The sequence below is a fragment of the Quercus lobata genome, chromosome 5 (genome assembly GCF_001633185.2).
Source record: "Quercus lobata isolate SW786 chromosome 5, ValleyOak3.0 Primary Assembly, whole genome shotgun sequence".
NCBI lineage: Eukaryota > Viridiplantae > Streptophyta > Magnoliopsida > Fagales > Fagaceae > Quercus > Quercus lobata.
In genome coordinates, this window is record NC_044908.1 from 89,114,452 (window position 1) to 89,186,540 (window position 72,089).

Consider the following 72,089-nt stretch of genomic DNA (forward strand, 5'->3'; position numbering starts at 1 on the left):
CATAGATACTTTGGGAATGTCAGACGAGAATTAAAGGAGAAGAAAAAATTATTGGTGAAGACCGAATAGGTGGTAGCAAAAACATGGAACAATTCTCGTGTTAGAGAATTAAACAAAGAAGTGACGGAGTTGATGATTAAGGAAAACAAGATGTGGAGACAATGGGCAAAAAAATTTTGGTTGATTGGTGGTGATTGAAATACAAAGTATTTTCACAGCAGGGCATCTTAGAGACATAGGTGAAACAGAATTTCAAGCATTTATAACTTAGATGGTGTGTGGATTTATCAACAGGAAGTGATATCAGAAACTTTCATTGAATTTTATCAAGGTTTGTTTACATCCACAAACCCGATTCTAAATGAGGAAGCCTTGAATCCAGTGCCAAAGCTTCTAACCAAGGAGATGAATCAAATATTGCCCCAGGATTTCATGGAATGGGAAGTACAAATAGCATTGAAACAAATGTGCCACTAAAAGCCCCAGGTCCTGACAGTATGCCCCTTCTCTTCTATCAAAATTACTGGAGTTTAGTAGGTAGTGATGTCACAAAAACCATATTGTCATCCCTAAATTCGGCCACACTTCCCCATCCCATTAACCATACTTTCATCACCCTAGTCCCAACAACAAAATACCCATAGTCTGTTAATGATTTTTGACCTATCAGCTTATGCAATGTACTTTACAAAATTTTTTCAAAGGTATTAACAAATAGATTGAAAAAAATTATCCCAAAAATCATTACAGAACATCAAAATGCTTTCACAAAAAATTGCTTGATCTTTGATAATATACTTGTTGCTTTCAAAACTCTCCATAGTATGAAAAACCACAAAACTTACAAAACTAGTTACATGGCCCCTAAACTTGACATCAGCAAAGCATATGATAGGGTAGAGTGATCTTTTCTGGAGAAAATTATGAGTAAACTGGGTTTTGAGGAGAGGTGGATAAATCTTATGATGATTTGTGTCAAAATAGTGTCTTACTTGATTATAGTGAATGGTGAACCAAAAGGACTAATCCATCCTACTAGGGGCATCTGTCAAGGTGATCCCTTATCCCCATTCCTTTTTCTTTTGTGCACCAAAGGCTTGCATAGTATTATTTCCAAAGTTGAAAATGATGGTGCTATTAGGGGTTTCTCCCTTGGTAGAAGAAGTCTAACACTAATCCATCTGCTCTTTGTAGATGATAGTGAGCTTTTTTTCTTGTCAAATAGATAGGATTGTCAAAAGGTGTTGGAAATATTGGCTACTTATGAAAGTGTTTGGGTAGCAAATAAATAGAAGGAAAAGATCTCTGTTTTTTAGCAAGTCAACAACTAATGCAACAAAAACAAAAATAAAGGAAGCATTAAGGGTTTAAGAGATTTTGCACTATGACACGTATTTGGGGCTGCCATCACTTATTGGAAGACACAAAAAAGCAAGTTTTGATTACATCAAAGAAAGAGTGTGGAGGAAATTGCAGGGTTAGGAAGAGAAGCTACTGTCATAGGCGAGTAGAGAAGTTTTGATCAAGGTGGTGGTTCAAGTCATTCCAACTTATACAATGAGTTGTTTTATGCTTCTGTTAGGTCTTTGCCATGAAATTGCAGGGCTTATCTGTAAGTTTTGGTGGGGATAAAGGGGATGTTAGAGACATATTTTATGTAATTGGCTAATCTTTTGATAAATGCACTTTACTTGTAATTGGGTAGATCTAGGATGAGTTTAGTACTTCAAGAAACATGTTATTCAAGTCAAGTGTTAAAGCCATGAAGATCTGACCAAGAAACAAGTGAAGAAAGATCTGTTCACTAAAGCTTAATAGAAGTCTCGACAGAATCCTTTCTATCGAGATTTAATGTTGAAGCTCGACACAAGCTGTATCTGTTGAGACTTACGAAATCAAAAATTCCAGATCTAATTTTTGACCTATGCTTGTATATTTGTATAGGGTTTCTTTTCTCACAATCCTAGACATATATAAGGATTATTTTAAAGGCTGTCACAAGGTAATGCATGGAGAACACGTGCAAAAAGTGACCTAGTGCCTTATTCTCTCTGTAAGAAGTTACTGTGTCTTTTTCGTTTTAGGATTTTGTAACCAAGTACTTCTTGATCTTCATTGTTGATGAAGTGAAGAACTTTGCAGCCAACAACCTTCTTCAAGTTGCTAGAGTTAGTCACATATTGGGTTTCGTGCATTGATCGAAAAGATTGCCGCTATAATACAAGTCTAATTGGGTATTGGGGTAAGGGTTCAATTGTAGGTTGGTATTTCGAGATTGTAAGGTTGAATTTTATCAACTATCTTGTTGGCTTTATTCCGTACCAAATTTACTTGTATTTTAGTAATTAGTAACATTGTATTTAGGTGGAATTCATGTAAGGGTAGTGAGTGAGAGAGTGTGAAGAAATGCTCAAGATTGTGCAAGGATGCAAAGACTCGCGACTAGGACTCACGGCTGACTTGCGACTGGCAAGCCACCAAAGCTGGCACACGTGTGAACAATGCACGGATCCTCATGGGCCTCCCGTTTAATCTCCCTTTAATACACTGATGGTACGTAGACGGAATATTTATAGAGCCATAGGCGTCCTAACAGTACATGGTAGGATACCTCTGCATTAATTACATGAAACCTTGTCAGGGCCACTATTGGCCCTACTCTCAAGGCCAGCTACATGTACCCTTCAGTTGATTCCACCGACCCTCGAAATCCTGTTATCTCCGTGGGAACCCCTAGGATCCTTCTGTCAACCAAGCTCACGGCTTCTAGGGTACTCAAGGCTATGAGGTTGAGTGATGCCCCTGTGTCCACCAATGCTCTTCTGACTTGGACACCATTTATGGTGGCCATCAGATAAAGAGGCCTATGGTGGTCTGGATGCTCAACCTCCATGTCCTCATCGGTGAAAGTTATTGTATTGGTTGTCTCTAGGAAAACTCGACTAGCATGTGACTTTGTTGTGAAACATTCCATTCTCGAATCTACTGCTATGCTCATGAGAGACTCTGTGGCCACCCTTCTTGCTTCTGGTCCAAATCCCAGTTGGTTGAATAGTGACCTGAACTTGGGATTCTTCTGGAGGGTCCTGACTGTGCTTGGGTGGAAGGATCCTTCAGATTCTCCCGCTTCTACCGGGTTCCCATGGATTACTACCGCTACCATCCCTTTCCCTTTGTGGTTGGGCAAGGGGTTCCTCTGCACTTCTGGCTCCTTTTGAGTGAGCTCTAGGGTTCCTTCTCTTAGCTTTTTGTGGAAGAGTTTACGGAGGGTCCAACAATCCTTGGTGGAATGCTTGACATAATTATGGATCCTACAAAACCAAGGGTTCTTCCTTTCTTCCTCAGTTGGTGGCTTGGACATAGTAAATGGCCTAATAGCTCCATCTCTGATCCATTTGTCCAGGACATGGTTTAACTCCTCATTTATACATGGGATCACCGGTGGTTCCTCGAACACCTTCACGTCACGCCTCTTCCTTTTCTCTCCCACTGATACTGTCATGGCTTAGGATACTGGCATCCTTTTTGTCCTTATAGTTTGTGTTGTCCTTCTAGTTCTTTGTAACAGGTTCGCAAACTGTGCGATGCGTAGATTTTCGAGATTGAGTCTGTAATCGAAAAGCATGTTGGATATACAGGTTTCTATGAGTTCTTTTTCTTCGTGGTCCCCATAGCAATCTAGGGACACATCTTCAAACCTTTTAATGAACTGGACGGGATCCTCCCTAGGCCTCTGCCTTACCATCTAGAGGTTTTGGAAAGTGATCTTGTCCTCACCGGGGTAATACTTAGCACAAAATCTCTCAATCATTTCATCCCAGGTTTTAATGGACCCAGGTCTCAGCATGGTGTACTAAGTATATGCTCTATCCACTAAGGATTTAGCAAATTCTCTTAGACATAGTTCTTTGTCTCCTGCATAGGGGCCCATAGTGTGAATGAACCTACTCACATGTTCCACAGTGCTTCCATTTCTTCCATCAAAAGGATGAAACTTTGGGGGTTCATACCATTTGGGGTATGGCTTGCCAAGAAGTTCTGGAGGAAACGAGGGATCCCGAGAGAATTGCTTGGGGATCCCCGAAAGTTTTTCCCTTTATTGCTCTAGGAGAGCACTGACATTTGCTAGTGTTAAGTACTGGGGATTGGTTCTCCCTCCCACTGCTGACCCTCCTTCTGGTTGAGTTCTGTCTTGGTTACCAATAGGGGGAACATTGTCTCTGATTTCCTGAGTCCTGCCTTCTTTGAGAAGGCGAACTTCTTGCTCTAAATCCTTCAACATCACTGTCATCTGAGCCACGGGGTTTGGTTCCTGCCTTGCGTGCCTTTGTTCTAACACGACCTCCTGCTCTACCAAGGGTACCTCGCCTCTCTGTCTGGAAGCTACCTTGTTTTCTCCCACGGGCTCAGAGGCCGCAGGTGCATATTAGTACCTTTGTTGTTCCTTTGTCTTAGAGGCATACTCTGCGAAGGGATTGCTTCTTCCCTCTTCTTTACCTAGTCCCTAGTGGAGTCGCCAAAATGTGAGAGTGCTTTTTCTTTAGCACACAGGCCCAAGGATCCTGGGCCAAATGATTATAGTTTGGTGGACTGGGTTTTGATTCACTGTAGTTAAAGGGCTGTTTAAGAACCAAGTGGTGCACAGGACATACTTCCTACAATACACATAAACTAGCAAATGAGGATATTTGTATTGAACAACAATCAAAACAGCAAAAGTAATGCAAAGCAAACAGTAAATGTACAAAGTAATGGTTAGAGATCCTCAAATTAATAAGAAATGCTTCATTAAATTTTCTTTATTATGATTACTCACTAAGACGTGATATAAGATTCAAGTAAGCTCAAAAATTACAGACTTAGATGGCTATTTAAGCCTCTAAGACTTGCAAAGTTTGAATCTTTTTGAATCCGAGTATGTGTTATAATGGCTGTTTTTGGGATACCGGGAGATGGTTTACTGATTTCTTTGAGTTTTTTTCTCGACAAAGCTTTCTCAAATGATTCTTGTTCTAATTTCTCTCCTCTTTTCTTCATGATCCTTCCCTCCTATTTATAGCGTTATTTTTAGGGTCCCGGGGAACTATTGATTCCCCTATTTTGCCCCCTAGGTACCAGAGCCCGTTTTGTACCCATCGCCTAAAAGGTTGAGTTTTCCCTGTTTCTCATTTTTTTTCTTCATTTTGGTGCTGTTTTCTCAAAAGCCCATGGCTGACTATCTATTTCGGAGTGCACTAGTTTCTGATGTCATGTTCCTCATGGTTCAGCTTTTGGCCATCCCTCCTCTTTATCTTTTTTCTCAAATGGGCGGAATCCCACTCTGCCGGTTCGAAAGTCCTTTGCTGCTACTCCCCTTTTTATAGCCCTTCATTCTGATTCCTCAAGGTACTATCCACTTGTGCTGTGAGAGGTCACTCAAGGTTTTCTTCTTTTTCTTGCTAGATCTCTGGTACCTGAGAAGGACGTATCCATCCTCTGTTTCTTGTGTTCTTTTGGCTTTTCCTTTGAGCTGTCTTAATCCTCTCTTGGCTGTGCTACACGCCTCGGGGATCTCGAGCCTTTGGCAGCCTCTGAGGATCCTGACTCAGCTTTCTTTTTACGCTGGTGATTTTCCAATCTTCTAATCTAGGCTTCTTTTCTTTTTCTTCTTTCTTTTCTTATAGGCTTCCGGGCTTGTCTTTTTCTTTATGGTTTTTGGGCTTCAAGCCTCTTGGGCTTACCATCTCTTTTCATTTTCCATGGCCTCTTGTGTTTATTTCTTTGGGCCTGGGTGCTGTGATTTTTTGGACCTCAACAGAGTGCACAGCCCTTTGAGGGCAGATTTCCAAGATGCTGTTGTAACTTGTAAGTACTCTAATTGATCTCTTCTCATGTACATGGGATTCCAATTCTTTATCTATTGACCTTAGTTCCACAGATGCACAGCTGGTTAAAAAAATTCCCTTAAGTTGTGGACATTCATAGGATGCTCAATACTGGCCCTATGCGCAATCGGGACAATATTCCGCCAAATCGGGCTATTTTTTTCTCAAATTCAAGTCACACTGCTTATCTTCACCAACCTTTAGTCCACCCATTCTGCCTAAGCCACCATGGAAACAAATTTGGAGCTTATCCTTGTCGAATAAAATAATAAAAATTTTATGGCAAGCATGTCGCAATGCACTGCCAACAAAAGCAAATCTAGTGAGACGATGCGTTATCAACGATTTATCATGCTCTTCTTGCTCTAATCAAGGCAAGTATGTTCTACATGCATTATGGTCTTGCCCAAGCCTATCACAAATCTGGGATGCATATCCTCAATGGTAAAATATAGTTGTTGTCTTTAAGGTTTATCCCTGCGTGTGCCCATTGGATGCCACATGTTCAACCTTTTAAAGGAAAAGTTAAAGAACAAAAAATTGTTTCAAGTCAAATCACTTTATGCTAAAATAAATAGCATATCAACGAACTTTCCATTAGAGCACATAGGATAAACCTTGATAAAGTTGAATACACATCTATGACTCATTCAAATCTTTTACTCCCACAGGCCTGAGCTCAGCAGATAAGATGTTATTATAGTCACACCCAGATGGAAGACGCTAACTCAGGTCATCTTTCTACCCTTTTTTTTTGTTCATAAAAAAAAAAAAATTAATAAAAAAAAAAATTAACGGCCATAAACAAAAGGACATAAAGTAGCAGAGCACAAAAGTTTTGGTAGAAAACCAATCGATTTCTTGTAAAGTTCAAAGACAAAATCAATATATTTGCCATAGCTTCCAAATGCCTTCAAATAATTCAATTTGATAATGGGGATCAAGAAACGTTAAACATGGAGCAACAAAATGTAATAACTCAAAAAGTCATTCTCAGTGACAAATTTGCTCTCAAACTTTCTGACCGAAGGTTGCCATAGACATTATACTGCTATCTATCAAAGGCAAAATTACTCTCAACTTTCTGCTCTCTCACGCACCGTATGGTTGTATGTCCTATGAATTAGAAAAGCTACAGATTTAATGCACACAAACAACACTGTAAACAAATATGTACATGAAGGAGAAAACAAAAATGCCATCCAACCTGTTATTCATGCCACCACTTGAATTACATTTTCAATTCCAATCTCCTCAATAACTCCATCCAACAACAACTGTAACATATCAACATCGTCAATGAAAGATGTAACATCAGACTAGCGAAGATAAACAATACGCTGTGGCAATCCACCAAAAAATTAACCAGGTGTCGACCCTTTTCATCAATCCATCCATCTAACAAGATGCTACACCCTGTGCTTGCCCATGAATGCCTAATCTTCTTCACATACTCTTGGATATCCTTCATCTCATCTTTAAGGATCCACCTTTTTAGCTCCTGACAACTTGGGATGTTATACACCATCTGACTGTTACCCAGGGTAGCATTTATCATTGCTTTGAAACTAGGGGAATTGACAGTACCGAAATCAACACCTGTTTCATAGAAAAATCTAGCAATGCATTTTTGGGCATTCCTTGAGAATAAAACTCTTCCTTCTTTGCAATTGATGGCTGTTTGAGAACCTGTATTTCCATAGGGAAGAGGAGCACTGTCTGTAAGACTGTCTTCCTGTGCAGAGTCCTTATCGACATGCCTCCCATCACAAGAACCAGCGGTTCGAGTTGTTTCATGCTTATTATGCTTAATACTATTCAAGTTAGGACGGCAATTCCTTTTACAGGGAAGATTTGGGTTATTTAATTCATCAACTTGCTTAAACTTTCTATCTTCCTTTCAAGTAATTTGCTTCTAAACAGTTCCTTCACATTTTGAGGAGCATTTTCACAATGAGTAACATCTCCACGTATACCTCCTAAGTGGCACTTTAGACGGAAGAAACCACTCACCACTTCACCACAATATTTGCATTGATCATGATAAAAATGAGTGAGATCATTTCTATCAAAAAAAAAAATCCATAATGTTTATAATAATAATAATAAAGAACGTGAAATCATTTCTATCATTTATCCATTTATTTTATGGAATTGGAAATTATTAAAGATGGGTCCCAAAAAAATGAAACTGATCAGACCCTGAATTTCTTTCAAGATATCAAGTTTCTGGTTTAGTATACTGTAACCAAATAAAAAGGATATAGCTTCAAATAAGAACTTTTCTAGTCACGTTTCAATAAATATATGCTCAACTTTTCAAGGTAGCAATGAAGCACATAGGGAAATCACTGTTGAAGAAGACCAAAAATGCAGAAGTGGTTGAAAAATCTGGCTTGAAAACCACAATTGTGCGACTTATATTCATGATAATTCACACAAGTACACACCACCAGTGGGACTCAAAACTCACAACCTCACTCTTTTTCCTATTATTAGGGAGGAGGAAGTGTCAGCTCATTGGCTATTTAGCGTTTAGAAAATCTAAGATATCATGAATAAATTTCAGCATCTCAAAATACTTGTGAATGCCCTGTAACGAAAACAAGACCATGGATGTGATAGCTAATCAAAATCTAGAGGATTTAAATTCAAGCAATTAAGTAATGGTCTAAGAAAATTGAAAAGGTATTATTTAGACTTAGGAGCATCTAATGAACAACTGAATTTTGAAGAATCTAAGGACGGCAATATTCAAAGTGTTACACTTTGATTTTGGCCTTGGCAACTGAGTGATGAAGGCATCAATGAAAATTTGGTTGAATCTGATTGAGACCAGTCAGTCCCCTCGTGCATCCAAGATGAAAGAGACCATATGGGCCCCATTAAAAATTCCAAATCTGCCCCAGCACATTAAAGAAGAAGAAGAAGAAAAAAAATAAATAAATAAAACCCAACTGTTCAAATTAAAAATGGTTTTGATTTGACTCATAATTACTTGACCTTCATGAGTTTTGGCTCTCAATGAGATCAGTCAGATTGATATGAGCTGAACCTCTTGATATGAGCTGAACCTCGCACATGCAAACTAAAAGATAACTTTACTGACACCAACTTGATCCTTGTTCCATGTCGCGACTCGCGATCACTTTTATTATAAACACAACATATTAATCACGTCAATATTGAAAATTGTGTCCATGGAATCGCTTAATTCAATCGTTGACTAAAAGTATTGAACAAACAACAATCAAACTTGACAGAAACCAGAGAATCTCTTCTTCCTTCCACTTTTTTTTTGAGTAAAAATGAGTAAGCTTTATGATCTGTTTTGACTTTTGAGATGAGAGAGAAAGAAACACAAGTGTAATTTTAGACGAAACAAAGAACAACCTTTTTATTTGTCTTAAACAAAGGAAACATCAATAATGAATATAGAAGAAGAAGAAGATGTATTGTTCAACAAAAAACTGTACAGGTTAAAGCTCAAATCTTAAAACAGACAGAGAGGGAAGGACTACTTTTCCTTTACACAACGTCGAGTGAGGCTCAGATCATCATCATGTCTTCACTAGGACCAAATTACTAATCTCACTTCATGTTCATATAGGACCAAATTATTGATTCGAGATAACTACCATTGCCTAGTAATCCACACCTCCAAAGCCAACCAACATATATCCCTTAGTCAAAGACCATCTGATTGTGGTTTTTAGATTTTTTCTATTTTTAGCATATTATGGTTGGGAGTTGAATGGCTTTAATTTTGAATCAAATGAGGCCCAACTATTTGGTTGTTACGGTCAATAAATGGCAAATTTTACAAAAAGTGAGCTCATCTTATAAGTCAATGTAATGAGGTACACGTGTATAACTCCTATCTATCATATTTATATTTCATTTATTAATTAAACTAGTCGCAAACCAGCACAATGCGCAGGAAAATATGATATGATTATTTTTTATTGGATAATTATTGAATTAATATATTAGATTGTATATTATTAAAACAATCATGCTAAAGAGTACCCTTAGAGCATTGGCTAACAATCCATTTTAGGAAAGTTTTGACACCACTTTCATGGGAAATGAAAAAAACTGTCAAAATATTAATTAAATGTTCAATTAGTGTGTAAAACACTTTGAACGTTTAGACCCTCAATTTACAAATTACCAATTCAAGCTTATTATCAAAGAATATATGTGCGGAACATAAACATAAGCTAAAACAGAAGTGATAAAACAATCTAAACCAAATAAAATCATGACCACAGCAGAAATTAAACGGCAAAGATTAAGGGAAGAGAGATGCAAACACAAGGACAACACAATGATGTATTATTGAAGAGGAAACCGAAATCCTTGGCATAAAACCTCTTTGCCGCCCTCTAAGCGGTTAATAATCCACTAAAGAATGAAGTTGGGATACATGAACAGCAGAAGACCCTCCAAGCCTAATCTACCCAGTGTACCTAATCCCTCTAAGTTTCTTGCTCCAATGAGGTTACACCGAACTTTTGTCTTCTTTAGCTTACCGGATTCCGCTATAACCCATAGCATCAACCAATATCAATTGGTCCCTTCCTAACTGCTTCCCAAACACCAAATAGCCTCTTCATAGATATGGGTATGGTGAAAAATAGTTTTGGCTAATATACCTCTTAAGGATTTAATAGTGGAGAGGGTGAGAGTAGAGGAATTTGGAGAATCAAAGATGAAGATTGTGGATGAGTCAATCTTGTTTTTCTCTAGGATTTCTCTCTCAAAATTCTCTCTGGAAGCTCTCTACATTTCGTGGGTATAAGGGGTATTTATACTGGTGTGTGTTTGGAATGCGAAGAGTCAGTTTTTCCCAAACAGAATGGACTGGCGACTTGGCCTTGCGACTTGACTGAGTCGTGAGTCCAAGTTGTGAGCTAACTGAATGGCCAGACTGGACTTTTTGTCCTGTAGTGCTCCAGCTGGAGTGACTGTTCAGCTCCTCTACATGCTTCACTTGTGTGCATCCTTTGGCGACTTGCAAACCACGAGAAAGCTGTAAGATCCAGTTGTGAGTCCTTTGCTAAGTGCACAATCTTGAGCTTTTCTGCACACTCTCTCATACGCTACCCTTATATGATTCCCACCTAAATACAGGATTTCTAAATGCTAAATTACAAGCAAATTTGGCACAGAATAAAGCCAACAAGATGGTTGATTAAATTCAACCTTACAATCTCCTCCTTTGGCTATTTTGTGACAAAACCCTAAAATAAACTCTAGACTTAACATGTGAGTTGGAAATAGTTGAACAAAACTCACTCACACCTAACTCTAGAATCTGTTTAGCTCTTGAACCATAAGAACAAGTATCTCTTGAAAAATAACAACACAATATGATCATTGTATGCAAAAAACTTGTAATGCATATGGAGCAAGCACAATGCGATCAAGCAAAATGAAATTAAGCAATAAACCATGGCTTGACCAAAAACGAACAATCACTATAAATAGTGACTACAATTCTCATTCACACAGGGAATGAACATCCGGACATGCAAGCTAATAAGCTCAATGCAAAGTATCATTTGCATGTCCAACACTCAACCAATGCAACAACTCAAGGAAATTGCATTAAGGATATAAAATCCAACAAAGGACACAAGAGTGATGTACTTCAAGAAAATGTATAACATTAATCAACAAGTACTATGCTACAAAGCCAGGGTACAAAACACAGTAAATTTAAATTGAATATAAACTTATATATATATATATATATATATATATATATATATAAGTACCAACAGCTTTTAAAACATAATCACAAAAGCACTGTAACCATGACCAAGAGTCTATATAAACTATAAGCAGATAACTGTACTAAAAAAAAAAAACTAAACTAGCCAAAAGTTAGGCTATCCAAAAGTATGTGTGAGTGTATGTATTAGCTTCCTCCTCTTGAGCACACAATTCCCCCTTTCACTATGCACACTTCCTTTTGTGTTGCTCTCCCCCTTTCACTATGCTCTCTCCCTTTTTGGCACGAATAGCTAAAGGTTGTCCTCTAGCTTTTGCTGAATAACATCTAGTTGTGTCTCCATTGTCGTGAGACACATTTGGACCTAATTGTTGGTGGAGTAGAGAACTTTTTCAAGTTCGGCAATACACAAATGCAAACTCTCAAACAAAATACCCAACCTGTTAACTTGAGGACCAGATTGTTCTTGCAGAGTGCCGGTCGTCTATAACTCAGGAGTGAAGGGAGAAACGGTATCGGTATGCATAGGTGTAGCTGAATTATGACCAGATGGAGTGGCATGGGTGAGTGGCTCAATCTTAGGTGCTTTAGAGGAGTGGCTCTTGCTTGCTTGGAGAGTTATCATGGATATTGGTTAAGGACGTGTCACAATTTTTCCATCTGTTGGTGGACGGACACCTTCAAGAAGCATGATCTTCAGGATGAGACTACAAAAAGGAATACATGTTCGTGCTGCTGATCGAGCCGCTGTTTTCCAATGGTCTGAAAGATGTGGGCATAGATGTCAATCGGAACTCCGGTAATGAGATCACATAGAAATTGTGCTCTTCCAAGATTGATGAAAGCAGTGTTAGATAATGGGTAGAGATTGAAGAACATGATCAATTTTAGAATCATCAGTTCAGGCATAAACTGTGTAGTGCCTATAGATGAGCCTTTGCTTCTAACCTCATGATCAGGCCCAAGAACTTGAAGAATGTCTTGTACTTGAAGTAGTCTATCATCATACGGAGTGAGGTCCACATTTGCTGGTCTGGTGATGCGAAGAACCTTTGCAATGTATTCTGGATTGATAGAGAACTCTGTTCCTCTTACCCAACATTTCAACTCTACTTCGGTGTATCTGGCATTAGAGTAGAATTCCTTAACCAATTTATCAACTAGGTTTTCGAAATTCCCGAACAGATCAGCCCAATCTCCTGCTTCAAAAATCCTAGGGATAAATGTTGTTCCCAAGGTATCAAATTGTACTACACGTTCCACAATAGTAAGAGCATCTACAAAAATACTTGAGTAAGTCTGTGAATTAAGAGGAGTCCTAAATCTCTCACTGTTTGAGTCTTGAGATGACTAAGAAGAGCGTTGAGTCCGCTTAGCAACAGGGGATGGAACATCAATTACAATCTCTTTTCCTTTAGAGGAACGACGTGACATCTGCAAAAGAAGAGACACACAGCAGAGAACCAAGAGCAAAGACACAAGACACAAACATCAACTTGATTAGATTCAAGTTAGTCAAAGAAATGAATACACATTGATATTCAGAGAGATATATCACTCAACCACAGAGCATGAACCAAGTCAGCAGCTTGTAAACATGAGAAACACTAGTGCATTGTGTATCACTGGTGACAAAATATGATGAATGTGCAGGCACAGCAGAGAACAGTGTAATCTATGAACACCACAGAGTTACAAGTAACTGTCATTATGACAATCTACTATGAACATGGCATGCACAACATAGCACAGGTAAGATAAACAACCCAACAATGGGAATTAACCATGAAAATAATCAAATCAAGTATCAGATTAACAAATCCAACAGAACCAACATAATCAAACACAACACAATAGACCCAACCTATATCCGAAACAACACATAACTCAAAACCCAACAATCAACCAAAAAAAAAAATTCAAGAAAACAAGGTTATAGACGTGAAATACTTAGAGAAAATGAGAAAACCCATACCTTTTCACGACTGGGACTTTGACTCGCCAATGAGTCGTGAATATTCTTTGAGTGGTGCTTGCGACTGGGGGCATGCAACTGGACTGACCCGTGACCAAGTCGCCAAAACAGGGCAATACTGTTTTGAAATTTTTGCAAAAACAAAATACTTTCCAAAAACAACTAAAATACTCAAAAATCTTTTTGTGTTTGATCAACAAAAATTGAGCATGTGAAAACACATTTTATCAAGTACAATCACACAAATGAATATGGCATTCATTGAACATAGACATGTGTGATGTGTGTGGATATAAAAAATGGGCGAAAAACACATTTTGGTCCCTACATTTTTAGCCAATTTCCGTTTTAGTCCCTAAGTTTTTTTTTTTACCGCTTTTAGTCCCTCTCCTAAAAAACGCTTCCATTTTAGTCCCTGCCGTTACATCAGAAACGGATATTGCAGACGTGGCAAACGGCAAAGTTAAATAATAATAAACTAATGTCCACGTGGCCTAAATTAATAATAAAAAATATTTTTTAATGCCACATCAGCATCTAAATTAAAAAAATTAATTTATTAATTTTAACTAAATAAAAAAAAATTAAAAACAGAATTAAAAACTAAAAATCTTATGAATTGAGATCTAAGTGTGTCTTGAACAAGAACAACAAGAACACAAACCCAGAAATTATTTAAAAAAAAAAAAACTAACCAAAGCCAGAAATCAGAGAAAGCCAAAGCAAAGAATGGAAACTCAAACTCAAAACCAAGTTGTGGGTTTGTGGCTCCTCCCTCATCGCCCTGCTCAACACCATCAACGGCGACGGCGACTTCTCCGTCTGTGTCGCGACGTTGTTGTTAGTGAGGTTCGGCTTCTCCGGCGTCGATTGTTGTGGAGAGAACTGAGTGTACTTGTCGACGGCGACGACGGCTTTGGAGTAGTCCAGCGGCGGCTTCTTCGGCGAGGCCTCCGGAGAGTGGTACGGAGGCGTCTCGGGAGGGTCGCCGAGTTCGGATCGGAGTGGCGAGTGGAATCGGAGGGGTGAGTGAGGCGAGTCATGCTCTTCTTCATGTTCGACGAAGACTTCTTCATGTTCTTCTGGTTTAGTATAAATGGAAGGAGATAATAATAGATCTGGGCATTGGAGTATTTAGAGAGAAAGCTTGTGGGTTTTCTCTTCCATGGATCTGAGCAAAAATTGAGTTGAGGTTCATTTCATTGAAAACAAAGAATAAGAGAAAGGATTGATTTGCTTTTGAATTTTAAAAATAAAAAAAATAAATAAATAACAAAAACAACGTGGGTGTGAAACAAAACAAATGAAAAAGGTCGAGTTTTTGAGGATGACCGATGAGGAATGTGGCTCTTTGCAAATATGGGTTTGAATTTAATTTTTTGAGTTTTAAATTTGTCGTGTTTGTGTTTTGTTGATCTTGTTTTTGCTAGGTTTTAAATTTGTTGTTCTTGCTGGGTTTAGTTTGTTCTTGCTAGGTTTAGTTTTTTCTGGGTTTTGTTGTTCTTGCTGGGTTTAGTTTTAAAATTTTTTTTGATTTTTTTTTTGATGAGATTTTTTATTTTATTTTTTTATTTAGTTAGAATTAATAAATTAATTTTTTTATTTAGTTAAAATTAATAAATTAATTTTTTTAATTTAGATGATGATGTGGCATTAAAAAATATTTTTTATTATTAATTTAGGCCACGTGGACATTAGTTTATTATTATTTAATTTTGCGTTTGCCACGTCTGCAATATCCGTTTCTGATGTAACGGCAGGGACTAAAATGGAAGCGTTTTTCAAGAGAGGGACTAAAAGCGGTAAAAAAAAAACTTAGGGACTAAAACGGAAATCGACTAAAAATGTAGGGACTAAAATGTGTTTTTCGCCTAAAAAATGAGATAGTCCTTAGTCTAATGTGAAGCTTCAATGATCAATTCAACCAAGACATACACAATTAGCACTAGATAGTGTGACCCATCTTAATTATAGAAATATGCATATATGACCTCCCACAAAACTTGATAACATAAATTTGAAGCTTTTCATTTGGCTCCATATACATCAAATCATTTGATCTTTTTGAATTATTACATCTCATTGTGAGAACGATGCTTGAAATTTTTGATATTTCAATTTGATGAGCAAGCCTTTGGCTTTTTGGGCATCATGCATTTAATTTTAAGTCGCTTTCCCTTTTTCCTAGTCAAATACTAGTATGTGCGACAGGCTTTTGCAGCTCATTATCTCTTTTCATTTGGAGATTTACATTTGTTGAGCTCTTTAAGCAAAAACAATAAAATAAAAGAGTGGGAAGATATATAGGCACAAGTCTATGCATGTCTTAAGATCAACAAAACCATTGACTAATCATTCATGACAAGATTGAAGATTTATTTACAACAATCACATAAATGTCAAGAGTTTTCCCATAATGATATAAGTGCATAGGGAACAATCTACGCTCATAGATGCACAAGGTCATTAGTACAAAGGTACAAGGCAAAATATGTTTGTGACAAAACACAATAATGTCGATCAAACTTTTTGGATTTTCTACTTTTTATGTGTTTTTGAATTTTTGAAATAAAAGCAAGAAAAGATTGATAGAAAAGCAACAATGTAAAGACATTTAAAACAAATGCAAACATACAAACAATTTTCAACTCAAGCTAGCAAAAAGCATACAATTAAGCATAGTCACAAAACATAGGAAGTATTGATGCATAGACATGTAGTAATGCATATGCATGAGTACCCATCTTCACCCACACGTCACGTGCGTTTGGGGTGATATCCCTATAGGATTGGGTATGAGTGTTAGGGCTTTCAAACTTTCTGGTGAAGCTTGCCAAGTAGGTGATGAATGCATCAATCATCTTCATCACATCCATCACTCCGGAATCACCATCTCGACCTCTTGAATGCCCAGTAGCCCAATTCCTTTTGTCATCTCTTGGTCCTCTTGACCTTTGATCCCTTGCATTCTTCAATGCACTAAGCTTATGAAAATTTGGTATGGTGTGCCCTTGAAGTCCATAGTGATGGCATAAATGGTTTGTTCTCGGACCTCTTTGTGATTTTGGAAGTGATTTCCCTTTAGCTTCAGGTCTGACAACTGATTGATTACGGGGCTTATTCAACACCCGTTGGTCAGCCACATTCTTCTTCTTATCCACATTTACTTTCTCAGCAGTAGGTGCAACTACAACCGGTTCTTTTGCTTTCACAAACTTTACTTCTTTGGAGATATTCACAGCTGAACTACTATCTCCGGTATATCCTAATCCGGTTCTATCAGAGAAAGGTTTTTGATGAGAAAGGACTTCATCTAGCTTCTTGGAGGAAACTCTTTCTACTTTGGCATTTGCTTGAACAACCTCAATCTCAAGAAATTTTATCTTTGAGTAAGCTTCAATTAGCACTCCATTCAGCGTCTCTATTTCACATTTAGCCTCCTTATATCGCACTAGGAGACTTCTATATTCCTCCTTTGCCTTCTTTATCTTTTTAATGGCTGTCTTGGCCGCCCTTGCATATTCTCCTGACTTCTCAAGGAGGGAATTGTAGTTTTCTTAAAGACCCGCAGTAATTTCATCTTCTTCAACATCTGATTCTTCTACAACTCCCTGATTCCTCATCACTATGCTCCCCAAGCTCTTCTACAAGCAAACTCAAGTCCTCTGAAGACTCAACATGATCAATAGTCATAAAAGCAAAGTAATTCCCTTCTCCATCACAGCTTTCCTCTGAATCAGAATTGGAAGAGTCTGAGTCACTAAGAGTGGTGGCATACACCTTGCCCTTCATTCTTAAATAATTAGGACATTCCTTCTTGAAGTGGCCATGTCCATTGCATTCGAAACAAGTGACTGCTTGAGTGGATTAAGACTCCTTTCCATCTTTCCTTTTGAAGTCCTTTTTCTCCTTTTCGGAACTTGGAAATCACCCTTTATCACCAAATTTTCCATTGTTCTTGAACTTCAAAAATTTTCAGAAATTTTTCACAAGGTAAGCAACATCTTTCTTGACAACATCCTCATCCGATGAGTCGTGAGCTTCTACCCTTTCATTAATCGTCTTAAGAGCAAGAGATTTGCTCTTCCTTTGGGATGGCAATGACAGCTCATATGTTTGAAGTAAGCCAATCAGTTATTGAACTTTGATATCATCAAGGTCTTTACTCTCTTCAATTGCTGTAACCTTTGCACGGAAGCTCTCTAGCAATGATCGAAGGATTTTCCTCACTATCTTTGAGTCCTCTATTTTCTCACCCAAGTTGAACTTGCCAATGACCACCTCATTCAGCTTGCTATAGAAAGAGCCAAATGACTTGTCCTCATTTTCAGCTCCTCAAACCGGGTTGTAACGCCCCAAAATCATAAGCAATAAAAGTCTATTTAATCTGAATAATCCATAAAAATATTAAATGAAAGAAACCAGCAATCTAAAATCTCATCACAAATGTCAGAGCTCTAATCCACCAAAGACAAAACATCCTCAAAATATTTCTCCAATACAATGTTTAATGCCATAACATTAATAATAAAATCTTCAGTTCCACAAAATTGTTCGTAACTGCTGTCTCCCAAGAATCTCTACTCCAATAATCCCTCTAATGTAATGGGAAATAAAGAGGAGGGGGGGGGGGTGAGATAACTCAATAAGTGGAATTCACTAACATTGGGGTGTGGGGACAAACCTTTCAAGTAAATAATTCTTACAACAAATTCATAACTTGTAACTCATCAATATTCAAATATTTCACATAAAAAACAAATATCTTTACCTTGTGAGCCATCATATAATATATATATATATATATATATATATATATCTATACCATCATATAAACAAATTCCTAGGCTTTTCTCGTGGTCAACGTTTACGCCCCGTTGATAGGATTGTGTTGTCCCCTTTTTGGGACAGGAACTCCCTTTTCTTCCCTTCTCTTAAGGGTAGTTCCTTTGGAACCTGAAGGTGTACTCCCTTACTAAGGAGCTTCCTTTTTGGATCCTCAATAGTATACTCTCTTGCTAAGGAGCTATCAAATGTGCACTATCCGCTTTCTTGGGACCATCCCTTACTAAGGACTAAATACCATACTGAACTTCTAATCATGACTTGCCATAGGGTTTCAAAACACATTTCAAAATGGTCACAAAAATAATCCATTCATAATTTTCAAAAATATAAAGATATATTCACACATATAAGTTTAAATAAATTCAGGTTGTCCCACAAGTTTTTCATAAAACGAATAACCAATGTGCACATCAAGCATTTATAAAATATCAATTTACATATAAAATATCAACATATTTCTTTGATATAAATAGTTTAATAATCAACGCTGTTTTGGGAAAACCCTCAAAATTAGTAAACACCACTTACCTCTTAGTTGCAAAAATAAAAGAAATCAACCACCCTTCAGTCATAATAAATCAGTAGAATTAGGACCTAGCAACACCAAAAATAGGTCTATCAATACAAAATTTACCCACTTAGCAATCTGTTTTCACACTTAAATAGTTTAATCTATCAACATTAAAGCCTACGGAGGTGTTTAGTTTCTTTGAAATACTCTTCAGCCATGTCAGATTTTGGGCTTACAATTACCACTGCATAATCATATCTTTTTGGCTCTACCTAATCAGGTTTTGGCTTAAAAATATTGCTGCATAATCATATTTTTGGGCTTAAATAGTTGCTGCATACAGCAGTGGCTTAGAGATGATAATTAGTGTCACTAGATGCAGAGGTAGGTGTCAAATAACATAATGCAGCCCATTTCCATTAATATAATCTATGCGTGAAACTTTAATATGGCAGAAAGATGGACATGTGATTAACCTAACATATACCTTAATTTATGCATCCAATTGCCTAGTATTCCCTTGATGTGCTGGACTAGGATTTAGACAATGAAAAGGGCGTGGCTGTAGGTCAGTTTAACGGTGAATACAATGAGACTATAAACAATTATATATAACCCACAAAGCACCCTTGTTCTAATATAATAATCCTAGTTTTAGATCCATAACGGCAGCCCCTATTTTTTTTTCTCCATTAGGTACGCCAATAACAGATGCTATGAGAGTGGGAACAAACGCTAGCCATTGAGTATTCAACTATCCTAAGTTTAGAGCAGAAAAGAACCGTACCTGTAGTCTCCACTCACAGCCACAGTGAAGAAAATCAACATTCAATAGTCGGCTGAAGCAAAAGGAATCCAATCAGCAAATACACGTGTGACTTAAGAGAAAAAAGGCTAGGGTTATTAAGGCCCATATATTTACTCATACCACCTCACTTAGGCTTCATATTCCATAGTATTAATCTTATTTTTAATATCTTAAGCCCAAATCAATTAAATCCTTTAATTGTAGGCCTCCTTTATAATTTACGTATAATAATTTAATTGGTATCAAAATTATGGGGTGTTACACGAGTGGTCAACATCTGCAACCTAGTGTCTTTCACTTTCTTCGTTCCTTCATACGTGGTCTCCAATATCTGCCATGCCTCCTTGGCAATAGAAATGTGAGATATCCTGTGGAACTCATCTGGAGATACACCACAAAAAATAGCGTTAAGTGCTTTGCTATTTGCATTAGACACCGCGAGGGCTGCCTTATCCCACGTGGATTTAGCAACCTCCAGCCTAGTCCATCCAATATCCACCGCATCCCAAATGGTTTCACCCATTGAACACAAAAATGCCCTCATCCTGACTTTGCAAAAGGCATAGTTGCTAACATCAAAATATGGTGGAGCATTTAGAGATTGAGACCGGTCCATCTCAAATGGGGTCAAGGATCGCATTAAGGTATTTAAACCACAGCACGTGCACCCACTCTGATACCAATTAAATGTTCAATTAGTGTATAAAACACCTTGAACATTTAGACCCCCAATTTACAAATTACCAATTCAAGCTTATTATCAAACAATATATGTGTGGAACATGAACATAAGCTAAAAAAGAATTGATAAAACAATCTAAACCAAATAAAATTACAACCACAGCATAAATTAAATGATAAAGATTAAGGGAAGAGAGATGCAAACACAAGGACAATATAGCGATGTGTTATCGAAGAGAAAACCAAAATCCTCGGCGTAAAACCTCTTCGCCGCCCTCCAAGAGGTCAATATTCCACTAAAGAATGAAGTTGAGAAACATGAACAACAGAAGACACTCCAAGCCTAATCTACCCAGTGTACCTAAGCCCTCCAAGGTTCTTGCTCTAATAAGGTTATGCCAAACCTTTGTTTTCTTTAGCTTACCAGATTCCGCTATAATCCATAGCATCAACCAATATCAATTGGTCCCTTCCTAACTACTTCCCAAGCACCAAATAGCCTCCTCAATGATATGGGTATGGTGAGAAAAGGTTTTGGCTAATGTACCTCTCAAGGATTTAACAATGGAGAGGGTGAGAGTAAAGGAATTTGGAGAATCAAAGGATGAAGATTGTAGATGAGTCAATCTTGTTTTTCTCTAAGGTTTCTCTCTCAAAATTCTCTTTAGAAGCTCTCTACATTTCGTGGGTATAAAGGGTATTTATACTGGTGTGTGTTTGGAATGCGAAGAGTCAGTTTTTCCCAAACAGAGTGAATTGGCGACTTGGCCTCGCGAATTGACTAAGTTGCGAGTCCAAGCTGTGAGCTAACTGAATGGCCAAACTGGACTTTTTGTCCTGTTGTGCTCCAACTGGTGTGACTATTCAGCTCCTCTGCATGCTTCACTCATGTGCATCCTTTGACGACTTGCAAGCCGTGAGCAAGCCGCAAGATCCAGTCGCAAGTCCCTTGCTGAGTGCACAATCTTGAACTTTTCTTCACACTCTCTCACACACTACCCTTACATGATTCCCACCTAAATACAGGGTTTCTAAATGTTGAATTACAAGCAAATTTGGCACAGAATAAAGCCAACAAGATGGTTGATTAAATTCAACCTTACATTAACCAATGCCTTAAGGGCATTCGTCCCATTTTATTAACCAATACCCTAAGGGCATTCGTTAGCATTTCCCATATTAAAAATTCAATATTTGTTATTTGAAATTATGTTTTAATTTAAAAAAATTTTGCTGTGTAACAAAATATATTTTGTAGTCAAGTATTATATATAGTGAGATATGTATGAAAACACAATGCAATAATTTTATTTTTTAAAAAAATTGATAGTGTGAGAACTATTAGACCAAGTTATAACTATATATACTTTGTTTACTACTATACAGATGTATGCAATTTAACTCTTATAGATATATTTTTCTCAAAAACATAGATCCATGTCTCTTTCTTCCTCATAATTTAACTAAATGAAAAAGAAAATAAAGATAACTATGCAATGATGCCGTTTGGATTCAGTGTTTCCGCTGAATTCTGTGTTGTGTTTTTCTCTTCTTTTTTTTTTTTTTTTTTTTTTTTTGCTTTCATGTGTTTCAGGGAGGAGACAAAATTTACTATTCACGAGACAAATGTCACTGTTCACGCATTGTTCCAGTACTGTTCGCGCACTGTTCATGGAACCCACAGCCATTTTATTCAGAAAAAAAAAATTAAAAATGGGTCCCACGGTGCTATTCACGCATTTAAAAATTATTTTGCTATAGTGTTTTCAGTTTCAGTTTTCATTTTCAGCAAAAATAAGCTCAATCCAAACATACCCAATATATCATTATCAATAAATCATATATTATAAAGTGAAAATATAAAATTAAAAAAATTATGGAAAAGGAAAAAGTTCCTTAAGTATCTATACATAAAAACATTAATAGTTTTCACGTGTGATAATCTTATCAAGAGAGGTTTCTTCTTAGCTAGTTGTTGTTGCTTGTATAAGTGTGATGGAGAGAATGGATCATTTGTTGATCCATTGTGATGTTGCATATGTTTTATGAAGCTTAGTCTTTCGAACTTTTGGGATTGGTTGGTTACCAAGGAGGGTCACAAATCTTTTATTTGGGCGGAGGAATTGGTTTGGGAAGCATTCATCATAGATTTGGAACCTTTACTGGTTATGTCTGATGTCTTGATTGTGGATAGAGTAAAATAGTTGCATTTTTGAAGATACTGAAAGATCAAAGGCTCAATTGGAGTCACTGTTGTTCTGAATCCTGTTGGATTTAGTCTTGGGTGTGGGGTCTAACAAACAGCAATTCCCTTTTAGATTTTTTTTTTCCTGATATTTTAGATTTCAAAGAATCTTTAGACTTTTGTTCTGTGCATAATCAATTGTTATCATTTCAGTTTACTTTGTGTTCATCATTGCGAGCATGAAGTAATCTATTCTTTCAATAAAATACCATTACTTATCATTTATAAAATATAAAATTAATAAATAAATAAATAAAAACATATGATAGGGATGCCAGGCAGGTAAACTATAGTAAGTTGAAAAAGATCACAGTATATACCTTTTCTAGGCTGCCTTTGACTTTTTCATATGCTTGATGTGCCTCTTGTGAGTTCTTAAAGATGGCAAACAAAGAAGATTTATCTTCTTGCATCTTTTTAGATGGCTGCCAGAAAAGCATACACCACGTTAGACCCTTACAAGTAGAAGGGTGGAGAGCGGATACATAAACAAAGAAGATTTATCCTAGTTACGAACTTACCAAAACCCCCCACCCACACCACCCCCCCCCCCCCCCTTTTCTCCCAGAGGGAGAGAGAGAGGTTATACAAGGGGAAACTTTGATATTGTGCATGAGTGTGTGGTGGAAGCTTGTAAATTGGGTTGAATATAAAGTGAATCAGCCTAAACAGTGCGAGAAATGCATGGCAAGCAGAGAGTTCCAGGCTGCCAGTCACACATCATGGAATCTTATCTGAATTCTTGTGCCATTCCATCAAATGAGGGCAGTTTTCTTATTTCTACCTAACCTGCTTACAAACATATGATTAAGCTGCTGCTTGTGTATGGATTAGTATGCTTCCATATAAGGACCCATCAGGTAGTAGTGCTAAGCACAAGGAGGATTGTTTGTTCAAAATATAATTCACCTCCTTCCTCTTTAAGCACATACACTAAATCAGCAATTAACCATCCGTAATGGATGCGAGTCTGAAATCTCCTCTCACCTTCCACAGTTTGTTACAAAAAAAAAAAAAAAAAAAATGTTTTTCATGTAATAGTCATTGTAGTCAAAAGGCAAAAGGCAGCCTTAAAGGTGCCAAATCCTTGTATCGCATGAGTTGTGAGGCGCCCAAAAAGGTACTCACTTGAGTGAAGCAAGGCGCCAAACTCTTAATATAGTTATAATATTATACATATAATACACTCAAATCATACGTATCTAACACTTAGAGTTCGTATGAGAACAACTTATTTAGCTGAAACTGAAAATTGTTTGCTGAAACTACCATAAATAAAACTAAAAGTTAGCGAAATAGTACAGTGGAACCTATTAATAGTAGCAAAAATAAGCTAAATAGTAAAAACTGCCCAAAAAAGGCTATTCCAAATGCAGCCTTACTAGGCATGGTGTGAATTTTTTAAATTATTAAGAGGCTCTATTAATTAATCTAAGAATAGACTTTACAACATTCTTATATAAAAATTTTTAAAAAGAAAAAGGAAAGAGAGAACAACATTTTAAGCTAAAAGATTACATGATTAAAATAATAAATAAATAAGCCCTCACTAAAAGCTCCCTGCCTAGCCTAAGAGCACTCATAGCAATAGTGCTATATAGGTATATTGGTATATTTTAGCTCCCCAATCACAAAAAAATGCTCCAGCAGTGGAGCTAAATCTATTTTTTTTTTTTAGCTCCACCGCTACAGTGCACATCTAAAAATAGATGTGCACTATTCATGAGAGCTAAAAAAGAAATTTATTATTTTAATCAACCGGTGATTAAAACAATACACACCTGCCTCTCTCTCTCTCTCTCATCTCTGAACATCTCTCTCAAGCACACTCTCTCACTCCGGCCTCTCACTCTGGTCTCTCACTCTCTCAACTCCAGTCTCTCACTTTGGGCTCTTACTCTCTCAACTCCGGTCTCCCAAGCCGCCGATCCACCCCTTCTGCCGACCTAACTCGCTAACATGATCAGAGTGATTGCTCATGGTAGAATTTTTTTTTTCCTGCTGTGGATTGGTGGTGGTGGTTGTGGTCATGGCTGAGGAAAAAGATTGAAGATTTGGGTTTTTTTTTTTTTTTTTTCCTGCTGTGGACTGGTGCTGGTGCTAGTGGTGGTGTTGGTGGTGGTTGTAGCTGTGGCTGATGGTAGAGGTGGTTGTGGTTGGTTCTATGGATGTTTTTTTGGGTAGTGGGATATATTTTATTGTAGTGGTTATAATATTTTATTGTGATGTTTATATTATTTTATTGTGTTGAAAGCTAAAATAGATTCACTGCTACAGTATGTGTGTAAGTAAAATTAATAAAGTAATTTTTGGCGGAGCTAAATAGCTAAATATTTAGCTCCACTGTTGTGGATGCTCTAAGTGAGCACTTGACTCTCCTTTGATACACCGATAATAGTTAACAAATTGTGTGACCTATCCCCTCAATCAAATGATATAAAATTAATCAAATATGAAAAAAAAAAAAAAAAAAAAAATTACCATGGAAATCTTAATGGTGAGAACTAATTTATCTCAACAAATTGATCAATTGATTGCTAGGTTGAAAACATACAAAAAATACAACTGGCTTGGCTGGATCCAGGCTTGGATGTAGATTAATGTAGATTTGATGATAAGCAAGACCCAACTCTTAAACCCGTATAGCAATGGTGTAAGATTAGGGATAGGAATATAGTTGGTATCCACATGATGAACAGATCTAAACCTAGACCACCCATCAACAGCCCTAGTCGCACGGTTAAATGGTTTGGAATTTCAAATATATTTTTGTGCACGGATCAAAACTCTTTTCTTTTTTGGGCACGGGATATATATTACGGTCTATCATATGATGACTCCAAATATCATGACATGTAAAACATAAACATCCTTCCGGCAATCATAAGCTCAACCAATATCTTCTAAAGAAAAGTTCAGATACCAACAGGATATACTCAACCTTGAGCTCAATTGTAAAGTCCCCAGGAATGACTTTATGTAATTCTTCGGTGGACACATATTTTGGTATCCTGTGTAGAAATAGCTTTGCCATTTCAGAATTAGGTACCTATAGATAATCAAAGACTGTGAATCAGCAGGATCACATTGGTAGGAATTAGAAATCACCAAGAATTTAATGTCCAACTTACATCCTCTTGAACCAAGGGAATAGCATTATCAACACCATTCTCTATCTTAGCAAGAAAAATTTTCATTGCAGCAGATGCATCATCTAGACAATTGTGCGGAGCACCCTTCTTTCAAATTTCATAGACCAATACAGACTGTCAAAAACAAATGGAACAATTAACTATAACTGAAACGGCCCACAGCTGCTTGCCCATTACTCAAAATGAAATGCCGAAAGAGAATCCTTTTTCAAATCATATCTTACCTTAATTAATAATTGAATAATACATAAAGTAGGAATAACACATTAAGAACTTGCCTTGCACAAATAATTCAGAGATGGTCTTTTATTGATAGGTCCACCCGAATGCATGAAGATAAGTGAGGTGTCAATTACTCTTGCATGATCTAACTTTAGCGCTGCAACCAACACAATAATTATTGAACGAATGCAAAAATGCAAAGAATAAACTACCTTGCACAAAATTAAAAAGGACAATGATGGTTCAGTTGTCATGAGAGAGAGAGAGATAGAGAGGAACTCCAATATGTAGTTATCATGCTTAGCTTACCTTGCAGGTCATTGTTTAAACTGTGGCCTACTAAAATTGTTCCCTTTGAAAACAGCTTCTTCATGGATTTCTACAAAATGCACCAAAATATATTAGATAAAGAATTGATCCAAAAAGTGTGAAAGCCAGCCTAATGTACCTGTACATCTGCCAATGAACAAGTAACTCCTTCCAAATCTCTTGCACTAACTCCAGTTATATCAGTTCTATAATCTGCAATAACTTTATTTGGGTTTACAAGTTCATCAAGTTTCACCTGCACAATACAAACTCACTAGAAAGACTGTACAACAGTGACCCTTCGAGAGGCCTAGAAATTGTCAAACAAGCTAGCCAAAGTGAAGAGTATTCTTTTCCCTTGGGAAAAGAGAGGTGGAACAATGGGAATTGCTTTTGTATGAAGAGAATGAAGACATGCCGAAGTAATTAATATTTGTAAATTGCGATCCACAGCACAAACTCTCACTAAAGCTTCAGAGCCATCTTCACAGAGAGCCATCTCACAGTCAACAGCAACCATTGCATTTGATCTCAAAGCCTTGGATTTTTTAGGAAGCTTTGTAATCACCCATCCCTGCTTCAACATATCCCACAAGTTATCAGGAAGCCAAGCTACATTTGAACTTGATAGCATCGTTAGTTCCTCATTGTGTGAAACTATTTTTATACTTGCACACCACAACATAATTTAACTTTTATGTTTGTGTATTCATTATATAAATAATGCATCTCAAAACACCTATCTAGTCCTATTTTATATATAAACGTATAGGGTCAAACAGCAAAGCTCTTCTTAGAGACTCAAAGAGAAAACATGCTTCAAGGGGCTTCTGGTCACATCAGCTTACACTTTCTTTTCAAGATTATCTTTTTTTTTTATAGGTAATAAGACTTTCATTAAAAAAATTCAACATCATGTTCAATATTAGATAATAATGATTAAATAGCTTTGATTAAATAATGATTTGAAGACAATAATTATATATAGTAAGTGATGTCCAATATTAGAGAATAATTAATTAAATGTCATATGTCCAACAATGGGATGAGTCCAAAATAGTCCATATCCAGCTGTAGTTCATGGTTCATTTTCAACATAATAAGGTATGTCCAGCAATGGTCTATGTTCAAATAATGTATGTCAAATAGTTTATGTCCAGCCATGGTTCATGTCCAAATAATATATGTCAAATAGTTTATGTCCAAATAATATATGTCCAGTTGTGGTTCATGTTCAAATGATATATGGTCAGTGGTAGTTTATGTTCAAATAATTTATGTCCAGTAGTGAGATGGATTTAATTTATCATTATACATGTTCATTAATGAAACATTAGTGAATCCATGTTTATTAAATAGTAAGATAATATTAGAATACCATGCATTTAGCGATGTATTGATAATGAAACAATATGTACTCAATAATGTAAGTTTTTAGATTGAGACATAATGACTTATCTTGATATGACTTGTCATTCCAGCTACAGCATCACTTTATAAGGCTAGTGGCTCCAACCATTTAGCATCAATAAGCTGATAACATTCCAGCAGCATAATAACATGAGTCTAGCAATACAATGATAATAAATTAAGATATGCTTAAAGTATAATTTTGGAGATAAAAATATAATAACTTATCTTCATAGTTTGTGGCTTCGTCCGTAAAATATTAGTGGACTAATAACATTCCAGCAACACGATAATATGAGTTCAGTGGTGCAGTATGATATTGTGAGTCCTTTCATGGTGACTTCATGATTTAAGGGGGAAAATGGAAGCAACTGGAGAAAGAGAGAATATGTCCAGTCGTGTGCATACGTTGGTTAAGTTTATCCCTTTTATCATACACTTAAATGATTTTCCCCATATAATGCTCTTTTAGTTTTTAATCAAATATAAGTGATATTGCCTTCCATGAGAATGACTTTTAGTATTATAAGTTTATGCCTTTCATAAGAAGGACTTTTTAGCATTATAATTATATGCCAACTTCACCATTTCAATAAGGACCTATTCACATCCACGTTTATTAGAAAAACAAAATTAATTAAATTAGATATGAACATATAGCAACAGACATAACACTTGGGTTTTTTTTTAAATGACTTCCAACAAAACCGACACAACACAACCACATGTTGTCTTGTTCCTTAATCTAATAAAAAGTGTTACCTAGAAACTAGTTGGGGTGAGTTACAAACAGTTGGTCAAAGCAAGAGAACATACATATAAATATATAAATATATATATATATATATATATATATATATATGCTTGTGAGGGTCACTTTTTGACAGTGTCCAGGCCAAAGCTTAAGCAAGGACCCTGGGCCCTCTTGTTGTAGTTTGAAGGAACTGGGCTTGGTTCACCGCAACTAAATAGGCTATTTACGAACCAAGTGGTGCACAGAGCAAAGATCTTACAACACGTATACACTAGCAAGCAAAAATATATGTATTGAACAGCAGAGAAGCGTAGCAAAAGGAAAGCAATATAATAAGGAAAATCACACAATAACTGTTAGGGATCCTTAAGTCAATATGAAATATTTGATTATTTTCTTAATTATGGATTACAATGTGCCCACTAAGATATGTTACAAGGTCTAAATGAACTCAAAAATCACAGACTTGGATGGCTATTCAAGCCTCCAAGACTTGCAAAGTTTGAATCCCTTTGAATCCGCGTATGCTCTATAGTGGTTGTATTAGGATACCGGGGAGTATTTCTCTTTCTTTTACTACTCTCTCTAAACATTTTATAGAGTTTTCTCAATGATTTTGTTATGGTTTACTCCTGCTGAAAAAATTGTGCTTTAATGTTGGCTACCTTCCCCTTTTTATAGTGTCATTTTAGGGTTCAAGGTACCACTAGTCTCCCCTTTTTTGGCTCTTTGAGTACCAAAGCCCCTGTTATGCCAGCCATTCTAACGGTTGATTCTTTCTCTGTTTCTCATAGTTTTCCTCTTTTAGACCTGTTTTCCTGAAAGCCACTTGTTGACTTTCCGTTCCGAGGTGCTCTTTAGAGAGCGAACCTTTAATCTCTCTTCCTTCAATTTTTCCAAGCCTTTACCTTTTCGAACCTAGCTTTTGGCTGCCCTTCCTTTTTGTCATTTTTCACAAGTGAGTCGAATCCTTCCCTACCAAGTTGAAGGTTTTCCCCAGCTACTTCCTCTTATGGTTCATCTTTCTGGGTTCCCTGAAGTACCAGCCTTTTGTTTACGAGTTGTTGCTTTCCAAGCTCTTTGGATTTTTTACTGCATCGATGAGCGTTTGAGAAAGGCAGATATGTCCTTCGTTTCTTGTGCTTTTTGGTTCCCCTTTCGAGCTGTCTCAATCCCACTTTGGTTGTGTTGCGTGTCCCAGGGTCCCGGCCCGATTCTTTCTACTGGACTATTTTTGGTCCTCTGATCTTGGCAAGTTGGGCCTTTTTTTCTTTCTTCCCTCTGTTTCATGGGCTCTGAAACCTACCCCTTCATGGATCTTGGGCTTCAAATCTTTTAGGCCTATCATCCTTTGCTTTTGTGAGCTTAACCCCTTTTCAATTTTTTTCTTTCCATGGAGTTGGCCCAAGGTGCTATTTCTTTGGACTTTGTCTTATGATTTTTTGAACCTCAACATTTAGCCCCCCAAGCTCGTGGGTTGCCTGCAGCCCATGCATGAGTAATTTTTAGTTCCTGTAGGACTCCTTTCATTATTTTAAATTTTCTCGGGGTCCCCCTCTTTCCTTCCTTTAGGATCCTGACTTCCCATTGTCATTGGGTATCCCCATCTCCTTTGCCCGTTGCGCTTCTTTCTTTTGTAACTTCCCCCTTTTTGCACGGGACGTGGCAGTTAATTTTGGAGTGAAACTTTCCCCACCCACTTCTCACATTCCCTGTAACTCTCATTAATAGCGCCAGTAACTTTCTTAAAATTTTGGCAACTGGCGCGCCTTTCCATACATCGTCTTCTCCAATTTCTCTTTGCACTATTATCGCGGTCAATTCATATTCTCTTTTTACTTCCTTGAGCCTTTAATTCTAAGCTTATCTTCTTCCTTACAGTCAATCTGCTTTCTTTGCTTTCCTTCTCTATGCTCCTTGCTCCCTTGATTTGTCTATTTCCCATCACTTACCACCTTGATGGCTTCCTCTTCCTCACACAAAAGGAGGGAGCGTACTCCCAGCTCCTCTAAGGGCGAGGGTTCTTTTGGTTCCACGTAGGGCGAGTCACATAGGGTCGTAGAGCGCCCTGCCTTCCCCTTGCGGGACTCCTGGTACACCCCCAGTCTATTCTTTCCTCAAGTGTCTCACGATGAGGCTCCTCCATCTCCTCATGCCTGGGTATTCTTCGGCCAGGCAGGTTTTGCCAGTTCTGCTCAAGTCCCAGACCCAAGAGAGATTCTAGATCTCCAGATCAGGTAGGGATCTCGAGAGGCTATCCCTATCTTCTTTGATTTCATTCCTGGGAGGATTCAAGGTTGGCCCATTTGGGTGGATAGGGAGCTTTCTGATGAGAAGTTTGTGAGTCATCTGGAGCGCGTCAGGATCTTGAAGGCAGTGGCGATTTCCAGGAACCTTGAAGGTTTCCAGGATGCTAAGGGCCTCAAGCATCTAGTACGCTGTTGGTGCCCTTCTCTTCATACTTTCTTCTTTTCTATTGGAGAGCTTACGATCACCTTAGAGGATGTGGTGAACAACTTCCTCCTCCCGGTGTTTGTAGATGAGAACCCATTTGATATCAGTCTTTCCGATGAGGATCTCAAGGTGGAGGATAAATTATTTAGCCATTTTGGTGGGTGTACCGCTTCTCCTGGTAGGAAACTAGCCAGGATGGGTAGATGGGTTATGAATCTTTCACGAGAGAAAGACAAGGAAGTCAGGTAGGCCGGGTTCCTAGCGCTCTGGCTTAGAAAATTCTTGTTCAGTGAATTCCCTGGGTACGGGGTTAAGTCCATTTTCTTCCCCTTGGCAATTAGGTTGGCCCGGGGTTCTCAGTATCCTCTAGCCCCCATGTTCTTGGGTCACGTTTATTCTCAATTGGATCAGCTTCATAGAGAAGAAGTTGAAGGCGATTCTTACTTCACGATCACTTCATCCCTCCATTGTGCCATTCTTCAGGTATTCATGTGGGACTGTTCTTTGGTTACTTTAGCAAAGTGTAGAAATTTGAAGTATGTGAAAGATAAGTTCCAGGGATCCCTTGATGTAATTAAAGGTCTGTGTGGTAGTTTGACTAATAGTCATCCAATTATTTTTCGTTGGGCCAGTCTGAAAGGTGGTAGTCTCAATCTGGTTGAGCTTTTTAACCAGGTAAGGCACTTAAGATGGCGTTCTCCCTGGGAGTTCAGCCCCAGGTTTGCTTGTGAATCTGTGTTAGCTTCTTTCCTCACTTCTTTAGGGAGTACATTCGATCTACACCATGGTGATGAAGGCAGTTTAGCCTACTTAGCTTGTGTTAGTCCTTCCTAGCTTCCGATGCCCTCTTCAAGTGGCCCCAGATACACACACTACTCAGCACACTGGGTACTCCGGCAATTCAGTTTCGATCAAGATATCCCTCCAGTATTCAAGGATGTAGTGCCTTCTCTCCCTTCGCTAGACCCATTCCTTAGGCTTCAGGCCTTCTCCTATTGGTTATGAAGAAATCCTCAGTTTGTAGTTCCCAATTCCCAGAGGGGAGTCTTTGCTTCTAATGGTTTTGCTAGCTATTGGAGACAAGTATAGAAATCTTTTGTTGATTATGTTGGCTCTGGTAAAATTAAGAGAATTCTCAATCCTGATATTCTTTCTGCTTCTAGTGCTAACAGGTGCCTATCCCTTCCCACTGTTGGTATCGTATCTGCTGCCATAAGCAACAAGACAGGGTTCGCGGAGTGGCATGCCTCTAGGGGTGGTTGGGTGTGTTATGCCCAGGATTTTCCAGAAACTTGGTTAGGATGTGACCTCATTATTGGCACTTCTTCTGGTGTGCCCATTAAAAGAGGGGCAGTAAAGGCTACTAGTGCTGCCACTCCTGTTGGCAAAGGTAAAGAGAAGAGGATTAAGCAGGAAAAGGTTAAGCAATCTGAGCCTAAAGAGGATGTTGAGGGTACCGAGGCCGGCCTTGAGGCCAAGAAGAGAAAGACTGCAAAATCTCAGAAGCAATTAGTAATATTTGAGGAACCCGAGGGAGTGAGCTCTCCTATAGTGGGAAAGGAAATAGGGCATCCAAAGACTCAAGTTAAGACTAAGGTAGAGTCCTCTCTCTCTCAGGTTCCTATGAGTTCTTCAGCCCAAGGTTCTTTGGGATCTTTTGATCTTGTACCCCAGTCTCCCCTGGGACCCTCTAGGCGTACCCGTAGTAAACGAAAGATCATTGGAGACTCTGTAAAGAGAGAGAGAAGGGCAAGGCCTCTTTCCTTCTTCTCTCTTTTATTTTGTAGTAGTTTATCACTATTGTTGCAGTGTTTTTCTTTTTCTCTTTTAACTGATGAGTGACTATTTCTTCTTTGTAGTCCAATCGTAAGTCGGACCCCAAGAAGGGGAGGAATCAATCGTCTGGTGATGATGTGGTATGGCCTTCTTCGTGCCTCTCCCTGTTCATTCTTACCCCTTCTTGGTGCTGTGTACTTATGTATTCATTTTTTTTTTTTTTTTTTTTTTTTTTGCAGGTGGAGGTACATTCTCCCACAACCGGCAGGACTTCGGAGGAAGAAGTGGTTACTGCTTCTTCTGCCGATTTCCCAGCATGGAAGAGGAGGCCCTTGATGGTGGTATAACTGAGGAAGTTGGGCAGCCAATGCAGGGTATCCAGTCCCCTTCGTCTACTATTCCCCTAGCTACTCAGGATCCTGAAGCTTCTCAGCCCCCTGTTTCCCAAGATCCCCAGCTTAGGCAGACTTTCAGTCCCATCAAGACCGTGTCACCTGATCCCACGTTAAACAAAGAGCCCTTGGGGGTGCATCTCCATCTATACAAGCAGGTGAGCCCCCATTCTTCTCTTATAAAATGCTTAGTCTTGTCTTTATCCCCTTTTTTGTTTTTGAGATTTCCCATTTTCTCTTTCTCTTTTAGGTCAAACCAGTACTCGATCTGCCCCTGAGGCCTCTTCTTCTTTGGAATCAGAGGGTTCTGAAGGTGCGTGTTGTACTCCTTTTATTGTGCTTCCTCCTCCTTCCCCTTTCTGTGCTTTTCCCTCGCCTTTTCTTCCTATGGCGAAGCCCCCAGTATCCTTTCCTTCCTTTAGCCATTTTGCTAAGGTTTCCTCATCCTTTCTTCAACGTGCTACGTGTTCTCTCACAGAGTCCACCAAGAAGCAAGAGGAGGAAGCCCTACCACAGGAAGCCGATACAGGTCCTTTTTTTTTTTTTTCTTTTCTTACTTTACCTTTTCTTGGCTCTTCCCCCTTTTTCTGAACTATGTCTGCTTTTGCAGGTGTTGACACGGGTGTTAGAGATCCTGAGTTCGTGGTTTCTGAGGTGGCTATAGGATTTACTCAAATTGTTGAATCTTAGGTAGGAACTCCTCAAACTATCCAGAAGGTTGACAGTTCCCCAATCGCTACAAGTGGAGATGCAACAATGGAGGAGGCTCCAGAAGTGGCTATTTCAAATCCTGACTCAGGGCTCCCTGCCTTTCTGACCTGCTTTGATCTTTTGGAGTTCAATAGCCTCAGGGCTTCCTGCCATTCCTCCCGATAGTTCTTTACTGACCGGCCTTGTTCCTTAGCTTTTCCCTTCTCTATTTTTTTAGCTAGTTGAGTTGTATTTTTCAAACAATTTGGGTTGTATGAGCTTTATTATTTTTGTTGAACAGTATTCCTAGCTTTTCTTACTCATTCTTTGTGATATGGATCTGTATTTGTGTTGTCTTCCCACCTCTTTTTTTTTTTTTTTTTAAAGACTGTTTCTAACATGTGGATCTGTTCTTTTCTTTGTATACTGTCTTTTCTCTTTCTTTTTGCACTGAGTTCAGGGCCATGGTCTCTACAAGTCTTACTGTAGGTCCTAGATCAAGTATCCTGGCGGTTGTTTTGTTGCGCAAGTATTGAACTGGGTACGTTGGGTGCCCTTTTTTTCTTTTTCTTTTTTCTTTTTTTTGTCCCAGATCATGAACCAAGCAGGCCTTCTTTCGTTAAATACTAGGCTAGGTATCCCAGGCACTTATTTTTTCCCGTGATCCTAGGCCATGTATTTTGAGCTAATTGTGGGATGGGACTTGGGTCATGTGTCAAAGTTTTCTTTCCTTTGCCTTGGCCTGGGTACCCCCTTTAAGTCTGCCCATATTTGGGCTTTGCAATATTTTAATTTAATAATAACTTAAAAGGAATAAAAGAGATTTCATTGAATCAAAGCACAATTACTTTTTGAGGAACACGGAAAAGTTATCAAAGATAGTAAGGATCACAGAATTTCCTTCTACCATGGGTTCTTGAACAAAATTACTTAAGCAAAATTAAAAGCAAAGAATGATGAAACACTTAGCAGGTTAGGGAGTCGGCAAAAAGAGTCCCGAGGTACTGAGATCTCTCCCATTTCTATGCATAATACTGTTTCAACCACTTCCCATTTATGGGATCTTCCAGGACTGTCCCATCTTCCTTTGAGAGGTAGTAATACCCACTATCGTGGGCTTCCCTAATGATGTAGGGTCCTTCCCACTTTGAGGCAAATTTGGAGGGTCCTAAGAGGTTTCTTATTACGTGTTCTACTATCCTTAACACCAGTTATCCTTCAGTGAAAGCCCTTGGGTGTACTGCCTATGCATATACCTTAGACATCCTTTGTTGGTACCTCTGGCTTCTCCTCCTGGCCAGTTCTCTTTCTTCCTCTAGCCCTTCCAAATCTGCCAACCTCCTTTCATTGTTTGCTTCCTCGATGTCTTCCTGGTTCTCCCCAAGCACTACTCTTGGCGTAGGGACTACTAATTCCACAGGACTAATGGCTCCTGTCCTATAAACTAAGGAGAACGGTGAGAATCCTGTGGCTATTTTCACAGAGCTCCTACATGCCCAGAGTACATTTGTCAAGTGGTCACTCCATTTTCCCCCATAATCATGTTTCATCTTCTTAAGGATTTTCAACATCACCCTATTAATGGCTTCAGCCTGGCCATTTCCTTGCAGGTAGTATGGTGTAGACCTTCCATACTTGATGTAATATGATCCAGTCAAGTTCTTCATGTCTTTGTTTATGAACGGAGTCCCATTGTCACTGATTAGTCTTTTGGGGATCCCGAACCTTGTGATGATGTGCTCTCGAATGAAATTTACCACGGCTGTTCTAGTGGCCCTTTTCAAATGGATAGCTTCTACCCATTTTGTAAAGTACTCGGTGGCCGCTAGGATCCATATGTAACCATTGGAAGGAGGGTCTATAGGCCCTATGAGATCAAGCCCCTAAGTGTGGAAAGGTCATGGTGTTGTCATATCTTGCAGCACATTTGGGTGAGTATGAATTGCATCTCCAAGTACTTAACAGGTATGGCAAGTTTTGACTAGTTCCTTGGAGTCATTTTTCATTGTTGGCCAATAGTATCCTAATAGTAGCAATTGCTTGTAGATTCTTCTTTTTCTTGGGTAACTTCCACAATCACCGGAATGGACTTCCCTGACTACTTCTCTGGCTTCCCTTGGCCCTAGGCATCTCAGGGGATCCCCGCTACACCCCCTTTTGAATAGGATCCCATTTTGTAAGAAGTACTTGACCATGAGTTTCTTAAGCTGGTGGGCTAATGTCCTGTCAGTTGGTAGGATCTCTTGAGCCAAGTGCTCCACAAATGGAGTTCTCCAATCTTCTGTAACAAATACAGCATAGCTTTCTTCCTTACTCATTGAAAGTTGACATTTTTGGCACTTCTCCTGTATAGTTGCTGCCTTTTTGTTCATACTTGACTAGTAGTATCCCATGCGTTGCATCCTTTTGTATAGACTAATCTTTTTTGCAACCTCGCAGGCTTGGCTATGTAGTTCTTCTAATCTCAGTTTTCCTTCCTTCTCATTGATATACCTGGATAGGATCCCTCTAGGTAGCCTCCTGTATAGTTCCCTTTCTATCAGAGTGTAGTCCCTCAACTCCTTGATACTTCTTCCAAATCCTATCTCTCTCATTTTTTCTTTGACTTCACTCTTCCAATCCTGTTGCTTGGGCCTTCCAGGGAACATCCTTTTAAGGATCCTTATGATGGAATGCTCCTGCTTCCCTATTCTTGCCAAAGTTTCTCTTCCTTTGAACGGTACTTGGGATCCCAGGATGGCAAGCGCATCAGCAAACCTGTTTTCACTCCTCTAGGTGTACTCCACGCTAAAGGTCTGGAATTCCCACTGCAGCCTTTATGCCCAAGTCCTGTAGGCTGCCAAACTCTGCTTTCTCAGTGCAAAGTCACCTTTCACCTAGGAAATCACAAGATTGGAGTCCCCTAAAACTCTCATATGCTTTACTCCTATGCTAAGTGCTATGGTTAGTCCAGTCAAGTATGCCTTGTATTCAACTGCATTATTTGAACAAGAAAATCCAATCTTAAAAGATAGGGGTATGGTGTCCCCATCTTTGTAGCTAAGTACAACTCCCAGTCCATTTGAAGTTGTTGTTGCTGACCCATCAAATCTCATTGTCCACTTCTTTCCTGGGATTTCTGCTACTGCCACTTCCCCTAGGATCTCTTCACTTAATGAGCACTTTTCCTCTCTTGGGAACTGGGCTAACAGATCTGCTATGGCTTGACTTTTGATAGCCTTGGGGGTCTTAAAGCTTATGTCGTATTGAGAGAGAAGGATCAACCACTGTGCTACCATTCCTGTCAAGAGAGGCTGATGTAGGAGTGCTTTTATAGGGTGTGACTTAGTCACCAAAAGAATTTGGTGAGATGAGAAATATCGCTTTAGCCTTTGGGATATGTAGATGACTACTAGGTAAGCTCTTTCTATCCTGGGGTACCTAGTCTCAGCATCCTTGAGTATCCTGCTCACGTAGTAAATGGGTTGCTCATTCCCATCATTATCCTCTTGTGCTAGCAGGGCTCCTATTGCCTAGGAGCTTGATGCCAAATATAGCAACAGGGGTTGCCCACTTACTAGTGTTTGGAGTGTGGGAAGGTGATTCATGATTTGCTGGATTCTTTGGAAGGCTTCCTGTTGCTCGGTTTCCGAGGTGAACTCAACCCCCTTTTTCAACAATTTGGATAAACTACTTGTGACTGAAGCCAATCTTGGCACAAACCTCCTAATGTAGGAAACTCTCCCTAGGAAACTCTTGAGCTCCCTTACTGTTGTAGGCCTCCTCATCGTTGCAATGGCTATGGTTTTTGCTGGATCTACACTTATGTCTCACCCTGAAAGCACACTTCATGGGGTTCATGCGCAGTTTGTACTTCCTGCACCTTTCAAAAACTTGTTCAAGCGTCTAGAAATTCCTTGCTCTAGTTTTTGATTTCACCACGATATCATCCACATAGTCTTCCATCTCTTTATGCATCATGCCATGGAAGATAGCTGTCATAGTTCGCTGGTACGTGGCCACTACATTTTTTAGGCCAAAGGGCATCATAGACTCATAGTGTAATAAAAATTTCCAATTGGGGTCCTGAATGCTGTCTTTTCTACATCTTTGCCAGCCATGCGGATTTGGTTGTACCCACTATATCCATCCATAAATGAAAACATAGAGCTTCTCATGGCTGAATCCACAAGGAGGTCTATATTAGGCAGAAGGAACTCATCTTTTGGACATGCCTTGTTTAGATTACGAAAGTCCACACAGCAACGGATTTGGCCATTCTTTTTCTTCATAAGTACTATGTTGGAAAGCCATTTGGGGTGTTGGATGGGCTTGATAAAGCCAGCTGCTAGCAGCTTTTTGACTTCTTGAGTTATCTGAGCTTCTACATCAGTGTGAAAGACCCTGGTTGGTTGGATTACTGGCCTAACCCCTGGGTCTACGTTGAGAGAATGGATTACTAACCCTGGGTCTAGACCAGACATCTCATCATAGGTCCATGCGAACACATCTATGTATTTCTTAAGCAAGGCCACGAATTGCTCCTTTTCTTATGCTGTCAATTGACTACTAATGAAAATAGGCTTCTAGGATCCCAGTTCAGCTCCCAAGTTTATTTCCTTTAATTCTTCCTTAGTCTGAATTTGTGCCTCTTTAACTGGTTCCCCTGGGACTTCTTCTTGAGCCACCATACATTCTGGTGGTCCGAGACCCTACTGCATGACGCATTTAGGCCCCGCACACCTTCATAATCGATAAATTAACCTTCTTCCAGGTTCTCGTACTACTACACATTCCCGAGATCCTGAGGTGTTGGGCTCCCTCTTTTGCCTTTTTCTCTCCAAGAAGTTTCTAAGGTCATGAGTACCCCTTCCTTCTTCTTCTTCTAAGATAGGTGCTCCCGGGGTCCCCGGCGTGGGGCTCTCATCATCTGTTTCTAACTCATCGTAGAACATTATTTCCACAAAGTTTACCTCTCCTTGGCTGAAAGGATTATGGTTGGCAGGGATCCTTATGAGCCTCCCATTTAATCTCCCTTTAACACATTAATGGTATGTGGATGGGACAAGGCGGTGCTTGTGGAGTCATGGGCATCCCAACAGTACATGGTAGGAAACCTCTGAATTAATCACATGAAATCTAGTTAGGGCTATTATTGGCCCTATTCTTAAGGCCAGCTGCACATATCCCTTTGTTGATTCTGCTGATCCTCCAAATCCTGTTATCTCCATGGGAGCTCCTAGAATCCTTCTACTTGTCAGGCCCACGGCTTTTAGGGTACTCAAGGCTATAAGGTTGAGTGATGCCCCTGTGTCTACTAGTGCTCTTCTAACTTGGACACCATTTATAGTGGCCATTAGATAAAAAGGTCTACGATGGTCTGGATGCTCAACCTCTATGTCTTCGTTAGTAAAGGTTATTGCATTGGTTGTTTCTAAGTAAGCTCGACTAGCATGGGATTTTGCCGTAAAACACTCCATTCCTGAATCTGCTACTATACTCATGAAGGACTCTATGGCCACCCTTCTTGCTTCTCGCCCAAATCTCAACTGGTTGAATAGTGACCTGAACTTAGGGTTCTTCTGAAGAGTCCTGACTGTGCTTGGGTGGAAGGATCCTTTAGATTCTTCTCCTTCTGCTAGGTTCCCGTGAATCACCACAGCCACCACCCCTTTCCTTTTGTGGTTGGGTAGGGGATTTCTTTGCACTTCGGGTTCCTTCTGAGTGAGCTCCAGGGTTCCCTCCCTTAGTTTCTTGTGAAAGAGCCTACGAAGGGTCCAACAATCCTTGGTGGAGTGCTTGATCTAGTTGTGAATCCTGCAGAACAAATGATTCTTTCTTTCTTCCTCAGTTGGTGGCGTAGACATGGTGAATAGCCTAACAATTCCATCTCCAATCCACTTGTCCAAGACATGGTTCAATTCCTCTGTAGTACATGGAATCACTAGTGGTTCTTCAAACACTTTCCCTTCATGTCTCTTCCTTTTCTCTCCTACCGATGCTGTCATGGCCTGGGGTACCGGCACTCTCTTTGTTCTCATTGTCTGTGCTATCCTTCTAGTTCTCTATAGCAGGTCAGCAAATTGAGTGATGCATAAATTTTTGAGGTTGAGCCTATAATCAAAGAGCATGTTGGATATGCAGGTCTCCACGAGCTCTTTCTCCTCATGGTCTCCATAATAGTCTAGAGAAATATCTTCAAATCTCTTGATGAATTGGACAGAATCCTCTCCAGGCCTTTGTCTTACCATCTAAAGGCTTTGGAAGGTGACCTTGTCCTCACCGAGGTAATACTTTGTACAAAACCTCTCCATCATTTCATCCCATGTCTTAATGGACCCAGGCCTCAACGTGGTGTACTAGGTATATGCTCTGTCCACTAGGAACTTAGCAAACTCTCTTAGGCACAATTCTCTGTCTCCTGCGTAGGGGCCCAGAGTATGAATAAATCTACTCACGTGTTCCACAGCACTCTCATTCCTCCCATCAAAAGGATGGAACGTTGGGGGTTCATATCCTTTAGGATATGGCTTGCTGAGGAGTTCTGGTGGGAATGGGGGATCCTCGAGAATTTTTCCCTTTCCTGCTCCAAAAGGGCATTAACATCTGCCAGTGTCAGGTACTAAGGGTTGCCACCCCCTCCTATTGCTGACCCTCCCTCTGGTTAGGCTCTATTCTGATTGACCACAAGGGGGACATTGTCCTTGATTTCCTTTGTCCTGCCCTCTTTGAGAAGGTGAATTGCTTGCTGCAAATTCTTCAACATTTCTGCCATCTGAGCCACAGGGTCTAACTCTTGTCTTGCGTGCCTTTGGCCTGATACCACTTCCTCTTCTACTAGAGGCACCTCATTCCACTGTCTAGAGGCTACTTCGTTCTCTCCTACAGGCTTAGAGGCCACAAGTGGCACATTGGCACCTTTGTTGTTCCTTGGCCTTGGAGTCATGCTCTGTGAAGGGACTGCTTTTTCCCTCTGCTTTTACCAAGTCCCTAGTGGAGTCGCCAAAATGTGAGGCCACTTTTTGACAGTGTCCAGGCCCAAGCTTAAGCAAGGACCCGGGGCCCTCTTGTTGTAGTTTAAAGGAACTAAGCTTGGTTCACCACAGCTAAATGGACTGTTTACGAACCAAGTGGTGCACAAAGCAAAGATCCTACAACACGTATACACTAGCAAGCAAAAATATATGTATTGAACAGCAAAGAAGCGCAGCAAAAGGAAAGCAATATAATAAGGAAAATCACACAATAACTGTTAGGGATCCTCAAGTCAATATGAAATATTTGATTATTTTCTTAATTATGGATTATAATGTGCTCACTAAGACATGTTACAAGGTCCAAATGAACTCAAAAATCACAGAGTTAGATGGCTATTCAAGCCTCCAAGACTTACAAAATTTGAATCCCTTTGAATCCGAGTATGTTCTATAGTGGTTGTATTGGGATACCGGGGAGTATTTCTTTTTCTTTTACTACTCTCTCTAAACTTTTACAGAGTTTTCTCAATGATTCTGTTATGGTTCACTCCTGCCAAAAAAATTGTGCTTTAATGTTGGTTGCCTTCCCCTTTTTATAGTGTCATTTTAGGGTTCGAGGTATCACTGGTCTCCCCTTTTTTGGTTCCCTGGATACTAGAGCCCCTGTTATGCCAGCCACTGTAACAGCTGATTCTTTCTCCATTTCTCATAGTTTTCCTCTTTTAGTCCTGTTTTCCTGAAAGCCACTTGCTGACTTTCCGTTCTGTGGTGCTCTTTGGAAAGTGAACCTTTAATCTCTCTTCCTTCAATTTTTCCAAGCCTTTACCTTTTCGAACCTAGCTTTTGGCTACCCTTCGTTTTTGTCATTTTTCCCAAGTGAGTCGAATCCTTCCCTGCCAAGTCGAAGGTTTTCCCCAGTTACTTCCCCTTATGGTTTATCTTTTTGGGTTCCCCAAAGTACCAGCCTTTTGTTTACGAGTTGTTGCTTTCCAAGCTCTCTGGTTTTTTTACTGCATCGCTGAGCGTTTGAGAAGGACATATCTATCCTTCGTTTCTTGTGCTTTTTGGTTCCCCTTTCAAGCTGTCTTAATCCCACTTTGGCTGTATTGCGCGTCCCAGGGATCCCAAGCCCTTAGCGGTCTTTGGGATCCCAGCCTAGTTCTTTCTACTGGACCACCTACCCCTTAATGGATCTTGGGCTTCAAATCTTTTAGGCCTATCATCTTTTGCTTTTGTTAGCTCAACCCCTTCTCAATTTTTTGCTTTCCATGGAGTTGGCCCAAGGAGCTATTTCTTTGGGCTTTGTGTTATGATTTTTTGAACCTCAACAATGCCAAAAAATGACTATTGAAAAGTCATAACCCTTCAAATTTGATATATCAAAAAATCTCTATTGAAATGTCATAACCCTATTGACCGAAAGTGTACTTATTAGCTGAAAATATGCCCATTGACCGATCCTCAAACCCTCTCACCAATCTCGTGTAGGATCTTATTCTTGATAACCTTGTTCATAGCTGATTTCAAAATTTATAGGTTGATGATGATGTTATTGTAATAAATTAATTAATTATTTTCTTATATAATTCTTCTATTGTCTTTGTATAGAGCTAATTAACCAAGGTGAGTAGGAACTTGAATACGTCAAATAGCTAAAAACTGTCTTTAACCATTATAAATAAAATTTTAATATAATAATTTTTCTTTTAAAATCTTCTTTAAAACAAAAATAACAACTAAATTTAAAATAAAAAATATATATATAAAAAAAAAAAAAAAAACTATATGGTGGCGAACACAAGGGGATTCTTAAAAAAATCAACGATTTTCAATAATCGTTGAGTACATAAATGAATTTTTTTTTTAATTTTATTTAAAATATTTGATTTTGTTGAGCTCGGACTCGACTGGACTCATACCTGAAACCCCTTTTGCAATGGGTTGTTGATTTTGAGTTCAAAAATATAATAGACGTATTTTGAAACAAATTTCAAGATATCAATATTTTTTCCATACTAAGCTGTTGTGATAATATTATTGACGGTATTTTAAACCGTGATCTTTTTCCAGTTTCCACACAACAATATTTCACAAAATTATTGGGAGGCAAAACGTTCACTAAATTAAACATAAACGTTATCATACTTTGGGCAGTCACTGTCACATACATATATATACACACACAGAGAAGAGGGGGAAAAACGAAAAGAAAAAGCGCATTCTCCTGCTTTCATTTCATGCTATAAACAGATCTAATGAATGGTTATTAACTGTACAACTGATTATAGCTGCTTCATCATTTCAAAGGGGATCCTAAGACCAACCACATGCCCAACAACAGAGAGCCAGGCAACCAAGTATAATTCAATCGCCACTCCAGTTTTAGCCAGAGCATCATCTGCATGAAATAGCAGCTTCATCCATTCACTGGTCCCACACGGATGTAATTTGTACCATGGCCTGTTCAAGTATGGATGCTCCTAAACATGACAAGTCAACTTAAGCCTAAAGGTCTAATTCATCAAACACAGCTTTTGCAAGTAAAATTGACAAGTGATACTTCATTGAGATATCTCGCTTTTCACATGGCTAAATTAATAGAATTCAGTTTCAAGTTTTAAACAAACAACCAACATTGTTTCTGTTGCAAATTTACCACATATCTGATGCAAACCAACTAGAACACACTTCCGTTTGTAATGAATGAACAATGAGTATTTATTTGTAATGCATGAATTATGTACGTTATAAGTCTCAACCAACCACCATAGCCTTTCCTGTTTTTTCTTGCTGCAAACACTAACCACTATGTAAAATCCAATTAGGTCCACTAAAATTAATGTTACAAGCTACTATCTAGAGTTTGAATCACTTTCATATGTCAATTCAATATAGCAGCATGAGTCTTGAGAACCTTTGTTTATGCCAAAGAAGAACCACCAGATGTATAGAGCCGAGTTACATAAATGTCTATAACATATTTATGTAACAGTAACCTGGAGTTCAATGTCACCTTGAAATCACTAGAAAGGTTGTGATAACTTTCCGGTAATAAAATAGGTTAGATTATTCTCTATTCTTGGGAAAAGAAAACCCATGTACAGTCCAGGTGCACCCAAAATCATGGGTAGAGATTGTATAACATTATAGTTTTATGATTTTAAGGGCACATTTGGCACACTAAATGACATTACATTCGAAATGGTAATTTGTACTATAGTAAATAGAAGATGTTGTAATGGAATAACTATTACTATACATATTTTTAGTTGTAAAATTGGAATAAAATCCCAAATTTGTATTTATCAAAAATCATAGTTATACAATTATTTTACACTTATTGTGGCACTCTATTATCTTGAAAAATGAATATTTTAAAGTTATCATCATTTTTTGATAAGTTTTTTTTGATAAGTATTATCATCATTGATTTTTATTGAATAGCTATTCCTAATGTATTACCATTCCTTGTAATGAAAATGCACTCAATTGACCAAATATTTATTCCACATGAATAATTAGTCTATTACAAGATCTATTACTACATAGCAAACATCCCCTAAATTTTAGATTGAAAAAGCATAAATAAGCAGCATAGCAGTTCGATTTTTTTTTTTTTTTCATAATTACAATGGGGGAGAGGGGATTTGAGCATTTGATGTCTCCATTTGAAACATCAAGAGGTGCCAATTGAGCTACAAGGCTCTTGGCATAGTAGTCCAATGCTTTTAAGCAAATTACTTTTGGATTTAAGTCACAATATCACCTGGCTGATCTCAAACCATGATCTCACCCTCCACTCTGTTTTTATAAAGGGAGAAGGTGCCATCTAAGCGAAACATCATTGATGCATTTATCCAAATCGTATACGACAATCACTTATGAATGTAATAACTCAAAACAAAAAAAAAAAACAAAAAAAGGTGTAGTGGGGTTGGGGAACAAAACCAAACAAAAACGAGAGGAAATTAAAATATAAAATTGTACCTCCTGGGTTATGAACGTCCATTTTGAATCTGACAATGCTTTTTTAGAGTAGGCAGGAAGGTCCTTTTCAATTTCATCAAACTCCAGAGGTTCTCCATCTATATGCTTATACAATATCAGTACCTTTTTTTTTTTTTTTTGAAAAATAATTTCAAATAGATAAATAGTAGTATTAATATGCACATTGAAAATGCTTGCATTTTGTGTGACCATTATGCAACAACTTGACTTCTACATCAGTTAATGGTATTACACACAGTCCGTGGGTCTTAAACCCACAACCTCACCATCCACCTTAGTCTTATTAGAAGAGGTGGCATTCTAGCTAGAGCTTACTAGCGATCTCAATTACCGATCTGGCCAATCTAACATGTAGACATTCATTTTATAAAAGTATCTATCAAGTTAAATGAATTTGTAACATATGTTTCTTAAAAAGGGCCAAACAAAATAAGACAACAAGACCACATGTTATGCCGTACTGCCAAACAAGTTTTTATGTGCTTAATACGGCAAAAATAAATTTGGTTTCTGTAAAATATTTATGAAAAAACAAGCGTGCCTATTTCATATTGTACTATCATTCATATAAAATCCACACTCATCTTATAATGTAAGTTAAAAAGAGATGAACATACCACTGTCGTAGGCACGAAAATATAGCACTGGAACTCTATATGAATTGCAATAAATTATATGGAGATCATAGTAATGTACTTTACAAGGATTGATGTGGACCTAGCATAAGAGCAAGAAGTTGATCAATGTTGTAAATGAGACAAGAATCATTAATAGGTATACCAAAAAATAAAAAAGGGTGTAAAATTTGATGAGTAATATGTATATCTACTTAGGTATAACACATACTTGCTTCAAAAAAAAAAAAAAAAAAAGGTATAACACATACTAAGGTGGCATCATCAACATCAATGGGGTCCTCTTGGAGAGAGTGTTTCCCAGGCCCAGGGCAACTTAGTTCACCATGTTCTTCCTACACAAGGTTGGCATCAATTAATGCAATTTAAAAGTGGTAGAGCAACATTATATTATATAACGTGAAGGGGAAGGGCAGACCTGAGTTGAGCTGAGAAGTATGTTCTCCAAAGATAAGTATCCTTCCACCTGTGTACATTAAAAAGAGAGGAAAGATTAAAAGAGGAATTGTGAATAGAGAGAGAGACAGAGACAGAGAACACTAACTTGATGATGAGAAAGGACCCATGTCCATGGAGGAAAAGAAGAGCAAATTGTATTCCAATTGAGGATGAAAGCAGAAGCAGCAACACCAAAATCAGTTGATGAGAGGGTTCCTTGAGCTTCTTCTTTTGTACCCATTTACAGAATCAATCCACAAAATCAAAGATTGGATCGAAGAGAGAGAGAGAGAGAGAGAGAGAAAACCCAACAAACAGAGAGCACTCAACCAGAATGAAACTTTGGCGGTGGACTCGGCGACGATCTCCGGTCCGGAGGTCACCCACCAAGCTGTGGATTTTGGATTTGGAGGAAGAAATTTGGTGCGTTGGACTTGGGGGTTGGGGCTCATAGTCATAGATAATATGTGATAACAATTGGGCTGGTTTCTACTCTAAACAATCTCTGGGCTCTACTATGGGCCTTTTCCTATCTCAATTTTTAAACAATCTCTCGCTCTCTACTCCCTTCCTAATTGTGCTTTGCCCACCCTCTATAGCCCATAAATTAATAAACCACATTGCCTTTCTTGCATTTCACCTTCACCCAACAAATGTTTTTGTCTCACAATTAACATCCCACGTTTCCTTCTTTTCAACAATAAAAACTATTAAAGGGGTTAATTAAGATGCTCCTCTTCCTATTCTTAGATATTGGAAAGTTTTGTGATTGACCCAAGAGAGTAGGAACCATAGGAGAAAAGGACTGTCAATTTTCTAAGATTTTAAGAACATCATGCCTCTCGATGATTGTCTTTTCTAATTAAATTTTTTATATATATAAACAAGGTTTGAACAAGAATTTTTTTTTTATTCGATAACAAAAAACCTTACCAGTTATACTAATTGAAACTCACTTGGTAAACTCAATTTTGGTCCCTTAAAGGCTTAGTTTTATTTGGTCCTTAAAGGCGCTTGGACATTCCATTGTTAACATAGAAGGTATAATTTGAAATGATATCCTCATGTTTGAGGGACTAAAAATGTAATTTACCCTTTAATATTAGCATGAGTGATAAGTAGGTAATAGTAATAATTGTATCAATACTTATATTTTTACCACAAATTTTGTCCCCTTTTTTATGAGGAAATCATTTGACGGGATTGGCCCCAAACTTACTTGGAATCCTAACCACCTAACACATGTCAAAATCAAATCAACATTCAAAGTCCTAATCTTCAAATAAGGATATGTAGTCTCTCATTTCACTCTCACATACATTGAGTAATTATAGGAAAGATATGATGACCCAATATGTTTAGTATGGGACTAGAGGGGGCTAATTTTGTGTAGCATCTACTTTTTTGTCTCAAGAAAATATATATTATGAAAGACAATAATTAAAAGATAAAGTTTAGTTACAAAATTAGTTGTAGCATAACACTACAACTTTATTCAATATTTTTATTGGAAGTGAATTTTGACAAATCCACCATTGAATTACTTTTTCTTTTTGTATCCTATGCTTGCAAAATTTTAAAAAACTTAAAGATCAATAGTTATGTCATCAATAAATTATTTATATTACAAGTTTTTGTAATTTAAAATTATGCATAAAATATAATCTTATAGATCAATGTAGGGGTCTTTTATGCTTTTGGGCTAAGGCTTTTTACTGTAGGTACGAGAGTTAGACATATTTAGAACAACAGAGTTATAACACATAAAGAAAGAGTCTCTACAGAAAGTGAACTAAAGAGAGCCTGAATCCCAACTTGCACAATCTTATTACTAAATTAAGCCATAAAGTTGCACACTTTGGACAATGGGTCTAGATAGCTACTGATAATAGCTTAATTTTGCATATTTACATAAAGTTGCACACTTTGGAGAATGGGTCTGGATAGATACTGATAATAGATTAATTTTGCATATTTATATCATTATTAGAAAGCGTTATTATACTTATTTTGAGTTAATTCATGCATTTTATATTTGACTTTGGAATAATGTTAAAAAATAAATTTTGTGCTTAATTGAATTTGAATGCATGAATTTCTCTTTTGTAGGAGAATGGAATTAAATGAGCGGATTTGTGCAAAGAAGAATGATAATGGATTTTACTTTTACAAGGGCCATAATGAAGTCAAAGTAGGCCAACCCAATGAAATTTAAGTCCAATTGAAGTAAGGAATCAAAGAAAATTTGCACCAAATCAAAGTCCAATTCGGACTAGGATTCTAACTTCTGCAATAGTTAGTATTTTGGGTATAACTTTCGGCTCTAATATCCAATCTAGATGATTCAAGTTGAGCTAGAAAGTTAACGTAAAGGGCTACATCTCCATAGTTTACCAAAAGTCCGAATTTTGAAGTTAAATGGGCCAAAAATGTCAGTTATATAAGGCCTAAAAACCTGGGATTTTCTCCAAATAGAAATTCAACTTGTAATAGGATTCCTTAACCTATTTAAAGGCTCTTTAGGGCAAAATTCAGAGGGGAGCTGCCGTAGGATGTAATTTAGGTTTTCTTAAAGTTTCTTCATAGTTTTTGGAGTTTTATTTGTAATATGGCTTACTAGAAGCCTTGATAATGCAAGGGGTGAAACCCAACCGTTTATTGGTATGTTCTTCATAGTAATTTTATGGTTTTAATGCTTATGTTCCTTGTGAATTCGACCTCGGAATTATCGAGTTATTACTTCACGACAATTCTACACTTGGGAGCATTATTTAAGTTGCAACAGCTACTTTTCATTTGGATGGAATTATAAAGAGTAGGTTTATTACGAGAAAGAGGGAAAAGATTGCCTATTGATGCATGCTGCTTCTATCGTATACACTCTTCTATCTTTCTAAGTCTTACTTCACTCTTTCTCTTTTCTCTCTTCTTTCCTTTTCAACTCTCTATTCTAATTACCTTAGTTGTTCTCCCATTTCCTCTTATAGGTATTGTTCCTATTTATACTAAATCAAGCTAATGTGATTTTCTCTTTTTTACCCTTGCTGCCTACCAACCATTATTGTCCACTACAAATACTCTTTAGAGGTGCCCACTACCCTTCTGACCATATGGGTTCAACCTCCACTACCTCTAAGCATGTGCATCGTTTTCTTTCTCTTGCACTACCTATTCCATGATAAACTCTTATCCATTCTATTCTGCCATGTGCATCTCTCTCTCATTTGAAGGGTAAAACCTTAAGTCTTTCTCTACCAATCCATCTAGCTTGCATTAAGTGGTCTCAGCCGGTTTTCTATTTTGGGTAAAGATGCTTTCCCAGTAAAGCACCTCCCAAAAGAGATCCTGGCAAGATATCAGAAATAGGCTCTTTTCCTCCCTCTACTAAACTACACCCTCTGTAATTCCCTTAGCCATGGGCCCATCCCCTTACATTGGCTTGGTACAGGTTGGTGATGCTTCGGTCATTGTATTGTTGTCTTCTTGCTTCATGCTTTGCCTTCTTCCTTTTCCATGTAGTTTCCGCCCTTGCTATTTTATTTTGTCCTTTTTTGTTCTTTGTTGAGACTAAGACCTTCTACTCATATTTGTCCCTTATGGAAAACAATGTGGGCTTGTTGGGCTTGCCTCATCTTTCCTTGTTGGGCTTGTGGGCCCTTTAAAGCCTTTTTCAACTAATTCATGTTGAGCTAGCCCATTGGGCATTTTTCCTCTTCCTTACTTCATTGGGTCCATCCAAGGCCCCCCACCCCTTTTTTTTGTCTCTTGAAGTGGGCTATCTCACCATGGCTAGCTTTTCCACATTGCCCATGGGTCAATGTGATCTATTCCTTGTTCTTATGGGTATTTCTTCTTTTTGGGCCTTTAGGGCATGACCCCATTATTTTGCTGTTATTTCTTAATCTTTCCTTTCTCTTTCTTAACTTGATTTTGGCATTTGTACCCATTTTATCAAAAATGGGTATCAACTATCATATAAATAGTCAATAAAATATCCGATTGATACAAAATTTGACATGTGTATTAAGAGCGTAAAGAACATACAATCTAATAGTTAGATTTTCGAAATATATATGTAGCAAATTTATTAATATTTTGTAAAGTTGTATCCGTAGACGATAACAAATTTTGTAGCTAAAATTTGTCCATAATCAAAAAGGCTAAGAATCTCATCAAGATATTAATCACCAAGGTTTACTGAAGGAGACTACTTCATGTATATCTCAAATTTGAATCCCCATGCCGATGAACGAGAGATTAAACTCTTATTAATTATCTAAGCCAGCAAAAGTGGTTGAGGCATTTCCTTGTCAAACCCTATTTTATTTGCTGTCCATCAAATTAGATCGATCACCAAATACAATTTTTATTCCGTATTCAATCTTTTGGATATTGTCATTGCCGCCTTGACTTGCATCATCATTATCATTGTTTTAGCTATTAATTAAGTTGAACCTAAAGTCCTCTCTAGGCCTCCCTCAACTGCATGAGGCAGAGCAACCATACCAAATCCAAAGTCTAACTAAAATCCCAAACCCACTTGTTCCTCTTCCTATGAGGACAAGGATCCTGGAGAGAGACTGGTACACGAGTACTCTATGCTTTGAGACAAAAATAGTGGGTTGAATTGGGTTTGGTTGGTTCGAATAAATGGAACACCTGCTGTAATTTCAATACAAAAATAAGGTACAACTGCCATTTTCAAGTTTAAAATAATGGCCCAAGCCCAAGTCCCCAAAAAAAAAAAGCGGTTGGCACATAGCTGATAGGCGATAGCTGAACAACCTAATTAAATTTAACTGATGATTCCACATCAGTGGGTAGTAAAGCACTCAACAATAATTGCCTTCATTTTCTTCCTATTATATAACAAATTAAGATTCTCTATATGGGCAACTAATATGTGCTTCCTGATTCTTATACACTGGTGGTGCTTATAACTTTTAGGCGAAAAACACATTTTAGTCCCTACATTTTTAGTCGATTTCCGTTTTAGTCCCTAAGTTTTTTTTTTACCGCTTTTAGTCCCTCTCTTGAAAAACGCTTCCATTTTAGTCCCTGCCATTACATCAGAAACGGATATTGCAGACGTGGCAAACGGCAAAATTAAATAATAATAAACTAATGTCCACATGGCCTAAATTAATAATAAAAAATATTTTTTAATGCCACATCATCATCTAAATTAAAAAAATTAATTTATTAATTTTAACTAAATAAAAAAATTAATTTATTAATTCTAACTAAATAAAAAAAATTAAAAAATCTCATCAAAAAAAAAATCAAAAACAAATTTAAAACTAAACCCAGCAAGAACAACAAAACCCAGAAAAAACTAAACCCAGCAAGAACAAACTAAACCCAGCAAGAACAACAAATTTAAAACCCAGCAAAAACAAGATCAACAAAACACAAACACGACAAATTTAAAACCCAAAAAATTAAATTCAAACCCATATTTGCAAAGAGCCACATTCCTCGTCGGTCATCCTCAAAAACTCGACCTTTTTCATTTGTTTTGTTTCACACCCACGTTGTTTTTGTTATTTATTTATTTATTTTTTTAAATTCAAAAGCAAATCAATCCTTTCTCTTATTCTTTGTTTTCAATGAAATGAACCTCAACTCAATTTTTGCTCAGATCCATGGAAGAGAAAACCCACAAGCTTTCTCTCTAAATACTCCAATGCCCAGATCTATTATTATCTCCTTCCATTTATACTAAACCAGAAGAACATGAAGAAGTCTTCGTCGAACATGAAGAAGAACATGACTCGCCTCACTCGCCCCTCCGATTCCACTCGCCACTCCGATCCGAACTCGGCGACCCTCCCGAGACGCCTCCGTACCACTCTCTGGAGGCCTCGCCGAAGAAGCCGCCGCTGGACTACTCCAAAGCCGTCGTCACCGTCGACAAGTACACTCAGTTCTCTCCACAACAGTCGACGCCGGAGAAGCCAAACCTCACTAACAACAACAACAACAACAATGCCGTGACACAGACGGAGAAGTCGCCGTCGCCGTTGATGGTGTTGAGCAGGGCGATGAGGGAGGAGCCATAAACCCACAACTTGGTTTTGAGTTTGAGTTTCCATTCTTTGCTTTGGCTTTCTCTGATTTCTGGCTTTGGTTAGTTTTTTTTTTTTAAATAATTTCTGGGTTTGTGTTCTTGGATCTGGGTTTGTGTTCTTGTTGTTCTTGTTCAAGACACACTTAGATCTCAATTCATAAGATTTTTAGTTTTTAATTCTGTTTTTAATTTTTTTTATTTAGTTAAAATTAATAAATTAATTTTTTTAATTTAGATGCTGATGTGGCATTAAAAAATATTTTTTATTATTAATTTAGGCCACGTGGACATTAGTTTATTATTATTTAACTTTGCCGTTTGCCACGTCTACAATATCCGTTTCTGATGTAACGGCAGGGACTAAAATGGAAGCGTTTTTCAGGAGAGGGACTAAAAGCGGTAAAAAAAAAACTTAGGGACTAAAACGGAAATCGGCTAAAAATGTAGGGACCAAAATGTGTTTTTCGCCTAACTTTTAATGTCTAGTAATACAATCTAAAAAGTACAGACGGCTATCCAAATTAAGGCCATTTAATTTTTTTTTTTTCTTATAGGGTTAAATATTTTATCATTTCTCCTTTAGCCGCTGTAGTTTTCTGCTGCGTTTTTTTTTAAGTCCAGATCGAAGTTGTATTTAATTAGGGCTATTATACTTTGGTTATTCCTCTGTCCAAGTAGACAAAGATAAATTGTATTTCTGATAGAACGCCTGGATGCCGCCCATGTCAGTGCATTTGTAATAAAAGTTTAGGGGCTAGAGTATGGTTGCAAAATTAATGTTAAAGTTTAAAGCGTAGTATAAATTAATATACAATATCATACACCATTGTATTCGAATGCAGGAATATGAATATCCTCCAAAATTTTCAACGAGTGAAGACATTAAGTGTCTGTTTGGAAACAATTTATTTAATTGAAACTGTAAATTTTTTACTGAAAGTATTGTAGATAAAGTTAAAAGATAGTTGAAATAGTACATTAAGACCCATGAATAGTACCAAAAAAATCTATAAATAATAGCAAAAATAAGTTGATCAGTAAAAAAAAAAAAAGATTTTTTAAGTGGATGTCAAACGCACAGAAATTATAAACTAACAAATTAATGATGCATGCATGGATGCACTAACAAAGGTCAATGAGAGTTGCTATCAAAAATGAAGAAATATATATATATATATATATATATATATTGTTGTCCATAATGCAACGTATAGCTATGAATATGATTGATGTAGCTAGCTAGCTTTTACTTGAAATCCAGATATTCCAGACCAGACCGATCGATAATCGCATATACATGATGTCTCTCTCTCGATCTGATATATTATGTTCACATGGCACATGCAGCCTTTCGATTAATTTTCACAGCAATAGTGGTAGCTAGAGCTAGACTCGTTTGGATCTTAGCCAACATTCAGAACCTGAGGTCCTGAATCACATGCAAATTTTTTTTGATGAACTATAAGGGAGGGGGGGGGGGGGCGACCATTGTGACTCACCCCCCTGGGCATGACTATAGGAGCACCCTCCCTAGAAAATGTTGGATTGAGTCATAGCTACTGTGGTTTAGGGTGACCACAGACTTCACCCTAACACCTCGAGAGAGGTGATAATCAGGGACTCTTCAGCAGGGATACCCAAATTCCTCCTCAGGTACTCGCCCGTGCTCGAACTAGGGACCACAAATCTGATTCACGGATCCCAACCACTAGGCCACCCCTCTCGGGGTGAATCACATGCAAATTAATGTCATATATTTTTGCGGTTTGTATTAATTACCTCCTAAATGGTGTGTGCATGTTCCGGTACTAGAGAAAAAGAAAGATAAAGATGTGAAAAGTATCATACAATACAAAGAAGCTAGGATACAAAAACCTAGAGGGTGTTTGGTTTATGCATTTAAAAACTGAAAACATGTGTTTGAAAACATGTGTGGAAATACTTATGGGTGAAAAAGTGTGTGGAAATACGTATAATATTGTTTAAAAACTGAAAACATGTGTTTGGGTAGGTGTACCAAATGGGACCTAGAATGGTCAAATTATTCATTATGATCAACATTTTTTTTTTAAGGTCGTCCGTTTTGCACCTTTAAAAGGCTATCACTTTCCTTCATTACGAGAGAGAGAGAGAGAGAGAGAGAGAGAGAGAGAGAGAGAGAGAGAGAGAGAGAGAGAGAGAGAGAGAGAGAGAGAGAGAGAGAGAGAGAGAGAGAGAGAGAGAGAGAGAGAGAGAGAGAGAGAGAGAGAAGAGAGAGAGAGAGAGAGAGAGAGACAGCCAACTGTATATTCTTCCAGTGCAACAAAATACATGAAAATAGGATAAGAACAAGTGGAGCCAGGAAGGGACACCCCTACCATGGCCTTGATTACCAGCCTAAAAAAATCTCCTGTACTGCCTACCTAACACTAGTCTATATATATAATAATAGGTAAAGTTGAGAGAAACTCAAATTAGAATTCCAATTTTGCGCAATGTGTCATAAATTATTTATTCTTGAAGAGTTTTATTTCTTAATTTTAGAATCAACTGTAGGACCATATCATAAATATTTATTTAAGTGAGTTATTAAGTACAAAAACCAAAAAGTTTAGAATAAATGAATCGTAAAAAAAAAAAAAAAAGTGTTTTACAATAATTTTTTTCAAAAAAAAAAAATGGACAATTTACATTTTATACCTAATAATATCCTTACAAAATTTTTTAAAGAGTTAATAAAATATAAAAATTACTATTAATAGTATTTAAATTATATATATATATATATATATATAAATTATATTATACATCTTATTGTATATCTTTAAATGTATCTATGCATATACATGGGGTTACAAGCTGGTATATATAAAGGATTCTGCAATCGATTTTGCTTCACAAATCAAGTTTCTAATAGCTGGCTGAAGAATCATTTGCATCCTTCAAATATTTAATGATGGTCTACGAGTCGCCTTCTAGGACAGCTAAGGAGATACCAATTTCAGATAGAAAGTCGAGCGCCTTCCTCATTGCTTCTAAAGTTTCAACCTTAGCAATAGAACTAGGGAGGATTAAATTTTGTGACAGGGAAACAATGACAAGGCCATTAGAGTCATGGATAACAACTTATAAGGTTAAATTTAATCAACCATTTTGCTGGCTTTATTCCGTGCCAAATTTGCTTATATTTCAGCAATTAGTAACCCTGTATTTAGGTGAGATTGTTGTAAGAGTAGTGAGTGAGGTAGAGCGTTGAAATGCTCAAAAGTATGCAAGAAAACAGAGACTCGCGGATGGATCTCGCAAATAACTCACGGCTGCAAGCCGCCAGAAGACGCACACGTGCTAAACATGCTACATCATGCTAGCTGGAGCACTAGGAAGGAGGCCGTTCTGTTATCTCGCGGTTCTCACTCAGAAGAGCCACCCCTATTTTGAGAGAGAAACCCTAGAGTGAAACAAGATTGATTCACCCACAATCTTCACATAAGAGACTCTTCAAATTCCTCAACTCTCTTTCTCTCCATTGTTAAACCCTTGAGAGGTATTTTACCAAAACCTTTTCTCACCATATCCATTACTGTGAGAAAGTTGTTTGGTATTCTGGGAAGCAATTAGGAAGGAACCAATTTGACATTGGTAGATGCTATGGTCAAGTAGCGGAATCCGGGAAGCTAGAAAAGAAATAGGTTCGGCGCAACCTTGTTGGAGTAAGAAACTTGGAGGGCTTAGGTACACTGGGTAGATTAGGCTTGGAGGGTCTATTGCTGTTCCTGTATCCCAACTACATTTTCTAGTGGATTACTTACCGCTTGGAGGGCGGTGGAGAGGTTTTACGCCGAGGGTTTCGGTTTCCTCTTCGATAACACATCGTTGTGTTGTCCTTGTATTTGTATCTTTCTTCCCTTAATCTTTACCTTTTATTTTCTGCTGTGGATGTGATTTTAATTGGCTTAAATTGTTTACCAATTCTGTTTATAGCTTGTGTTCATTTTCCGCACACTAGTTGTTTGTCATAAAGCTTGAGTTGGTTATTTTGTAATTTGGGATTTAAACGTTCAATGGTGTTTTATATATTATTTGAACTTTCAATTGGTATCAGAGTGGGTACATTTGTTGTTGTTTAAATACCTAAGTGTGATCCTTGACCCCTTGTGTTTATTTGCCATGGATTGTGCATTGTATGCCTCTTTGTATGATTTGGTTGATAATAAATGTAGCATGTCACGTGTTTGTGAAAATGCCTCTATGAGTGTGGATCCTCATAATTGTGATGCTATGTTGCATGAATCATTTGATGTTGTTGATATTCCAAATGACAAACTCTTAAAGAAAAATGCTAAGAAGTTTCAAAAGAATTTGAACAAGTTATTTTGTGAAAATGATGATTTGATTGCTAAACTCAATGAATCCAACAAATTGGTTGAGAAATATAAAAAACTTGCTGAAGATTCTCTTGAAAAACTAAAAGAGTTTGAATGTTTGAATATGTACTTGGATGCTAAACTTGTTTTGTCTAACAAACTTGTTGATGAGTTAAAATGTGAAAATGAATCTCTTAAGATGCATGCCAAGTGTTTGATTGCTGAACCCATAGATAAAAGGGATGATAATATTTGTTGCAATCATGTTATGGTATCCGATCTGGTGACTATTGTGTGTTCTACCTCTAAGGACAAATTGGTGTACGTTCCTCCACACAAAAGAAATCAAAAGGTGGAGAGAAAGACTATTAAGTCAAAGCCTCTGTTTAGGTCTCAACCTAAGGCTTTGGATGGATCTAAGTTTGTTCCAACTTGCCACTATTGTGATGTGATTGGTCAAATGAGAACTCAATATCATAAGTTGAAGAGGGAACAAAATCATATTCCTAAATCCCTTCCCAAAAGGCCTAGTAGACCTAAATACATTGTGTGTCACCATTGTGGTGCCTTTGGTCATCTAAGACCTCAATGCTCTAAGTTTCATGCTTTTAAAAGAATCAAAAGAAAAGAAAAACTTGAGCTTTTTGGAAGTTGTGCTAAAAAGAGTAAACCGGTTTTGAGTGAAAATAGCATGTTGTTAAAGAAAATGTTTAATGCTCTTAACTCCTTGACTATGTGCATCTCCAGTTCTTATTCTTCCAACCTTCGTCTCACTTCTCTTGAGACACTCATTCCAAACAATCGTTCCGTTTGGATAAGAAAGGGTTCCTATGGTTGAGCTTTTGCTCTTTTGGTCTTTGATCTAATTCTTTCGATCTTTGTAAGACCCATCATGCATTAAATGTCATATCTTCATGCATTTTGTGCATCTTGCATTTATTTGTATGCATTGTTTTGTTTTTTATCTTACTTTTATGTTTTAGTTTTGTGTAAGTAAAAAAAAAGAATCCAAAACCACATAAAAAGTGAAAAATTCAAAAAGTTTAATCGTATATGTTTGAGCACATATTACATGTGAATTTGGCCTTGTACCTTTGTACAAATGGTTTTGTGCATTTATGAGCTTAGCTTGTTCTTTATGCACTTATTTCTTTGTGAGAAAAATCTTGAAATCTATGTGTGATTGTTGTAAATCGATCTTCAAGCTTGTCATGAATGCTTGGTCAATAGTCTTGATGGTTTTGATACTTGCATAGACTTGTGCCTATATATATTCCCACACTTTTTATTGTTTTTGCTTAAAGAGCTCAACAAATGTAAATCTCAAAATGAAAAGAGATAATGAGTTGCAAAAACCGTCGCACATACTAGTATTTGAGTAGGAAAAGGGGAAAGCGACTTGTATTGAAAATGTATGATGCCCAAAAAGCCAAAGGCTTGTTCATCAAATTGAAATATCACAAATTTCAGGCATCGATCTCAAAATGAGATATTTTGATTCAAAATGATCATATGTTATGAATTGTAAAGAAACCAAATGAAAAGCTTCATTGTATGTAATCATTTTCTTGTGGGAGGTCATATATGTTCATTTCTATAATTGAAATAGACCACTTGACTTAGTACTAGTTGTGTATGACTTGATTGAATTGATCATTGAAACTTAACTCTAGACTAAGGAATATTTCACATTTGATACACACATACAACACACATGCCTAATGTTCAATGAATGTCTTATTCATTTGTTAGATTGTACTTGTCTAAATGTGATGTATGTGTGCTCAATTATATATGGATTAATCCAAAAAGATTTTTGATCATTTTACATGTTTTTGGAAGTGATTTTTATCACTCTTTGTGTTCATATTTAGTGCTTACTTTGTTTTTCATTGTTTAAACATGTTCTGTGTTGAAAAACAGGTGTCAGAGTTTTTTGCGGCTCAGCTGGCGACTCGCGACTCACTTGCGACTCGCGAAAATTTTCGCGACTAAACCTCGTGACTCACCTAGTCGTGAAACGCCCAGAAATAGCTTTTCAAAAGGCTTTTTGTGGGAAACCTATTTTAAACCTCTCCCATCCTCTCTTAAACCCCTCTTTCACTATTTTTACATCAAAACCCAATCAATTTGAATGGTTTTTCATTTCATTAACATCTCTAAGGAAATTATAAACTCTTTTCATTGATTTTGATCCTTAGATTATGTTTTGGAGAATTTTATGCTCTTGGTTGGGATTTTTATCATAGGGGTTGGGAAAACTTAATTTTTGTCAAATTTTTTTCATGGGATTGGTTTCTTTTGTTGATTTTCATTGGTTGTTGGCCCCCTGTGGCAGAAAGAACATGTATTAAGGGTGGATTTCATGATGTTCATGCATTGTTTCACATTATTGTTCATAGTGTGCATGCTACGTGTTTGATAAAATGCCTCTTAGACATTTTATCGCTTGTTTGGACTCCGATGAGTACCAAACTTTGGGGTTTCTCATGTTTCCGCATTAGAAACATGTTTGGTTCATTGGTTGTGTATTTAACACACCTTACCCCACATGTGCATTTTTCATGCATTGGTCTTACATTGCACATAGCCACCTCTTGCACACACCGTTGCTACCCTTGTCATGCATTGGTCTTTACCTTATTTCTTCATCTTAGCATGTCGTGTTTACCTTATGCTTTGTAGCATTTTACTTTGTCTTAGGTTTGAGATTCATTTTCTCATTCATCTCGCACCCCTCATGCATCATTATCATTGCTCATACCTTCATCTCTTACCCTCTTTTCTCCTTGATCCTTTGTCTATTCCTGACAAAAAGGGGGAGAGTATACTCTAGAGAGTATACCAGAGTGTTTTGTCATTTCTATATGACTCTTGTGCACATCCTTAGGGGGAGAAATTCTATTTCTCATGCACATTTGTAGGGGGAGAGATATTCCATAAGGGAGAGGCATATTCCAAAAGGGAGAAGACATTGAGTTAATAAGAAAACTTTGTTTTGTTTGTTTCTCTTTTATGTTCGTTTTCTTGTATTGGACATGCATACTTCCTTATGCTATTGTGTTTCATTGAATGCATGTTCGGATGATCAATTGCATTGCTATGTGATCATTGTAGTCATTTTTATATGACTGTTTTGGTGTATGATCAAGTTGCTCACATGTTTCACATCATGTTTACTTGATCACAATTTACTTGTTATATTATACTTGTTCTTTTATTACTTGTTTTATCTTGAGGGTCAAATGTGTTTTGTGCAAGTGTTTCAGGTTACAAGTATATATGTTCCAAGTGCATCACTGCTTCTCATCATTCTGAAGGGGAGAAACTTTAAGCACTTTTAGTTTATATTGTGTAAGTTTATATTCAGTATTTTGAGTTTGTACCCATGTTGCTTTTGTAAGCTTTTAGGGTTTGTTTTCGTAATCTGTAGGCTTTATGGTCTGTACCATACTTTATGCAGTCTTCTATACTTTGTTAAATCAGTACTTTTAACTAAATGTCATGCATTTTCTTGTTAAGTACTGTCACTCTTGTGCCCTTGTAGGATTGTTCCTAGATGCATATACTTAGTATATTATGCATTGGTTGAGTGTTCGGCATACAAGTAACTTGCATTGTTCTTGTTAGATTGTATGTTCAAGTGTTCATTTCAAGTGTGAATGAGCATTGTAGTCACTACCTTGTAGTGATTACTTGTTTGATCAAACCATGGTTTGTTTCTTAACTCCATCTTTACTTAATCACATATTGCCTGCTTCATATGCATTTCATGCTTTTTTGCATACAATGATCATGGTGTATTGTTATGTTTCAGGAGTTTCATGTTCATATGATTCAAGTGCCTCACAGTTTCTAGAGTTAGGTGTGAGTGAGTTTTGCTCAACTGTTCCCAATTCACATGTTAAGTCTAGAGTCTGTTTTAGGGTTTCGTCACGGAATAACCAAAGGGGGAGATTGTAAGGTCGAATTTAATCAACCATCCTGCTTCATATGCATTTCATGGCATACAATGATCATGGTGTATTGTTATGTTTCAGGAGTTTCATGTTCATATGATTCAAGTGCCTCACAGTTTCTAGAGTTAGGTGTGAGTGAGTTTTGCTCAACTGTTCCCAATTCACATGTTAAGTCTAGAGTCTGTTTTAGGGTTTCGTCACGGACCAAAGGGGGAGATTGTAAGGTCGAATTTAATCAACCATCTTGTTGGCTTTATTCCATGCCAAATTTGCTTGTATTTTAGCAATTAGGTATTTAGGTTTATTGTAAGGGTAATGAGTGAGATAGAGTGTTGAAATGCTCAAGAGTGTGCAAGAAAACAGAGACTCACGGATGGATCTCGCGGGTGACTCGCGGCTGCAAGCCGTCAGAAGACGCACACGTGCCAGGCATGCCGGAAGTTGAAGCGCCATGCTAGCTAGAGTACTACTGGACAAAATAGGACAACTGGCCGTTCTGTTATCTCACGGCTGGATCTCGCGACTCAGTCAAGCCGCGAGCCACCCCTGTTTTGAAAAACTTGACTCTTCACATTTCATTCTCACCCCAGTATAAATACCCCTTTTACCCACGAAAGAAGGAGAGCTTTCAGAGAGAATTTTGAGAGAGAAACCCTAGAGTGAAACAAGATTGATTCATCCACAATCTTTACATAAGAGACTCTTCAAATTCCTCAACTCTCTTCCTCTCCATTGTTAAACCCTTGAGAGGTCTTTTACCAAAAAAATTTCTCACCATATCCATTACTGTGAGAGGGCTGTTTGGTGTTCTGGGAAGCAGTTAGGAAAGAACCAATTTGACATTGGTAGATGCTATGGTCAAGTAGCGGAATCCGAGAAACTAGAAAAGAAATAAGTTCGGCGTAACCTCGTTGGAGCAAGAAACTTGGAGGGTTTAGGTACACTGGATAAATTAGGCATGGAGGGTCTATTGATGTTCATGTATCCCAACTACATTTTCTAGTGGATTACTTACCGCTTGGAGGGCAGCGGAGAGGTTTTACGCAAAGAGCTTCGGTTTCCTCTTCGATAACACATCGTTGTGTTATTCTTGTGTTTGCATCTTTCTTCCCTTAATCTTTGCCTTTTATATTCTGCTGTGGATGTGATTTTAATTGGCTTAAATTGTTTACCAATTATGTTTATAGCTTGTGTTCATTTTCCGCACACTAGTTGTTTATCATAAAGCTTGAGTTGGTTATTTTGTAATTGGGGGTTTAAACATTCAATGGTGTTTTATACACTATTTGAACTTTCACAACTCCTGTAACGCTCTTCTCTCAAAGAATTTTTTATTTATTTAATTTATAATCTCCTCCTAAAAGCTTATATATCAACTTATAAATAGGAAATTCCTTAAAAAAAAAAAAAAAAAAAAAAAAACCCTTATAAAATAGGCATAGAGAATCAATTTTTTATATACCCTATGCTCCATTTAAAAAAAAAAAAAAAATCAATATGCCCTATGGTATATTATTTATTGGGTGCACTTCAATTGGATTTAATTAGTTATCTATTTCAATTTACAATAAATAGGGAATGGAATTTTTGTTAAAATACATGAGTGAGATTTTTTCAAATCGTTTCCAAACACAGAAATTATTAATTGTGATGGAATTGTGAATCCTATCAATTTAAATGTATTTTTATGCTGTAAACTTTAGTAGCATCCTGTTCTCCAACTTTCCCCATCCCCAATGTTTGTTGGAAAAATTGTTTCCGATCCAAGAACCAACAATAGGTAAAAAAAAAAGTTACACAGTTTTAGTGAGTGTTTGGATTTATGTTTCCCTGAGCTGCGTTTGCGCTTTTTTTTTTTTTTTTTTTTTTTTTTTCAGCGCCTCTTATACTGTTCATGGGATATGAACAGTGCATTTAGGCTTATGAACAGTAACCCGCACTGTTCATGTACGTGGATTACACTGTGTAGGAGACATTGTACACTGTTCACGCACTGTTCATGGGACCCACAACTACTTTATTTAGGAAAAAATATTAAAAATGGGTCTCACGGTACTATTTACACATTTAAAAATTATTTTGCTACAGTGTTTTCAATTTTCAGCAAAATAAGCTGTATCCAAATGGACCTCAAGCCTCACAAAATGTGAATTTCACATGGATTTTTCTAGAAAGCACATGTCGGTATGGCGGGGGGAGATAACGAGGCTTAATAACTATTTAGCCTCCATGTTTAGCAAAAAAACTATTTAGCCTTTGTTTGCAAAGTGATGAAAAAATAAAATTATTTTATTATTTAACTTATTTTTACTATTATTTATGAGTTTTATTGTATTTTTTGGTACTATTTATGAGTCTCACTGTACTATTTCAACTAACTTTTACTTTTATCTACAGTTCTTTCAGTAATAAGTTTTCAATTTTAACAAAATAAACGGTATCTAAACAAATCCTTAATTTCTTAATTATTTGCTATTTAAGTAAATATTTTTATTATAATTCAATAGCTTTCTTTCTTTTAATAATAATGATAATAATATGTAGGGTGTGTTTGGTAAAAATTAAAAAACCAGCTTATTCTACTATTTAACATATTTTTTTTAGTATTCATGGGCTCACTGCACTTTTTGGTACTAGTCATGAGTCTCATTGTACTATTTCAGTTAACTTTTATCTTTATCCATAATACTTTTAGAAAAAAAAAATTCAGTTTCAGTAAAATAAACGGATACCAAACAGACCTATAATACTATTATTTATTATAACTATTATTGTTATTTACATAAACCGTAAACACCAGTGAGTAAGGATAAAAGGTTTATCTTGATAATAATAAAAAATGAGAGGCAGAGAAAAATAAGTAAAACAGTAAAATAAGTGGATCTAGAGTTCTAATTGTGTGTGGCTATGGGACAAGGTATCTTTGGAGAGGGTAATGGAATCTACAAAGTTAGAGCTGTTTGGTACATAGACTTAAACACTTGTTTTCAATTTTTAAACAACATTACATATATTTTTACACACTTTTTCACCGATACGTATTTACAAAAAACCGAAAACTGTTGTTTAAACACACGTACCAAACGGGCTCTAATTCCACTTTTTCTTTCTCTTCCCGGGTCCTTGGCAACATGCCTCTACAATTTTTTTTATTTTTTATTTTTAAAAAAAAACTTTCTTGTGGTTTACGACATTACTTCTTCTTTTTTGTTTTAATTCCCAGGTTTCTTTTTCTTTTTCTTTTTTTGAAATTGAACTGGCATTCATTTAATAAAGCTGAGATTGAATTACAACAAAGGCCAGAAAACAAAGACCAGCGCTAACATTTTGATCTATCTAGCACAAAAAGACAATGAAGCATAGGGGGCTCAGCCCCTTTCCAGGTCTGAGTCGTGGCAGTGTTTCTGGCATACTGAGCTAGCACGTGCGCCACTTTGTTGTACTCCCTTTTCAAATGAAGAACTTTCCAGCTTCTAAATTGACCCAGCAAACTATGAGCACCTTCAATAATAGGACCCATCATTCCATGGTATGACCGTGAATTCATGGCTTGGACAACAGCAAGGGACTTGTCGTGATCGCTTAGTGGTTAGCCATCAAAAACGATTGAGTGAGTGCGACTTGTCAAGATCTTTCTAAATAGTTTCTTAAAAAAAAAAAAAAAAAAGTCTTTGTATTTTGTATATAAGACATCACATTAGTAGTTAGCCATCAGAAACAACTGAGCGAGCGCGACTTGTCAAGATCTTTGTAAATAGTTTCTTAAAAAAAAAAAAAGTCTTTGTATTTTGTATATAAGAGCAAGGATGTCAATACCATACCGGAGGCCGTACCGGTTTGGCCACCGGTACGATATATTTCGGATACCAGTCAATACCGGTGTACCGTTTTAGGTTTACCGCTATTTTATATATATTTAATATATGTATATATACACACACACACAAAATCTCTATTTACCATAAAACAATACCTCAAAAATTCATGTTTACCATAAAACCTTACTTCAATTAAGAACAAATAATTCATAATTTTAAACTTGAACATCAACAAAAAAAAAAAAAAAAAAAAAAAAAAAAAAAAAAAAAACACACACACACACACACACACAATATAAAATTGTTCATTACACACAAAGAAAACAAATAATTAACACAAATTACATAGGATCTACTCCCATCCTTCAAAAGGATTTAGGAAAATTACCATGTTGCCCTTGAAAAATGTCAAAATAAACAAAACATGGGCTTTTTCATGTTTCGGTCCGGTATCCAATTACCGGCCGGTATAGCCGGATTTCGTCGGTACGGCCGGTACAATGTCAGTACGGCTGGTATTTTTTCCGGTACGAAACAGGGGGGTCGAGCGTACTGGATTGCTGGCCGGTATGGTATATTTCGACAGTACCGGCCGGTACAGTATGAAATCAATAACCTTGTATAAGACATCACATTAGTGGTTAGCCATAAAAAACGACTGAGCAAGCACGACTTGTCATGATTTTTGTAAATAGTTTCTAAAAAAGAAAAAAAAAAAAAGGTCTTTGTATTTTGTATACAAAAGACATCACAATAGTGGTTAGCCATCAAAAACAATTGAGCGAGCGCGTGGTACTCTACAAAAGTCTAAAAGAAGGGCCCATTTGGTAGGGCATTTCAAGCAACCTTTTGAGCATTTTAAACACACTTATACACATTTCCATACACTTTTTCACCCACACATATATCAAAAACACTCAAACAATATTACTCAAACTCCTCTAAGAAACGTACACAATTCTTGATTTATTCATAATCATGATTGTGTGGTATAACAATCATTGAATGAAAAAAAAAAAAAAAAATTATTTGCTATTGCTTCTGCAAACCATCGGTGGTATCATGTTGACATGAATGTGTGTCGTAATATATGAGATATATGACCTGTTGTCGTGTCCAGTCCTCTATTTTTACCTCAGTGTTAATTTGTGTTTTAGTAAATCCTGATTCAGAGGCACTGTAATTATTTTTAAGGTGTGGCTTGTGTCCAATGGAAATTTCCACTGGACACATTGGATTGTGGACACATGTCCGAATCCGGACGTGTCCAGTGGAAACTTCCACTGGACACAAGCCCTTCCCTTAAGTTGTCACACAAGGTTTTTTTTTTTTTTTTTTTTATTCTTTTTTATTCTTTTTCAATTCACCGATCTATGAAGGTTTTGGGGTTAAGGTGAAAATTCTAGAAAAATCAACAAATAGTCAAAGGCTTCAATTATATTGTATATTCACACTATTTCCACCAAAGTTTTAAATTTCGTTTTAGAGGCTGTTCCAAATTAGCTGTTGGAACGGAATATTTTAGTATCAATGTGTGCTAGTGCACCATTTCAGGATTATGCACCAAGTATATATTTAAATATACAAATATATATAATAAAATTACTATTATTTATTATTATTAAGATAAAGTTTTTAAATTGATTTCTTCAAAAAAAAAAGTTTAAAAAATGATTATATATAAAATTCTAATGAAGGAAGTTGAAAATTAAATATGCTATTATTGTAAATAAGCAAGCATAAAAGGGTATTTGTAAAACATGCAACTTTCCTAGAAACTTTTCAAAAATTCATCATTCCCAAGCATGTGACTCACCGCTCCATATCTCCTCAGCCACTACCCTTCTTCCTTTCTTATTTTTACTTTTTCATTATCACAAGAGCTTTTCAAACTCTCTCCTCATCTTTTTTCACCTTCCTTTAATTTAGAGTCTTTAGCCATAACTCTAACCTTCTCACCAAATCACAATAGTGTTGAGTACCTCATAACTATCAGACCTACTCATTCCCCATGATCAATTGAGATCAAGTACACAGAATCAAGCAAATCAGCAAATAAGGCCAGCCTTTTATTTTGGCCCGGAAAGAGTGTTTCGGCCAAAATGCCGAAATTTCAGATTTTTTTTTTTCCCTCTTAGATGTGGGTGGTTTTGGTTTGTATTGGGCTTGTGGTATAGAGGGAGATGGGAATGAAAGGAAGCAGAAAGGTCGATCGGGATAGATGAGTGGTAGGGGAACGGTAGAGAGCTATATTGGGTTTGGCTATGAATCTGTGTTTTGGAGGAAGGAGAAAGCTATATTGGGTTTGACTGGCAGAGCATCATGAAACGGAAGGGCAAAGCATCAGGTTTTAGAAAAGTTTTATTACGTTTTTTGTTTTTTGTTTTAAATTGTGCTAACGTGGAAAATTGTGAGAGCTTCAGAGGCTCCGGTTTTATATATATACTAGTTATAGGCTCGTGCGTTGTACGGTTTTATGAAAAAACTTATAAAACAAATGTATAAATAATTATATATTTTAATAGATTCAATAAAGATAAAAGAAAAAATTATCAAGTGTAAATAATTATCTCACTAAAATAAGGGGTAAGATTTCTTCCTAAAACTAAATTAAATTGATAATTCCAAATTTAATTTTAAATTGATAATTATTTTTAAAAAAAAAACTTACTAAACAATTGATAAATCTAAAATTAATATAATCTTGATAATATTATAAATTAAAACTAAAGTTGATAATTCAAGAATAAACGTGTAGAACATCTTGATAATTTGATGTAACATAAAAATCAAATAAGAAAATTATTAAAATTAAGCTATTAATTCTAACCATATTTAATCATTAATTCTAAGACCCTAACCCTAAGCATATAAATTAGATCAAAGCTAAGAAAATTAGTTTAAACAAAAGGCAACCAATACACAAAACCTAATCAATTTAATAAAAACAAAATGCAAAAACAAAGAAGGAGGCTTTAGAAACTTGACAATGTTTTCCAATGTTTCGAATTCATTAATTAAAATCACATGAAGAGAAAAAACCATTAATAACACTGAAGAAAATAAACAAAATGAAAATAATAATAATAAAAGAAGAAATAATGCATACCTGCATTTTCATGAGACTTACACATTCACATATTGAAATAAGCTTCACTCCAAAAAAGATATATAGGGTTATATATATTGGTAGAGTTCCATTTTGAAATAGAATTCATTTAAATCTTATTGAAATTAAAGATATCTAATTAGTTTTTTTGTTTTTATCCCATAAAAATTGGAATTAAAAAAAGGTCATATGAATAGAATGAATGAAAAAAAAAAAAAAAAAGAGTTGATTCAACATAACGTAGCATATAAAAAATTAAAAATTAAAAATTAAAAAAAATAAAAAAGAAAGAGAACATGGTTGATAGCTATAAGGAATTTTGATATATATATATATATATATATATATTAAATGTCATCAAAGTAGAAATTATCAAATTAATGGAGATATATACAGTTTTTTGAGATAGATAGAGATTATCAAATTATTGGAGATATATATTGTTTCTTACGATAGATTTATATTAATCACCTCTTGAAGAATTTGGATTGTGCTTATCCCTTAATAATCAAGTTTTGTAGCTTGATATTTTGATAAATAAAAAAATAATGTTAATTAGATGAAAAATATTATCTAAGTTAAATTTTTGTATGTTAAATATTATCCCTTAATTTAAGAAATATATCCTAACAAATAAAAAATAATGTTAATTTAATTTTATTTAATGATAAGAATAAATTAGAGTGATGAAGAAGATTGTTGCAAATCAAAGATAAGCACTTAGCCATTAGCATAATCACAATTCATGACATGAGATTATTATATTAGTATATACATTTTTATGATTTGGCAACATCTTTTATATTTCCTTTGTCACATGGCTGTACGTCAAATTGGAAGCCAAATGAACCCACTAAAAGCTACAATGCTAAAAACACTGTCAATTTTTTTGTTTTCCTCTCTTTTTTGGTTTAAATTCTATCCTTAGGTAATTCTTTTAGATAGACACAACTGTTATATTAGTAAATGAAATAATACTTTCTTTCATTACTTGATTTGTCATATTTATCCAAAAAATATGTATATATATCTATTCTTAAAATCTAAAAATTTATTAAAATTTATGCAATTTGGTGAAGTCACTTGACGCAACCACGACATCTAAGCTCAACTTTTATTATATATAATATAATAATATGATATGATATATAGATAAGTAGATATTAAATATGAGCGAATAAACACTACCAAACATTTCTCAAAAAAAAAAAAAAAAACTCAAATACTAAACAAATCACAACATAGACGAATCATCGGATATATATGGGGTAGCTTATCAAGTAGATTGTGATTCACGTGGCACATAATAATCATCATTTCCCACCAAGAAATCTTTAATTTTCCAAAAAAAAAAAAAAAAATTGTTGTTGAAATTTAAGGTAAATAATTTGATGAGAGAGATTAGCTAGATACATGGAAATGATAGACTCCCAAAGTCCAAAAGTCTTTTCATGTGATGGGATGCAGTAGTACTGTATGTGCAATGCACTATTTTCACTTCACAACTCATTATAGGTGTTCTAAATCATCATCTTCCCAATTATGATATCTCAGTGCGCACAGAAATAATGTCAAAAACTAGCAATTATATGATATCTCACGCCATAGCCAATTTGCCCGACATATTCGTAAATTACTATATATTCAACTTTATATTTATTACCTAATAATATATATATGGAAAATACCCATAAAGACAAACTTCTATCCATTTTATTCTACCATGTGCCTCCCTCTCCTATTTGAAGGGTAAAACCTTGGGTCTCTCTCTACCAATCCATCTAGCATGCATTAAGTGGTCCTAACCGGTTTACTATCTATTTTGGGTAAAGATGCTTTCCCCGTAAAGCACTTCCCCAAAAAGTTCCACCCCCTTGCATTGGCTTGGTACAGATTGATGATGCTTCGACCATTGTATTGTTCTCTTCTTGCTTTATGCTTTGTCTTCTTCCTTTCCCACATAGTTTTTGCCCTCGCTATTTGATTTTGTCCCTTTTTATTCTTTGTCGAGACTGAGGCCTTCTACTTGTATTTGTCCCGTACGGAAAAAAAAAAATGTGGGCTTGTTGGGCTTACCTCATCTTGCCTTGTTGGGCTCGTGGGCCTTTGAAGGCCTTTCCTTTATTGTTTTTCTACTGATTCCTACTGGGTTGGCCCATCGGGCCTTTTTTCCTCTTCCCTACTTCATTGGACCCATCCAAGCCCCCCCCCCCCCCCCCCCCTTTTTTTTGTCTCTTGAAGCGGGTTATCTCATCGTGGCTGGCTTTTCCATATTGCCCATGGACCAATGTGTTCTATTCCTTGTTCTTTATGGGTATTTCTTCTCTTTGGGCCTTAGGGGCATAACTCCATTATTTTGCTGTCATTCCCCAATCTTTCCTTTCTCTTTCTTAACTTGAATTTGAGCATTTGTATCCATTTTATCAAAAATAGGTATCAGCAATCATATATATAATAAATAAAATATCCGATCGACACAAAATTTGACATGTGTATTAAGAGTGTAGAGAACATGCAATCCAACAGTTAAATTTTCAAAATATATATGTAACAATATTAATGATATTGTGTAAGGTTGTATTCTTAGACTATAACAAATTTTGTACCTAAACTTTGTCCATGATTAAAAGGGCTAAGAATTTCATCAAGACATTAGTCACCAAGGTTTACTGAAGGAGACTACTTCATGTATATCTCAAAATTCGATGAATGAGAGATGAAACTCTTATTAATTAAATATCTAATTAAGCCAGCAAAAGTGGTTGAGGCATTTCCTTGTCAAACACTATCTTATTTATTGTCCATCAAATTAGATCACCAAATACAATTTTTAGTCCGTATTCCATATTCAATCTTGGATATTGGCATTGCCGTCTTGACTTGCATCATCATTATCATTGTTTTTGCTATTAATTAAGTTGAACCTAAAGTCCTCTCTAGGCCTCCCTCAACTGCCCAAGGCGGAGCAACCAAACTAAATCCGAAGTCTAACTAAAATCCCAAACCCGCCAGGGACCTAATAATTAAGCTAAGTGTGCATTTGACTCCAAATTAAAAAGTTAGTTTATTTTATTATTCAGCTTATTTTGTTACTATTTATGAGCCTCACTGTATTTTTAGTACTATTCATAGGTCTCACTATACTATTTCAGCTAACTTTTTCCTTTATTTACAATACTTTCAATAAAAAATTTTCAGTTTCAGCAAAATAAGTGAATTCTAAGCTGATCCTAAAGCCACTATGGAAGTGTTAAGCTTGTTCCTCCTCCTATGAGGACAAGGATCCTGCAGAGAGACTACTGGTTCATGAGTACTTTATGCTCTGAGACAAAATGGGAATCTAAATAGTGGGTTGGGTTTGGTTGGTAAGAATAAATGGAAGACCTGCTGTAATGTCAATACCAAAATAAGGAACAACTGCCATTTTCAAGTTTAAAATAATGGCCCAAGACCAAGTCCAAAAGAAAAAAAAAAGTGGTTGGCACATAGCTGGTAGGCGATAGCTGAACAACCTAATTAAATTTAACTGATGATTCCACATCAGTGGGTAGTAAAGCACTCAACAATAATTGCCTTCATTTTCTTCCTATTATATAACAAATTAAGATTCTCTATATGGACAACTAATATGTATGCTTCCTGATTCTTGTACACTGGTAGTGCTTTTAAGTTTTAACTTTTAAGGTCTAGTAATAAAATCTAAAAAGTATTTACGGATATCCAAATCAAAGCCATTTAATTTATTACCTTTTTTTTTTTTTTTAGGGTTAAATATTTTATCATTTTTCCTTTTACCTGCTGTAGTTTTCTGTTGCATTTCGGTTTTTTTTTTTTTTTTTTTTTGAAGTCCAGATCGAAGTTGTATTTAATTAGGGCCAGCTATTATACTTTGGTTATTCCTGAGTCCAAGTAGACAAAGACAAATTGTATTTCTGATGGATGACGCCCATGCCAGTGCATTTGTAATAAAAGTTTAGGGGCTAGAATATGGTTGCAAAATTAATGTTAAAGTTTAAAACGTAGTATAAATTAATATACAATATCATATATATATACCATTGTATTCGAATGCAGGAATATGAATATCCTCCAAAATTTTCAACGAGTAAACCAACAAATTGATGACGTGTGCATGGATGCACTAGCAAATTACGATCAAGGACAAGGAGAGGTTGCTGTCAAAAATGAAAATATTTTTTGTTGTTGTCCATAATGCAACCTACGCCTATGAATATGATTGGTGTAGCTGGCTTTTAGCTTTTACTCGACATCCAGATATTAAAGACCAGACCGATCGATAATCGCATATACATGATGTCTCTCTCTCTCTCAATCTGATATATTCAGATCACATGGCTCATGCTGCCTGTCTATTAATTTTCACGGCAACAGTGGTAGCTAGAGGCTCTAGCCTAGAGCTAGACTCGTTTGGATCTTAGCCAACATTCGGAACCTGAATCACGTGCAAATTAATGTCATATAATTTTGTGGTTTGTATTAAACCTCCCAAATGGTGCGTGCATGTTCCAGTACTAGAGAGACAAAGAAAAAGACGTGAAAAGTACCATACAATTAATACAAAGAAGCTAGGATGCAAAAACCTAATAGTTAAATTATTCATTATGATTCCCTGAAACCCACACCACACCACAGAAAGCAGTGACCGACAGATTTTTTATTTCTTCATTTCAAACATGCAACACGCGTTATAACAACAGGTGGAGCCAGGAAGGGACGCCCCTGCCATGGCCTTGAATCTTGATTACCAGCCTAAAAAAATCTCCTGCACTGCCTTCCTAACACTAGTTTTTCTATAATTTCAAAAAAAAAAAAAAATTAAACAAATAAATAAATAAACAAATAACATTCACAAAAAATTTAAAAACTTTTTCTCTCCACTACAACAACCATTTAATGTATAA

At 36.8% G+C, this 72,089-nt stretch overlaps 2 protein-coding genes across 2 annotated transcripts; both read right to left on the reverse strand.

The window, feature by feature from the left end:
* Nucleotides 1–36,707: 36,707 nt before the first annotated feature.
* Nucleotides 36,708–40,756, reverse strand: LOC115991438. The gene is made up of 3 exons (XM_031115130.1): nucleotides 40,534–40,756; nucleotides 40,269–40,393; nucleotides 36,708–37,343 (listed from the first exon to the last, which is right to left on the reverse strand). The coding sequence occupies exons 1-3, from the start codon at nucleotides 40,754–40,756 to the stop codon at nucleotides 36,708–36,710; spliced, it is 984 nt and encodes a 327-aa protein (XP_030970990.1).
* Nucleotides 40,757–42,880: 2,124 nt separating this feature from the next.
* LOC115989767 (ubiquitin-like-conjugating enzyme ATG10) lies at nucleotides 42,881–46,320 on the reverse strand. The gene is made up of 6 exons (XM_031113622.1): nucleotides 45,975–46,320; nucleotides 45,849–45,896; nucleotides 45,682–45,765; nucleotides 45,413–45,512; nucleotides 44,775–44,872; nucleotides 42,881–43,267 (listed from the first exon to the last, which is right to left on the reverse strand). The coding sequence occupies exons 1-6, from the start codon at nucleotides 46,107–46,109 to the stop codon at nucleotides 43,070–43,072; spliced, it is 663 nt and encodes a 220-aa protein (XP_030969482.1). The 5' UTR covers nucleotides 46,110–46,320; the 3' UTR covers nucleotides 42,881–43,069.
* Nucleotides 46,321–72,089: the final 25,769 nt, after the last annotated feature.

Bases quoted from the DNA above. Each gene is read 5' to 3' on its own strand.
- LOC115991438 (XM_031115130.1), bottom strand. From the start codon at position 40,756: ATGACTCCAAGGCCAAGGAACAACAAAGGTGCCAATGTGCCACTTGTG. The intron at 40,394-40,533 runs GCAGGACAAAGG...CTTTTGGAGCAG, and splicing joins AATTCACCTTCTCAAAGAGG to GAAAGGGAAAAATTCTCGAG. The intron at 37,344-40,268 runs GTGAGTAGATTT...TCAAGCTCCTAG, and splicing joins ATGAGAGTGCTGTGGAACAC to GCAATAGGAGCCCTGCTAGC.
- LOC115989767 (XM_031113622.1), bottom strand. From the start codon at position 46,109: ATGGGTACAAAAGAAGAAGCTCAAGGAACCCTCTCATCAACTGATTTT. The intron at 45,897-45,974 runs GTTAGTGTTCTC...TAATGTACACAG, and splicing joins GGGTCCTTTCTCATCATCAA to GTGGAAGGATACTTATCTTT. The intron at 45,766-45,848 runs GTCTGCCCTTCC...AACCTTGTGTAG, and splicing joins TACTTCTCAGCTCAACTCAG to GAAGAACATGGTGAACTAAG.